Source organism: Mytilus galloprovincialis, chromosome 5, assembly GCF_965363235.1.
Source record: "Mytilus galloprovincialis chromosome 5, xbMytGall1.hap1.1, whole genome shotgun sequence".
Classification (NCBI taxonomy): domain Eukaryota; kingdom Metazoa; phylum Mollusca; class Bivalvia; order Mytilida; family Mytilidae; genus Mytilus; species Mytilus galloprovincialis.
Genome location: NC_134842.1, coordinates 65,054,610 through 65,126,698, shown reverse-complemented (window position 1 = coordinate 65,126,698; position 72,089 = coordinate 65,054,610). Strand labels below are relative to the sequence as shown.

At 31.5% G+C, this 72,089-nt stretch overlaps 4 protein-coding genes across 4 annotated transcripts in view; all 4 read left to right on the top strand.

Moving 5' to 3' along the window:
- The first annotated feature begins 21,389 nt into the window (after nucleotides 1–21,389).
- LOC143074111 (complement factor D-like) lies at nucleotides 21,390–26,175 on the top strand. Its single transcript, XM_076249659.1, has 6 exons — nucleotides 21,390–21,449; nucleotides 22,078–22,244; nucleotides 22,806–22,890; nucleotides 24,452–24,644; nucleotides 25,023–25,165; nucleotides 25,948–26,175. Exons 1-6 carry the CDS (start codon nucleotides 21,390–21,392, stop codon nucleotides 26,131–26,133), a joined length of 834 nt encoding a protein of 277 aa, XP_076105774.1. The 3' UTR covers nucleotides 26,134–26,175.
- A 6,910-nt stretch (nucleotides 26,176–33,085) lies between these two features.
- On the top strand, nucleotides 33,086–37,348 carry LOC143074651 (fibrinolytic enzyme, isozyme C-like). Its single transcript, XM_076250004.1, has 7 exons — nucleotides 33,086–33,148; nucleotides 33,633–33,649; nucleotides 34,396–34,562; nucleotides 35,056–35,140; nucleotides 35,433–35,625; nucleotides 36,497–36,633; nucleotides 37,124–37,348. Exons 1-7 carry the CDS (start codon nucleotides 33,115–33,117, stop codon nucleotides 37,292–37,294), a joined length of 804 nt encoding a protein of 267 aa, XP_076106119.1. The 5' UTR covers nucleotides 33,086–33,114; the 3' UTR covers nucleotides 37,295–37,348.
- Nucleotides 37,349–43,981: 6,633 nt separating this feature from the next.
- Nucleotides 43,982–53,856, top strand: LOC143074650 (trypsin-3-like). The gene is made up of 8 exons (XM_076250003.1): nucleotides 43,982–44,115; nucleotides 45,483–45,546; nucleotides 46,732–46,748; nucleotides 47,295–47,458; nucleotides 48,604–48,688; nucleotides 50,761–50,950; nucleotides 53,113–53,252; nucleotides 53,629–53,856. The coding sequence occupies exons 2-8, from the start codon at nucleotides 45,510–45,512 to the stop codon at nucleotides 53,797–53,799; spliced, it is 804 nt and encodes a 267-aa protein (XP_076106118.1). The 5' UTR covers nucleotides 43,982–44,115; nucleotides 45,483–45,509; the 3' UTR covers nucleotides 53,800–53,856.
- Nucleotides 53,857–70,604: 16,748 nt separating this feature from the next.
- LOC143074648 (serine protease 44-like) overlaps nucleotides 70,605–72,089 on the top strand; it is a 5,644-nt gene continuing 4,159 nt past the window's right edge. Inside the window, exons 1-2 of the mRNA XM_076250002.1 lie at nucleotides 70,605–70,733; nucleotides 72,085–72,089. The exon at nucleotides 72,085–72,089 is cut by the window's right edge and continues 80 nt beyond it. Of these exons, the coding sequence (XP_076106117.1) occupies nucleotides 70,699–70,733; nucleotides 72,085–72,089 (40 nt within the window). The 5' untranslated portion in view covers nucleotides 70,605–70,698. The remainder of the gene's footprint in view (nucleotides 70,734–72,084) is intronic.

Genomic DNA, 72,089 nt, shown 5'->3' with positions numbered 1-72,089 from the left:
TATATAGAGCCTTTTCACGATAATTCATTAATCACATTTGTATAAAATCGTTACGGTTTATGTTGCAATACAAGTCAAAGCACTGTATTCAGTCATGCATTATTCATTTTATCGCTATTTTGTGCATTTTTCCTTTTATCTCTCCTTGTGATAATTTTTCATATCATGCTCCTCGCTTGAGATGGAAAATTATCGCTAGAAACTGAAGAAGAACGTAGCGTTGCTAATGAAACTGACATGAAATTGACAACGTCGTCATAGGTAAAATAGCGATCAACAGATTATCATTGATCATCTCAACTCGACTGCTTTCCTCTCTCGTAGTACCCGGCTCACGCGAGAAAATCAATCTCGTTGAGATGATCAACGATAACCTATAATCATACAACTTTTTCCCTAGTTCTGTATTCTTACATAGTTTTTGTCGAGCCTTCGAATTTTATCGCAGAAACTTCAACATAAGGATTTTTATCAGGCGGAAGAGGCGGCATTAGCTAATTTCTTTAAAGCTTAGTAATTTAGAAGGTAGAATACCTGGACCTTTATGCGATGGATCAGAGACAACTTGAAAAAAAAGTTTTTTTTAGTATTCTTAATTTCTCTCTTTTATGAGTAACATGCATGATGAGAGTACTTTATTTGGTATCTGCGTACCTTGCAGTGTCCTCATACCCGTCAGACAGTTTTCGCTTGACCATGACCTCATTCAATGGATCAGTGAACAAGATTGAGCTTTGGTGGTCAAGTCCATATATCGGAGGTCACCTGCATTTGGTGTATGAACTGATTCGTCTGACCTTGCAGGGGTCCTCGATCAATGTTTAATAAAGACAACAGTAGTATGCCGCTGTTCGAAATTCATAAATCGATTAAGATATGTTTTTTCTCTATCAGATAGAGAAAAAACATATCTTGGTTACAAACTAAAACTGAGGGAAACGCATCAAATATAAGATAACTACGACACAACAGAAACACAACATTAAAATGTAACACACACAGAAACGAACTATAATATAACAATGGCCATTTCTCTGGCTTCGTACAGGGCATTTTGAAATAAAAATGGGGGTTGAACCTGGTTTCTTGGCATGCAAAACCTCCCGCTTTATTGGCAATGTTAATTATAACATTAAAATGACAACATTACACATGTTACATCAGTCGGAAACCCGGTTGAAATAGAACAAAAGAATCGAAGCTATTTGTTAGAGAAGGCGATAAATGCTTACTGTAATGTTTACTATAGTGGCAAAAATTTTAACAGTTAATAGAAACAAACAAAATTACAATTTTCTTCTCAATTACGAAGTGTTTTATTTTAAAAAAACACCATTTGCATAAATTTTCAATTTATTTAGTACATAGTTAAGCAGAACAATTAGATATCAAGTCGACGACATGGTTATTTTTCAAGTTGGATGTAGAAAATGCATAAGGGACCGTTCAATATTTATCAGATGGATGGGCCGGTGCATTCTTAATATTGTTTCATTAAAAAAGTTATTGCCCATCCTTTTAAATTCTGAAAAAAGTCCCTGCCCATCTAAAAAAATCTATAAAAAAAGTCCTTGCCCCTCTAAAACTCTAAGACAATCAAAAATGATTTAGGTTCTTTTTCTATTTTTAAGTTTTTAAATTTTTATGTCTTGAAATCAAAGAATAGACTTTAAACAAAATTTAAAATGTGATAGTTAATTCTATATGTATATATCTATGTGTGTATCAGAACCATACATTTTATTGATTTTCAAAACCAGTATGAATATACATGTATAGATTTGATTTTATATGTACAGCCTCAAATACAAATTGAATATTGAATTAAAATATAGGAAATAATTTAAATTAAGGGACACTAACTCTTGGACTAGTAGACATATTATCATATACTGAATTACTAATTATTGTCCTAATAACAGAACATGTTTATAGTTCAAATATCAATGTCCCTTTATCTATTCTACTTTTCAAAAAAGAAATTTAATATGGTCTTTTTAAGCAAATATAGACAGACATGTTTTTGACTTTAATGATGCAGCCTTTTTCGCCTATTAATTAATTACCTAAATTTGACAGCTCAACACAAAACTATAAAACAACCTGGCATTCTTTAAGATCAATATATAAATGAGATAGCTGTACAGTTATATGAAAGTCTAAGTTGATTTGAAAAAGTTATAAAAAAAAATGAAAGGTGACCATCTGAACTTAGTCTAAACTTAAAATTGTAGCTTTTTTTTCAACCTATTAACTAAATCCATAAAATGACAGCAAAAAACCAAATTACTAAACATCCTGGCATTCAGTAAGATCAATATAAAAATGATATAGCAGTAGAGTTTTATGAAAATGCAAATTGATTTGAAAAAGTTATGAAAAAAATTAAAGATGACTATCTTGAAATAACCAAAAACTGAAAATTTAGGCTTTTTCTTAAACCTTTTTATTAAATCCATAAGAATGACAGCAACACACCAAACTACCAAACAACTAGACATTCTATAAGATCAATATATAAATGAAATAGCTGTAAAGTTTAATGAAAATCCATGTTGATTTGAAAAAGTTATAAAAACATTTAAAGATGACTATCTGGATTTAGCCTAAACTGAAAATTTGAGCTTTTTTTAAAACCTTTTTATTAAATCCATAAGAATGACAGCAATACACCAAACTACCAATCAACCTGCCATTCTGTAAGATCAATAAAAAATGAAATAGCTGTAGAGTTTAATGAAAGTCCATGTTGATTTAAAAAAGTTATAAAAAAATAAAGATGACTATCTTGATTCAGCCTAAACTTAAAATTGTAGCTTTTTTTCAACCAATTAATTAAATCTATAAATTTAACAGAAATACACCTAACTACCAAGCAACCTGGCTTTCTATAAGATCAATATATAAATGAGATAGCTGTAGAGTTTTAGGAAAATCCAAGTTGATTTGAAAAAGTTAGAAAAAAATTTAAAGTTTACTATCTGAATTTAGCCTTATCTAAAAACTTGAGCTTTTTTTTTCTTAACTATTACTTAAATCCATAAAGTTTACCGCAATACACCAAACTATTAAACAATTTGGTATTCTATAAGGTCAAAATAATTTAAAAGATATTCTGAACAGACAATTCTAGCTTTTTATTCCTTAATTAAATCCTTAAAATTGACAGAAATGAGCCAAGCTACCAGTTTGATGATCCATGTTTTGAGTGCCCGCAAAAGAAATATCCTACAAACCAATAAAATTGATAGCAAAATTTTTCCTATAAAATATGTTCTGGCACATCCACTAAATATTTAAAAAAAAGTTCTTGCCCATCCAAATATTTCAACAACAAAAAATGCTTGCCCCGCCCCATTTTGCACCGGCCCATCTATCTGATAAATATTGAACGGTCCCTAACCTCGGATTTTTTATTTTTTTTACCACAGATGGAAAACATATCAATCTATTAGTTCAGTATTTTTCGTGTCTGCCCTTCCATTATGTGACTCAAGAAAAAATTCCAAAAAATGGGTAACAATTGTATCGAAAAGAGAAAATCGAGTGCACCTTTTTATGTTAGGGCGTGTTTGAGTTGAATATTTTGTCTTGATATCGTACAAAAGCAAGAAAATTTCATACATCGTCTCGCTTCAGATTCTATCCTTTTTATATATCAAAGCTACAGGTTGACTTTATAACATAGAAAATCACAGTACTAAAAGATGAAATATAAGGGTCAAGTGAAATACCTATCTAATGAATCACAAAAACAGAGTAGGTGTGTTCGAATAGCTATATTTTTACTGAAAGTACTTGACGACAGTCTTTCAAGTTGGATGATGAAAATGCATATCTTCGAAAAATTATATTTTTTTGTGTGTGAAAACTAGGGTTTATAGTCTTCAACCACTAAAAAAAACTAGTCTGCCCTTCCACGAAATATTTAATTAGAATTTTTTTAAATGTTTATGAATTTTCGAAAATTCCACCTGACAACCCACCAGACAATAGTTTTAAGTTGAATCAATGCAGACAAGATCATTAACTGATGCTCATTAGATAGTTGATACATTTGTCTTTTAAAATACAACTGACATATAAGGATCGTAATGGTGCAATGTGGATAAATTTATCGGTTTCCGAGAGCAAAATTGGCAGCGCGTCATCCCTACAATGGCTTCCATTTCTACATTGTGATAATGGACTGGGGTAATGGGGAGATAATTATGACGAAGTAGAATCCTGACTGACATGGTAGGACTACAATACAAATACATTGGAGAAAATATAGGACAGAGAAATAAATGAATAATAGCCAACAAAAGGTACCAGGTTACAGTTTCCTTTTCCTATATGCAATAGGTCAACTACATGTAAATTCAAAGCATATTTGGTGTATGGAATGATTGTAGGTGTATATATATATATATCCAGTTTGGTTTATCCGACCTTTGACTTTGTGGGTGCGAGTGCTGCCTAGTAGAGGCACTAGCCTGCTCTTTTTCGAAATCAACAAGGGTGTCTTTAACGTGCAAGAGATATGTCTCTCTCTTAACACGGGTCAGCCATTTATCGTCTCCTTCCGACGGACTATCATCGTTTCAGTAAGACCATACTCGAAAATGGTGCCAAAGGAGAGTCGAAAATTCAATCCCTGAAATTGTCATCCCGGAACAATCAAGTATAGCATGTCTTCATAAAGAATATATTATATCATCCTTAAATATAAACAAAAAGACAGAACCAAATACATCGTTTCCGGTGTCTTTTCACAACAAAATAGGTAGAGAAAAGACTGTTTTAATATTTTAGACTTCACCGTGCTATCTAGATTAAGTAGGACAATTAAAAGAGGGACGAAAGATACCAGTGGTACAGTCAAACTCATAAATCGAAAATAAACTGACAACGCCATGGCTAAAAATGAAAAAGACAAACAATAGTACACATGACACAACATAGAAAACTAAAGAATAAGCAACACGAACCCCACCAAAAACTAGGGTTGATCTCAGGTGCTCCGGAACGGTAAGCAGTAAGGGTAAATATGAATACAGGAAACTATGACAAATCTTAATACACTAGCATTAACGGTAGTATTAAACATTATATGCATGCATATTTGTGAAAGTTGAATCAGATGTAGCATAAACGATGGCTTTTATGTTGCGTACTTAAATTAATTCATTCTGGGCTTTCAAATGGAAGAATGGATATTGTTCCCATCTCCATTTGCATGCATTTTGTAGAATATCGTCAATGTTTCCTGCTATATATGTATGTGCCTTTTGCACTCTAATGTATATTGTCTTCTGTAGTACACATAATGTAGTACTTAAATAGCTGACATAAAAATCTATATAAGAATGAAAAACTGTATATTTTATTAAAACGAAAATCTACTCTAAGTTACGCTTACGTACGCAAATCTCTCTGCCAATTTCTATAGACTTTTCCATATAGAATTATCCTTAATTTTTTATAAGCTAAAACCTTTTTAAATCATTAAAGCTTGTTGCTGTAGATTTCTAAGTCGGTCATTTCATTACAATATAGATGATTTAGATATGATTTACACACTTACATGCCATTTGATTTTGTTTTCTATATGACTTTTAATGCATATCACTTTTTCATGATTTCCTATAAACACAGCATACATATGATTTAAAGAAATAACGTTAGCTTTTCTGATATTTACTTCAACAAACTATTCAAATACCGATTTTGTTTTGCTAAAGTTTTGCCGAGGAAAAAACACAAAAGGCCATATAATTATGAAAGTCACAGTCTTGCACTGAATTAAAAAAAAAATAAGAAATAGATACAATATTTGATAGATAAAACACCATTTAACCTAATTACCATAGCAACTTTCTATGAAATGTTTCTAGCGATTTGCAGAATAGCTGTATCAAATATCACTCTGTACATAATTGCTAAATATGTTTCACAAAGTTTAATGCAAATGCTAGCTATGTATAGTAATAAATGATTGAAACATATAGCCAGACAGTCTATGTTTTAGGAATACATTTATTTTATTACATTGATATTCAATTAACCTTGAGTCACGACTTTTCGTGTCTATACAGCGCTGTCTGATCTCAAACGGGGGCAATTGGCGACACTGTCCATAGAGTATAACAAGAGGGGTGAAAGATACAAGATGGACAGTCAAACTCATAAATTGAAAATAAACTGAGAACGCCATAGCTTAAAAAAAGACAAACAGACAAATAATAGTACACAAGACACAATTAGAAAATTTAGAAAACTAAAGACTAAACAACATGAACCCCGACAAAACCGGGGATGATATCAGGGTCGCCGGAAGGGTGAGCATATCCTGATCCACCTGCGTATGTTGCTTATGTTATTACAAATCTGGTAACAAGTATTATTCGGTTGGTCACGTTCGTGAAAAAGGAAGGGTATTGCAGTTACGACATAAGGAACATATTCAATATAATCTGTGAAACGGTTATTCTGTAACGTTCAACCAACCCGTGATGGCGTCTGTAAAATTGACGAGGGGATGATTTCAAATTCAACATTGGAACTCTTGGGTTAATAGCTTCCTTGATTACCTGCAGCAACCCACTATCAAGGAAATCATGATATGAAATGCAAGCCCGGGAATATCATATCAATTTCAAGATATATACTCCGTATGTAAACGCTGCTGGAATGTTGCTACAAAGAAATGGAAAGTGCACACTCACCTCTTTTGTCGTAAAGTTTTGTTTTTAACCGACTTTCGTGTCACTTTCTAGATGTAATTTAATATATGATGCAAACTTAATTGCATTTGTTGTATCCTTTATCTCCAGCTCAATGAAATAGACACCAAATATTTTGTATTATTAGCGAGAGAACAGTATCTATATAGCGTACCGTAAAGTAAAAGATATTGCTAACTTCGTCTTTTATTTCCTAAGCAGCCTCATAATAACAAAGAAACAAGTCAGCACGAAGAGGGATGCGATTGTTTCATATTGAAATTCCAACAGTCTGTTGAAAAAACACGTCTGACCTCCATACGTAGCAAATAGGTTATCAATCATATCAATCAAGCATCTTAATAATGTCAGTTTCAGAGAATGTTTTTTGAATTAGATTGATTCTTTACAATGTACGATTCATCCCGACAATATTGGATCAACATTGGCCTAACATTAGCCAAACATTGAGTAGTAAATAATTTCAGTAAATAGATTCAATTCGGTATAACACTCCCTTTTCATAAAGCATGCAACAATCGAAATTATCCGGCTTCCAAAGAGAAATTAAAAGTAAAATATTGCTTTGTCAATTTAAATCAACCGAATTTCACAACGGAACGCGCGCGCGCGCCCTATGTTGGCCTGATTTTGGTATCAAGTTGAGTTACACAGTTTTTCACTTAGGGCAAACATATGAGTATACAACGCATGAATTATTCCAAATTGTTGGTCAATTTTTTGGAGTCAAGAGTACAACAAGGTATTCTACTGAACTTTTGTATGGATAAAAAAACTTGAAAATGGATAAAGAGATCAAAATTTCTTGCAAAGGTCAGAATGGCCGATCTCTTGTGTCCAACATCGGTCATCATTAGACCACACTTAGTGGAAAATTGTAATGTAAACAACAACAGATCGTGTTTTCTACTTATATAATGCCAACATTGGCCCAAATACTTATAACCAACCTGAGATACTGATATGGATTTATAACAGCGGACAAACGTTTGGCCAATGCTGTTCAGCCAATGGACTGACAATATGCCAACGTTGGCCCCCTGTTAGTCTGTTGACTGCTCATGTAGTATGGGTAGCAGATCATTTATTGAAATCAACTTGTTGAAAAAAATATTGAATACTGAAAATTCATCATGTTTAGTTTTTCATCAGATTTTTTTTTTTATCAAGTTGTATTGAACATTATCATCATGCCATGTATATATGTTTGCATTTTTGGTTTGCGATTTTCTATGATAAGAGCCTGAGGGAAGACTAGTTATATTATTATAGCTAACTGCGTAACCCTCTTACAATAAAGTTTTGTTGTTGTTCTTTATTAATCCTACAATATTTGTTTGTAGCATTATGCCTTGTTAAAACTTATAAGTTAGAATGTAATCTAGATAATTAATGTTTAATAAAACAAAACCAACATCAATGACGCTTGTTTTCTTTTCTACCAATTTTGAACAGAATCATCGTTTCTTCACCAAATTGAATCAGATAAATTGTATCATTTTTTAAGCAGATATTCTTGTTAGAATATAATCCCGATGTTAATGTTAATGTTTTGATAAGATATTGATTCAGTCTTATTTGCTTCTTATCTTCTTAAGTTTTGTGATGAATAAATATTTTAAACAAACATCATATTACCACAGTGTATCATTTTGCAACCAAATGTGTTTTTTTACGAACGTGATATCGATAATGTTAAGATAACATCGAGAATTGAAATGGGGAATGTGCCAAAGAGACAGTAACCCGTCCACAGACAGATAATAAAGTATTTGTTTTGTATACGTAAGATGAAACGAAAAGATGCAAGAAAACTGTATGCATCTTTGAAATCTGTATTACATATGTATAAATATAGATGTCAGGAACACGTCATAGAAATCAAAGGCCAAACACAAACATACACTTAACTGCACACTGTCGTGTGTTTCTAGGACTGATTTTGACGTCTTTACACTAAATCCATTGGTTGTTGGATGTTAATTGATTGGTAATGTAGTCTTAGATGCATTATTTATTTTTTAGTTGTTATTAGAAATGAATTAGTTGTCAGTAACTGCGAGTAACCTTAGATCTGTACTTAGGCTATGTCCTCCTTGATTTTTTGTTAGATATATCAATCTGATGAGTTGAGCCTTTTCCAACTGATTTTTATAAAGTTTGTCTTATATTGTACCTGTTCTCAGGTAAGGGGAGAGTCGGCGCCTTCAAATTAGTTTCAACCCACCACATTCTGTATGTGCCTGTCCTAAGTGGGGAACCTGCTATTTGGTAGTTGTCGTTTGTTGCTGTGTAACCTTTTGTATTTTGTTCATTATTTTGTACAAAGGCCGTTAGTTTTTCTCGTATGAATTGTTTAACATTTGTATGTTCGGGACTTTTTATGGCTGACTATGCAGTGTTGACTCTTCTCATTGTTGAAGGCCGTTATTATACGATGATCTAGATCTAGAGTTGTTAATTTCTGTGTCATTTGGTCTGTTGTGGAAACTCATCTCATTGGCTATCATACCACATCTTCTTTTTATATATAGAGTTTAACCTATAATCGATCTTTGTCAAACGAAATATTTATGAGATTCTAGTTAATGGGCCTTTATGTCTTAAAATAGTTATCAAAGTTACCAGACTACCAGGATTATAATTTAGTACACCAGGCGCGCGTTTCGTCTACAAAAGACTCATCAGTGACGCTCACGTTTTACAATGAACAATAAACTACTTAGTAATTCTTTGTAATTATCTCAAAAGAAAGACGAAAGATACCAAACTTTCAAACTGCTTAGTCTGATAAAAACATATAACGCCATTGCTAAAAAGAAAACAAGACCAACAGATAATCAATAGAACACTAAACACAACTTAGAAAATTAAATACTGAGCAAGACGAACCCCCAAAAAACTCTCGGGTACTCCGGAAGGATAACCTGATCTCGCTCGAGATGTTGCACCAGTCGTGTTGCTCATGTTAGTCATAACCATAAACAAGTATTAATTCGGTAGGTTTCGTTCGTGAAAAGGGGAATGTAGTAACCACATTAGGAACATATAGAATGTATATCAATATATCTGAATCTTATCACTAATGGGTATGTGTTTCTATTATCCGTAATCTGTCATTTATTTTACCATATCGTATTCTACATTGAAATAAAATAATCCTTTCAATAAATACATAAAATTGAATTGGAAACATTTTCAATATTTTCAATTACAACAAATCGATTATTATATATATATTTTGTGCGGAGTGATCCTATATTGGAATTTGCAATTTTCTGGGTTATCGGAGACATCGCATGGTATTTAAAAAAACAGCTATCGAGATAATACTCAGTCAGATTTTTGTCTATTTTGATGAAAGGACATAAAACCAAGATAACTAGAGTGTGCATTGAATATCTATGAAGTATAATTGAAACGAGGGAAGTTACCTTGTGATGTTCAAATAGTGCAATAAGAAGTGGATTTACAGCATAGAACGATGATCAAAGTGCTGCTAACGTTTTCCTTGATTGAAATCTGTACATTAATTGGTATGTTCTCTATTCATTTCGGGGGGATACTGACAAAACTCCATTATGTTCTCCTAGTAAACGCTATTCGTCCGTATACAATATTTAATTTCTACTTAAACCAAACAAGATTTTTTTTTCAATTACTAGCAAGATTTTAATTAATATGATACAAGCAGCTATCTATTGTACACAAACATTTACACAAATAGACTTTTGCTTTAGTTGTACTGTAATGTCTTGTGTCATTCTGCTTCAATGTTGAACAAACGATAATGTGCACATTTCTTTCTGGATAACAGTCCTTTTTGAGGTTCATTTCGCGTTTAAACTATGTCGCTTTCTTTCAAAAATCAGAGACAACTAATTAGATTAAAACAAATAAACTTTAAAAGGGCATTAGCTACGAGATAGGACAACACTTACAATATATTTTTTTAACTGTTAATGAAAGTGAAATAGAAAGAAAAACAAATTTTTTAGAAGCCAGTTTAGTTATATTTTGTCATAAAAAAAATCATAAAAAAAACCAACATTGATGATGATTCATTCTCTTCAAGATCAATATTTCGACCTCATTGCATCCGTATTCATGTGACCTTCTGTTTCACCTTAATAAGAGATGGGTTACGCATAAATTATGCGTGTTCAATTATTAAGGAAAATAAAGATAACAATGAAAGTGAAACAAGGCTAAACAATTGATACAAAAAAATCAGAATTGAATCAGAATTGAATTGAATCGACAAACAGGAATTTGACAGCTTATTACAAGATACATCCAATATATATACGTAATAATAATAATGGCATAATCGTACAAAAGGTGAGAAAAAACCCAACAATATACGAAGATAAAGAGTATTTTTTCTTTAATGAAAGATAACAAATATCATGCATAGCATAAATAAAGGCAACAGTAGTATACTGCTGTTCAAAAGTCATCAGTCGATTCAGAGAAAACAAATCCGGATTGCAAACTAAAACTGATGGAAACACATCAACGATTAGAGGAAAACAACGACACAACAGAACAATCAAAAAACAAACGACAATGCAACATACATAGAAACGAACTGTAAGATAACAAATACTTTATTCCTGACGTGGCAAAATATTTCTTAAATAAACTGACCAATAAATTAGGAATGAAAACAATTGGAAAAAGCCTTTTGTAAAGGGATAAAATGACAATTTAAAAATAGAATAGAAATGTAAAATTATTCACTTGAAAAAGTTCTAAAATTATTGTTTTATATTTTCACGAATCAAGTGCTGCCTAAGGAATTTGTTATCACCGACCCCGAAGAAAAATCATTGAAGAGAGAAGGAATTTTTAACCCTAATATTAACTATCTACAGTTTAGTGCCAAAGCTTTACGTGATGCACATTTATCTTTTGACATAAATATATACTATGTAATAATTGGAGGATGGGGAAATTCAAAAACATCACTTCATTTGAGAGGTATAAGCGAACCAGTGGATGCATACTATGGACCAATATTAGAACCTGATACTTACAAATCGTTTTGGATGTCATGGAACAGAACTCATATGTATGTAGGCCAAGGAAATACTTCTGGGCACAATATTTTACTGCTTGGGATTTCGGAATGTTTGCCAGCCGCTGTTGATATCAAATTACACACTGCATTTGAAGAAACTGTACATTGGTTAATTAACGATGCTGATACAGGTATATTTACAATAAATACGATTGCCATGTTGTGATACAAATAAGGAACTAAATAGAATTTGATAACGCCTGTAGTGAACAAGTATAAGTTTGCGTCATACAATACTTTCGAAAAACCAACATATTTAACTTTAAATCAATGAAAAGTAAAATCACAAGTATACTGAACTTCGACATGTTCGAAGAAAATTGAAAACGGAAAGTCCCTTATCAAATGACAAAGGTCAAACACATTAAACGAGTGGAAAACAACTGTTTTATTGTTCTCAACCTTGCTTGAACAGTGATATCTTTGCTCGATTAATGACGCAGCAGTGGGAATTACACTACATATGCTAATTTTGTTCTTATCTGGATAATTCAGTGGTTCTAAAACATAAAATACTGAACTGCCTTTAAAAAAACAAGGAAAAGCACAAAAACAGGATGCAAATTATAAAAATGATTATATCTCACTAAAAACCTTTTTGAAAAACCTCTTTTAAATGTTTATAAGGGTGAAATAAAAAAAAAAACAGAGAAAATGAATGTAATGGTCAAAATGAGTTACATTTATTAATTTATTCAAGTGTGAAATTGAGAATGTACATTTGAATCTGGATCCAATTACTAATAACAAATTTATTAAAACATATCTATCGATAAAAGAAACTTTATTAACAAATGGGAATTTATTATTGATATATAAGATAAATTATCAAAAGCTTACCCTGTTCGTTTTGTATCTATCAAACAGTATCGCAGACCAATAAAACTATATTTTATCGAATCATATTAAAAGTACATCTGTGCTGGACATGATCTTTATTCATCAAACTATGTTTCAGATGACTGGTTACTAAATACTGACTTATATTGTGATAACACATCAACAACAACAAATGGATCAGTAGAAGAGGCTACTTATGAACCGACTATATCGCCTTCTACACAAAAGACTTCAAATATTTATACAGATACTGATTCGACAGAGCAAGATCTACATACATCTACGAAATTGTCATCATCAACACCAAACCTAGAATGTGAATGCCCATGTTCTAAATTAGGAAACAATAATGCAACGGAGTTTCTAATAGAAGAACAGGAAATGCATATCAGTAAAAAATTAGAGGAATTAGAAAATGCAATCAAGATCAATCCTAAGACCACGAGCAAGTATCTTGCAACCAAAATATCAGCACCTGATAATCGGTTTTCATCTAAAGTCATAGGATGGGTCGGTGTATTTATTATATGTTTTTTTATAGGTATTGTTGTTTCGTTTGATGCCATTCGTTTCTGCCAGGTCATGTTTTGACGTTCAGATAATTCATATTAATAAAACTATAAAACTAGACGACATCGTCGAAAAATTCTAGGAAATTTTAAATGCGTTATCGGTTAATTATCGATTGGTGTTTAGTGAGATATTCGTCTATGCTACCAATAATTGCAAACATATACTAGGTACTATACGTTATCTCTGTACACCTTCTAAATCTATAAACTGTGAATTGGATGGAGAGTTGTCTCCTGCTGTTGAATGTAAATGTAGCCATAACTAGTTAGACAAATGAATTTATGTAGTGTTTTACAAAATAATTCACACATTTCACTCCACAGACTCAACTTGGTTATCTTAAAATTGTTATATAAGATAGCATCATGATCAATCAAAGTGAATACAAGTTAGATAATATTTCAATTATGTTCATATTTCAAGAACATTTTCATACAAAATATTTTTAATTTATAAAGTATAATAAAGTAATCTGAAGTTATCTACATTTAATCATGATAACTAATGTTTTAACATTAATTTTGTAGTCGATAACATTACGATTACCTGTAATAAGTGTTTGTATGGTAACTGATTGTATGTAATTATTTAATAGCATATTAATCTATTGTAATAAAAATTTAATAATATCTAATAAAATTTGTAGATTTAGCTAACAAGGTCTTATATTTGTATAAAGTAACACTTGTCTATAGTGAAAAGTTGTTTTAACGTTAAATAAGCTACATTTAAAAATTGCTTGCTAGTCCCTCTCTGTGATTACCGTTAGATAACTCTGGTTCATTACCCAATCAATCTATCATGAAGGGAAGTTAGAATATTCGATTTCAATCATAGTCTTTTTCAAAAATGATGAACGGTTCTTTATATTGGTATGTAATCATTTTAAACGTTTCAAATTTATGAAATTATATTCGTACATCAATGTTTTTGATACACCAATAACAAATACTGAAATATATTGAATTGATACATTTTGTAACTATTCAAATTTATATCAGAAACCTAAACTTAATTATAAAATAATGAACCTGTTAAAGGGAGACAATATTCGTTTAACTTTTTCGAATTGGCACATAATACAACAGAATGTCACTCTTGCATACAAATGGCACATCAATATACTTGATTAACTGTGCAATCGCGCTCCACCTTCAATGATGATTCTAAATTATAAATATAACCAAAAGTTGTTAATCGATAGTAAAGACTAATGAAATCTAACCCACTGTTAAAATATTTCTTTGCATTTTTTTAAAACTTCCTCAGTAAAATGCTTGAGCCACTTGACTTTCATAGCTCATATTTAACGTTTTTACACAATATTTATATAAAGTAGCTAAAGATTATTCGCTTCTCAAAGTGTAAGACGCAATAAAAATCGTATGCTTGCACCATCTTACCCAAAAACAGATTTAATTAAGTTCTGAACATTTCGATATTTCTTCGTTAAAACCGGTTTTAAACAAATCACAAGTACGTGTTAAGATCCGACTAAATACCCATATCCAGATATCGTCAGGTAAATTTGCTATGTAATAGCATTCTAATATTTAATCGATCACAGTCGATTACAATTACTGATTACGATAATTTTATGCATGGAAGATGTAGGGATATTAAATTTAGACTTAGTTTGCAGTTTTTTTGTGAAAATCCTTAATTGTTTTGTACATAACACAATACACGATAATATGAATGTGATACATGTTTTAATAAACCTCGGTAAAATGGTTTGGCAATGGTTGTAAATTAGCATCATAAGTGCAGGTACGATGAAGTTTCATTCAATAAAAAAATATGAATATAACGGCCCGCCTCGTTAATTCTCGATATATATATAATGAAATAAACAACTTTAAAACTAGTATCTGTAATAAACCTGACTATTTCAACTTTCAAATCGACAATTCCCCATATTCAGCAGAACTTACCCTCTGTTCAAATGTTTAGCGTTAACTTTTAACACTTTAACATGACGCTCGTGTTCACACTAATCGGATAATATGTTAAAGCGTGTTGTCATTACACAAACACAGATTCAACAGAAATCGTCACTGTTTTAGTTTAAAAGCGATACTAAATGAATGTGTCTCGTCTAAATAGCAGCTACTTTTTCGCAGTCTTAGATCTCTATCAGCCGGAAAAGTAGTCAAATCAGTATTTGCATCGATTATGTCTAATTTCAGATTTTGGCATTTTGACTAATTTTGAATTCGCAAGGCAGTTGCTGCATGCATTCCACCTGAAGCTCCCTTGACAATGCAGCCGATCTCGCTACTTTTTTATAAGCTTAAATTCCGTGGTTGATTACATTTATCGATTTATGAGATAATAAAAAAAATTTAAAACAACACGTTTAATAATTTTTTGCGTCCGAAGCGTTTTTCTGGATTTACCTTCATCAGGAACGCTCAAAGCCAAACATTTGAAATTCGAAGATGTATAAGTACCGAAACCGTTGAAGAGCTACAATGTATATGTCAAAAATACCTAAAATAAATAGCCAAATTCATCTAATGCCAACTTTGCCTGAGGGAGTTGGAACCTAAGTGTGAATAATTTCAAAATTTATAAACGGACAATTTTAGTAAAGTTTGTTAAATCATGTCAGTACCGAAATATTGACTACTGAGCTGATGATACCATCGGGGACTGATAGTCCACTAGCAGAGGTATCGACCAAGTGATTTAAAAAATTGAAAACAACACGTTTAATAATTCCTAGCGTCCGAAGCGCTTTTTTGGATTTATCTTCATCAGGAACGCTCAAAGCCAAACATTTGAAATCCAAAGATGTTTAAGTACCGAAACCGTTGAAGAGCTAATATGTCAAAAACACCTAAAATAAATAGCCAAATTCATCTAAAGCCAACTTTGCCTGAGGGAGTTGAAACCTTTGTTTCTTCACAATTTCAAAATATAACAACGGACAATTTTAGTAAAGATTATTAAATCATGTGAGTACCGAAGTACTGACTACTGAGGTGATGATAACCTCGGGGACTGATAGTCCACCAGCAGAGGTATCGACCCAGTAATGTAAAAAATTGAAAACAACACGTTTAATAATTTCTTGCGTCCGAAGCGCTTTTCTGGATTTACCTCCATCTGGAAATTAGCATACTAGTGTTGCCTTAAGGTGATGCATAACACTACAGGGAGATAACTCCGTAAAAATCAAAATCAGCTGAAAGTTTTAATTACGTTATATTGTTCATACAATACTAATCTTCTAAATGATCAAAGATGGTGTTAGTAAAAATGTTATTTGCCCAACGAAAATTTCCGATATAGGGTATGATTCAGGTTTTAAGAAAACATTTGTTTTGTCATTATAGTCTAAGTAAACATTTTGTCAAAATTTTATGAAAATTGAATGAGCCAAATTAATTTTAGTGAAGGTGTTTGGTACAACTTTAATATACTAAAGGAAAAATCATTGAAAAGTTAAACTGTAGCTATTGGTTAACAGAAACAATATGAACAATTTTCGAGCAAGTGATAATTACTTGCATCTTAAATGGTTACTCTCATGAAGGGTCAGTTCCCTAGAATTTAATCGGATTTGGAAATACAGTAAATCACTTGAAAACGTGGGGCTTTCGTTTGGCTGTGCAGGATATTCGAAGTCGCAGTCACTATGGCTAGGCCTTGAAGTCATAAAACTTTTGAGTCAGTTTTTTGTACTCATATTTCAAAACCAACCAATCAAAATGCTGAATTTCATGTTTCGATCATGATTTTTGTGCTCCAAGCACTGAGCAAAGTTTAATGACTTCAACCCCTGAACTGGAACTTTAAATTTGGTGCCTCTTGTAGGAGAGTTTCACGTTCTTTTTATGTCAGAACACTTGTCTAATTGAAAATGATTCAATACTTAAAATCTAGATAAAGCATTTGTCAAGAGCAGTTAGTTTTGTAAATGCAGGTCATTATGATATGTTTTTTTACATTTTTTAAAGACCTGACATTTAAACGAATAGAGTAGAACACATGACAGCATATCGTAATTTACTGATGAGTTTCGATTAGCTCTCCGTTTCAGTATTAAAGAGTGTAGCCCTTGCACAGAAACTGCTCCAACAGATCTAGAGGTATAAGGAGGACAATGTAAATTAAAAAATGACACTTTGTAAACGATACGGACACCCCCAATAATTTATTGATCTATACGATGTGTCTTTGTCTCAACTTACCCTCTTTTTTTTTTAACTTTTCAGACATTTTTACTATGTCTTAGATTGTGGTTTAAAATCTATGTTATGTCTAAAACGAGACCTATTCCCAATATGATTGTTTTCTCTAGTGTGAATTTGCATTACTTTACTAAGTAGATGTCTCGGTATTTATACATCCATCATTCATGCATTTAGTTATGTTGTTTCTATTGTGGATTTGGTTGGATATTGTGTTATGTCTTATCATTTGTGGTTTGGAATCTGTATTTTCGCTACATTTCTAAATATGTCTTATTTGTCAGTATAGAGATGTTATTTCCATTTTTCACTGTGTCACTGATGAGTCTTTTGTAGACGAAACGCGCGTCTGGCGTAAATGTAAAATTGTAATCCTTGCATCTATCTATGATGAGTTTATTCGCATCAGACGAGAGTTGTTTGAAACTATGAAAGGATGAAGATCAATCGACTCCATTTATTCAAATTTGTACAGAAAACAATTATCTCATATGCCCTAATGTTAACTTTACTTGGCCTACTAAGCGTTTGATAAATTATTAATTTTAAATTTGTTAAAACAACCACCATTTAACACATGTTTGATACATATTTTAATTGATTTTACGTCTTCTTTTCTTTCACGTCTATCGATCAAAAGATTTGAACAGGATTTCTTTTTTGTAGCATGTAACATTTGTTCTTTCATTTTTTAAATTGACTAATATGTTGAAAGTATCTTTGTTTAAATATATGATTAAGGGGTACTTTCGTTCAATGCGTTTTTTAATTGAAAACCACGCTTTTGTCTTTATAGCGTTTTTCGATAATGAAAAGACGCGTGCCGTTTAAACGAAAACAGGATTTTTTACAATTATAAAAACACCTGGAAAACAAATGATATTCTTTCGTGCGTCTTTCCCTTCAACGATCCCTCTTAAACTTTAACTTCCTTGTGCGCTGCTGTTGCATTTGTTAAACAAAAGCCACTGGTTGACGTTGAATGAACAACTTTGTTGGAATCCAACACAACTGGTATAAAGTTACCAAGCCATCTGTCATTATTCTAAGAAGGTAGATGGGATATAGACAGACGGATAGTTATTTCTTAATCTGGTAAGTTAAACTTTATTTCCTTTAAAAGCCATTTGTTTCGACGTGTTCGTCCACCACGTACATGTATCACTTTAAAGTGTATGGTTGATCATTTTCTAATTCTGACTACATACATTTACGAAAGCTTTTTAATTATTATTTCGAACATTTTAAATAAACATTTATGTCGCATTACGGCTTTGATCTAGGTTTCGAAATATATTTGATAGTATTTTTCAAGCAGGGCACGTCGTTTAGCTGATTATTTTTCTTTCTTTCTTTTTTTAAATTAATTGTGAATAGAAATTTCGTATCTGAAATTAATCAAATAACACTCTAAAATAAAATCTACTGTATTCCACTAGTTTTTTGGGGTAAAATCCAATGCTATTCCGAATTATCAAGTTAAGTTAATTAGGTTCAATAATTCTATAAAGTAAAACAACTCTATCAATTTAGTTTTGATTATGCTATAAACTATTAGAGCCATAAACAGCAACAAGGAACAGCTTTTTTATCATTTTGTATTTTTCATGAATATTGATATTTTTATAACAATGGGTAACTTTTAAAAAACATGTCAAAGCTTTAATAGTGACTGTAATTCAATTTATTTTTTTACTATACTATATTGTAACTGCGAAAGAAGGGCATTTGTATATCACTGCTAAATTGTACACGTTTTCAATTTATAGAAAATGGCAATACTATAAATAATTAAACTCAAAGATTTTCTAATTTCAATAGTTTTAATACCATTTGTATTTGTCTTAACAACATATATTATTTTAGTCTTTGGTATGGCCGTCTTGATCAACATGAAACATTTTCCTCTGGACGTTAGGCAAGCAAGACTGAATTAATCGTTTATAAAGCTACCGGAGTGTCTTCTTTAAATGCTATAGTTAACGGAGACATGATTTTTTTATGTATGTCTGCACAATTGTTAACTGAGAATATACCTTTTTGTCTTTCATGCATTTATTAAGCCCGACGGTAAACATTTTGGTTCCGTTGCAGTGCGGGATGTAAAATAATGCAGACAGTATGAATAGGGAAGTTTAAATATAATGCATTGCATCAACTTAACTAAGGGTACGACGTGGCATGACGTATGAAAAAACCGGCCACCTATCACATGTATCATTATTTTAAAGGTTTGGAAGGAAAAATGTTTCGGACGCATATAGTTAATTAAGTGCTTATTCCTTTTACCAATATCATATAGTCCACACATTGCAACCCTTTGAACCTGATCGAAGTGACTACATAACATATCAATAGTGATCATTTGTTAAATAGTTCCTAATGAATCAGAAACTAGCAACATCCTTTATCAATGTGGAGGAGATACCATGGGAGCAATTACATTTAAACAATTATCACCTTCTTCAAGAAAAGATAGTTTTTGTTATTTCGGTAATCTAAATTTACCGAAAACATGTAATCCCAATACATGTCTTCTTCGTAATAAGTATGTTTTACAAAAGTAAGAAAAACGACCCAAAACCAAAAAGACACTAGTGGACGATATTGTCGTCCTCCTTCGTATCACCTCAGTTCGTGATTAATTTTTGTGACGGCATTGTAAGTTGTGCTTCAAATGTGTTTTGAGTCTCCGTTGTATCGTGCGCTTCAGTGTTACAAGTGTTCAGAAATTGAAAAAAAAATACGTAAATATTCATTATACCTTGAAATAAGTATTTTTTTATTTGCTTCAGGTATTCTGTATTGCACTCATAATGAAAGGTATTCTGATAGTAATCATCCTTACAGGTAATATTAATGTATTATATATAAATGACGACAGAAGTTCACCTTACTCTAGTTATATATATATTTTTAATGACAAAATCAAAAACAAAAAATGTATTCTGATATCTGGTACGTATATCTGTATGCGGTTATTTTCTCTCTCAAAAATCGCAATAACTGAAAATGAACTTATATTATTACAATCCTTCAAAAATTTCAATGTTAGTGTAGGCAAGTTTAAGACAACAGTCATACGGAAGTTAATATTAAATATCAAACAAGTTGCATTTTTAAATGATGAATTTTTAATATGAAGTATGAAATTTTCTACTCATAATAAAATTTTAAATGAACGCAAGGTTATTATCAATGAACGTGTTAATATTTTTCAGCTATACTTCCTGACAAGGTAAATACAACTGTGTTGTCCAAAATGAGATTTGATTAAAATTTGAGAATAATATTTTTTTTAATTTATTAAATATCAATCTGAAAATATCTTTTATTTTTTTGTAATTTTGTATATATTCTATCATTATTTCATAATTTAAATAATCTATAAATTAATGGTATGTAAGTTCTGATTGACAGAAAAAAGGACGTATTTTGTTTTGATATAGGTGGCTGATATCATGGTAAAACTTGTTGTTTTGCTTAGGTTATCTTAGAAGACTAACATTGAAAATTCGATAATACGTTCTTCCTCATTAAACTTGAAGGTCCAGTAAAATGGTTATGTCACAGATTTTGATAAAATTTTACATGCAACTTGTTCATGGTGAAGTTGAACTGAAATCACCGACTTCGTTTAATTTGTACACAGCAATCAATGTTGTCTTACAACATAGGTGAATAAGATACAATATAACGCCAAGAAAAGCGTTTACTCTACACATTGGAGGCCGATTAACGTCGATTTGATACGTCTGTCAATATCTATAAGAAAATATACTGGTGTACGAATCAAAAACCAAGTCGATGGCCCAATGGTATCATGATAGTCATAAAACGGAAATGTTTGTACAATGTATCAACAAAATATTATGTTCTATGTAATGTCCTTTCAATAAAAATTGTAGCGTTGATAATTGACATAATAATACAATGCGGCATGCAAGTTTTCATTAAGGTATTCACATGATTGCACCAAATGAATCATATTCAAAGTTAAGATTTAACCCATTGTTGGTAACAAAGGTAATGTATCTACTTTCCTGATATTGGGAAATTACTTGAGTGTAACAAAGAAATGCACTTCAGATTAAATAATTATCTACCGTTATATAACATTGTATTTGATGTATACTTCCTGTAAACATTGAGTTTATTGTTAGCTCTGATAAAACTGTACATTTTAAAAGATAAATCGATAAAAATTATTATTGTAAGCTTTACATCATAAAATAAGTCTTTGCATTTTATAGGAAGTTGTGAAACTAAATGATATTTCTTCGGTCAGAAAAGGCATTATGTCATGTATCAAAACCTTTTTGAGGGAATAGATCTTGGAAAATGGAATAAATAATGCTTGGAAAATTTAAAATTAAAAAAAAAAAATGGTTTACCTTAACATTGAAATGAAAAAGCTGCTTTAACTTAATATCTGTAATAGTAATGGCCACAACATTTTGCTATCACTTCAATTAGTTATTTTTTATAGTTACGAAAATGAACTGTTTCGACAGCTTACTTTTAAATGATGGAGTATAAGTACATTTTAAGTAGAATCAATATTTTTTAATCAAGTAAAGTAAATTTTTATAATTCGTATTTGATTCTAAACATAAGATACATGGTACATCCTCGTTCCGTTTTTTTTTTTTAGATTGTCGTCGGTATAGCTGGAGGAGAGGATGCTGACATAGAAGATTTCCCATACGTGGCAAGGATTGAAGCACGTGACAGAAAAGGTGAACCCTGGGAAGATTGGTGTACTGCAGTAATCCTCTCTGAAACGTGGCTTTTAACTATAGCACGTTGTCTGGAAGATCCGTAAGTTTAAAATTGCCACTTAATTTAATATTTCACAATTCAGATATAAAAGCCTTACAGCATATATTAAAAAAAAAAAAGAAGACGTATTTATAAAGTATATTATATAGATAGAAAATTACATATGGTGATAACTAGCGTCTAAGTAACAAACGATAAGATGAATAAAGCAGAACCTATGAGATGGATAGAAAATTGCATGAGAGAGGCGACACAAAAATACATTATTTATTTCATCTTTTACTTGCAGATAGGTTACAGCTCATAAACTCATAACAAGATACATAGCGTCTAAGTGATGAACTTGGATATATTTGAGTACTTTGGTAAATAAGTTATGCTGCATTTCGCTTACCTGGCCCAAATGGGCATATGCTATGTTTTTTTCACTTTATAATGGTGTAAACAGCTGTAGGTACAAGGACATCAGGACTGAGCAGAAATGTTCAGTATATATATTTTTGTTAAATGCAACGAGATTGTATAGCATGGGGTCTATTCATTCAATTGTATCTAACTAATTGAAGTCGAAGTAGTACTATAAAAGTGATTTACTTTCAGACTTATTAACAGGCGGGTTCTAGCTGGCTTTTCGGACATTTCAGATCCTAATATACAAATAAGAACAATTAAACACCAGAAAAAGGTAAGAATCCGAAACCGTTGTTCTATGTCCTTATAAATATGTGTTCTTCATGACAAAAGAAAACATAAGCTAAAAATCATAAGAAACGAAAATACAAAGCAATCTGGTATATGCACATTTGTGTAAAAATTTACTCGACCTTCAATGTTTATGTTTTTTTTGATTACAACCAAATAAAAAAAAAATCAATCTATATCCTTTCTATATTTCAAACCATTAAGTAAAATGAATCAATCTACAAAAGGCAGAAAACAAACGCACGAGAATAAAAGAATATACTAATATGTAAACTAACTATCATTAATAAAAAAAGCCTGTACCAAGTCAGGAATATGACAGCTGTTATCCATTCGTTTGATGACTTTCCGTTTTGAATTTTCCTCGGAGTTCAGTATTTTTGTGATTGTACTTTTTTCGTTACGCACTTTTAAACAAAAGATCACACTTTCATCGGAACAAGTTTGACGTTTTGACTTCTATTAAGTGTATATTTTTTGTCAGAACTTGAATCTATATCTATTTGATTTACATTTTACATTTTCTTAGCATTATTCATGTTATTAAAATGAACAGAGACGAATTCTAGGCAAAATATAATATTGACTGCAAACCTTGATATATATTTTTTAAGCCCCATTTATGGGCATTATGTTTTCTAGTCTGTGCGTCCGTCCGTACGTCCGTTCGTCCGTTCATCCGTCCGTTCGTTCGTCATTTCGTCCGTCCTTTCGTTCGTCTGTCTCTCTTCAGGTTAAAGTTTTTGGTCGACATCGTTTTTGATGAAGTTAATGTCCAGTCAACTTGAAACTTAGTACACATGTTCCCTATAATATATTATCTTTCTAATGTTAATGCCAAATTAGAGATTTCCACCCAATTTCACGGTCCACTGAACATAAAAAAATGATAGTGCGGATAGGGCATCCATGTACTTGGGACCTATTCTTGTTTGATTGTATAACCAAACTCTAGAAGTAGAGGGTATATTGAATTCAGCTTACATTCCGTCCAATAACAAGTCACGTCAGACTTTGCCTAGGTTTTTGGAAGAAAAAAAAATGGTCATTAGTTTTGCAGTGATTGTCGAATGGGGTTGGCTAAGCGCAATAATACGTATAATATTGGTTTAGATTTGCTTCTTTATCATCATATATATTATAATGTTGTTTGTCACTGATTTATGTATCAGTCTAATTTTAGTATTCTTATGAGATATTTGAACGTGATCCCCGTCCATTAATTTAAATAAATCACACTTGAGTGATTAAAGATAAACTTTAAGTTAAATTGAAATTAATCTAAAATTTTAAATTGATTCTATAAGTCACTTATTGTGACTTGGATTGAGAGTTGTCTCACTGGTATTCATATTTAGGTGATTTTAAATATAAATAAACCGTTTGATCATTTTTTTTTTATTTATTACTTTTTAACAATTTTAAAGGGCATTCAACGAGTGATATAATACTCTTTACTTTTAAAGTCATAAATGATGTTTAATTGTTTTTGGATTTTCCTCTAAGTTTAGTATTTTTTGTGATTTTACTTTTTATATTTCTAGCATCCACATTTTGATAGAAAATTCAAAGAAAAAAATGATGATGCATTATGGGAGAATGACATAGCTGTTATTGAACTTCATACTCCTCTCACGTTTGGACCGACAGTCACAAGTATACCTTATTCAACAAGCTCAGACTCTGTGGATCTAGACAACTGTCAAATAGCAGGATGGGGAGAAATTGACAGTAATGGTAAGTTAAAAAAGACAAACGAGAAACACTTATGAACTACATCAATAAACGACAGCCACTGAAACCAACTAAAACTAAAACCAAACTAACACTATTAAAACAACTCTATTTTTTTTAGAATATGATGAGCGCGGATCATTTTTATACATTATTCGTCATCAGGAACACTTAAACACATGCATACACAGTAACACAGAACGCCAGATAAGGCAAAAAGGAGGTCGATTAAAACTGATATAACAAAACACACTGATATATGAACCATCGGTACAAGAAACGGGGGGAGGGAGGGGAGGGTGTACCCTTAAGTGTTGTTTTTACATTTTTTAGTAAATGAATTGCATAACTTAAGTAATTGTATGCTAATATATTCCACAGGAACAGAACCAGAGAACCTCCAATTTGCAGAGGACATTACAGTTCTGACCACAGAGGAATGTAGGCAGCTTAATACGGACACTCCATTTGTAGAAACTCAGATATGCGTCATTGACGAAAATCGAAAAATACAACCCTGCTTTGTAAGTAATTGTATATCTAATGTTCTATAATATACTGATAATTCCGGAAATTTTTATAGCAGCAATTTATTAAGAGAAAATTGGACAAATTCAAGAAAATTTAATCGTCAGATGTTTAAATCTAATGTTCTATTATATATTGATGATTCTAGAAATTTTTATATCAGCAATTTTTTAACAGGACATTTGACATAAAATAAAATGTAATCGTCAAAAGATTAAATCGTCCCAAAACCCACAAAAGAGCTGCTAGCGGTTATTTTTTTAAAAGCTTTTAAATTGTGACATTTAAATATCTATCATGTCTATCATGCCTATATAATAGTTACTTTCCACAAGCGACTGTGGAAGAAGAGTGGAGATTGCAATATAGAAGGAAAGTATTCATTTGCTATTGAATTACTGTTTCTTAAGATTGTAAGTACGCTTACATTCTTTGTCTTACGTCACAATATACGGATTTTATTAGCAAAGGTATACCTCTGATACTAAAAGCGATCCACAAGAGTTGTGAAATATCTAAATATAGAATAAAACAGTTACTGTAAGTTGTAATATTCTATTTTATTGGTTTGTTAAACACTATACACTTATAATTATAAAAATTCAGGTAAATAATCCTGTTTCATTGTTTTAATATATTCGTACTATATTTGGTCTTTTAAACATTTTTTTTTTATTAAAGCGTCACTGATGAGTCTTTTGTAGACGAAACGCGCGTCTGGCTTTATATATATATATAATCCTAGTATCTATGATGAGTTAATATTATTTTTTTTCAGGGTGACAATGGGGGACCTTTGGCATGTAAAACAACAGATGGCACTAGTACAACTGTTCTGAGTGGTATTTTTGCATGGCAGTATACTACCTGTAATGCAAACAGGTCAACAGTATATACCAATATTCCTCTTTACGCTGATTGGATTGAAAGGCAAACTGGCATAGAAGGATACACTTTGAATTAGAGAGATACACAAAAGACAACGCATATAATATATAATCTTTAATTAAAGATATTTAAAGCATAACTCTTTTTTCTCTTTTATAAATAGCACTTTTATTTTCACACTTTTAACCAAAGGTGCACCACTCTAGTTTTAAAACTGTATTGATACATAAACGAGGTTTACAAATAGTTTATTTCCATAAAACTTTTGCTGAATTGTCTATTCCATGGTTTGTAAAAAGTAAAATCACAAAAATACTGAACTCAGAGGAAAATCTAATCGGAAAGTCCATAATCACATGACAAAATTAAAAGACAAAACACATCAAAACCGAATGGACAAGAACTTTCATACATAAACCACAATCGAGTAACGTTCTTTGAGAATTGAATTTTCTGTTCCATGTTCTCTCTTCTATGATTAATAGATAATGGAGCAGAATTATAAGCAGGAACTATGATTTTGAAATTATATTATGAACATTATGTCTGTAAGGAAGAAGTCATGGAAGTGTTAAGGTTTGATTTCGGTTATTTCCTGTGTATATGGCAAAAAGGTACAAGTTGACCAAAACATTTACGCGCATCTCTTACATAAACATTGCTTGAATAGAACCTTCTAAGTGTAAACAGTGCTTGGTCTGTCACTGGCACCCATTTTGTCAAATTACTAAACATTATAACAAATACACTAGAAAAGGTTGACGCACTGCAGAAGTTTCAATTCCATGGACAAATCAGTTCTCCTCTCATATGCATATAACATAATATTCACGTGTCTTGCACGATCATGACATCACCAAATATTTTGGTAAGATAAATTCAACTTGGTTATTAACAGCACGTGTTTCTGTTCGTCTTATACCACAAAACCCGGTCGAGGACAAAAGTTCCGGGGTTGACTGGGAAATTTGATGATGGTAGTTCCGAGAATAATACCATGCAAAATATAACTCTTGATAGAGCGTACACCCATTACGGCGGGCATTTGGTTGTAAGGGGCGTATTCATACACCACGTCCAGCCATGATGAGTATTTTTGTACGGCGTTCCATATATACAATTGAGTGTCAAGTAGTTTGTAGTTTGTTTTGTTGCAAGATACAATACCCACTATCCAACACACCTGAAATGCATGCTGAAGTGTTGTCCGTTAGGCTTGCGAAATCGTTAAATATGCAGTTAATATATGGTTCGATCAGACAGTTTTCGTCCTTTGATTTTCGTCGTCAAATATAGCCTAGTGTGGACAGTATGTTACTTGACGATTTTTTTTATATCCCTTCCATATTTATGTTTTCATGTGTTATGCCTCAAATAGTAAGTAGGGGGATGCAATTACACTATAACAAAATTTGGGTCATGAATTTGAAAGTCTAGAAGTCATTTGGTCCAGCTAAAAAAAGTGAAAATTTTGGATTTCTGAAGCTGCCAAAAGATTTCAAGACCCCCTTAACACAAATTTGTCCATATTTTGAGTTAGAGCCGATGAAGTTTTCTATAATTTGATATAATTTGTCCCAAAAGTAGTACAACACACTTTAAAAATATTATCGAGAAAGAGCAGGTGGTATTTCTTTTTAATTTTCATTTATTGCCTTAAAGAAATGCACTACGGAAATAACGGACCATATCCTACAAAGGGTTAAAAAGAATCGGATATCTAAATATAGTTATGATTTTTAATGTTCACAGCCTGTTACTATCTTATTTAGTATTTAGACACAAAAAATAACTCATTTTATATATTAGGATTGAAACTTTGTGGGCGCGTTAGTAAGAATAAAATCAATCAGTTGTATTAAAGTGAACAGAGAAACAAAAAGACTAAATAAAATACAAACACATGCTAAAACAAACACCTAAATGACTCCAGCAAGAAATTGTAAAACAAATTCATCTACTATATAAAACACAACATAGACAAATAAAGACTGAGCAATATTAAACAAACCTTGGGTGATCTCAGTTACTCCACAAGGTAAGCAAATACTGTTTCGTATGTGGCACCCGTCGTTTTGTTCATGTAAGTACAAGGTCGTTGATTGTCTAATTCAGTGGGAACACACGCTAACAAAATACCCTAAAAAACTCCAACAAGAAATTGTAAAACAATTTTATCCACAATACAAAACACAACATAGACAAATAAAGACTGAACAACATTAAAAAAACCCACCTTGGATGATCTCAGTTACTCTGCAATGGTAAGCAAATACTGTTTCGTATGTGGCACCCGTAGTTTTGTTCATGTAAGTAAAAGGTCGTTGATGGTCTGATTCAATGGGTCACATTCAATAAAAAGAAGATCTGTTGTCATGTGTTTTGCTTATTTCTGGTGTTTTGTAATGGTTCTCTACCACATGTGTACATTTTCACAAGTTTTGTAGTAAAACCATTAACACGTTTTACCGTATAAACATAAAACCTGTGAACACTAACACTATATTTAAATTTAAGTCATTAATGAACACTTCTCTTTATTCTTAAATACAGATTATTCATGCAGAGAGCCGATAGTCCTTTTTGGTAATTTTATCTGTAAGTAGATCGCTACCATGGTAAACTTACAGTGCTAATCATGTTTTCCGGTGTTTTTTTTTGGTTAAAGTGTTTGGACAATAATTTTTTTTTCTTTTTTTTTAATATAGTTTTACCAAAACGCAAAATAAAAAATAAAAATTAGGTGACAGTAGTTTACATTTGTTAAAAGACACAAATTGTTATTGGAAGTTAGTTACTGTGACTCCAAGCGGAATAAGAATTTGGACGACGAGTTTGGCCATTTTACTTGTTGGTAGACTTAATTCAAAGTGAAATAACAAAAATACCGAATGGATAGTCCTGCATCAAATGTCAAAATCAGAAGCTCAAAGACATCAAACGAATGGAAAACAACTGTTATAATCCTGACTTGGTACAGGCATTTCTTTATGTAGAAAATGTTTTAAACCCAAGTTATAAAGTTAACTAAACCTTTTACTTTTATGACAGTCGCATATAAGTAAATATTCACAACAATGTGTGAGCAGAACAATATACAATGTATCTTTAAAAACAAATAACTATTTCAACAAAGAAATACAATTAGACACAAAGACACCCTTTAGGCAAAGAACGTTAATTAACATAAGCAAAGAGAACGACTGAGATACAAAAAAAAAAACCTTTTGAATTTAAAGCTTCCAAAAAAGGTTAAATATCTGCTAACGTGTAAACCCTCATTCACGGTTCAATATCAAAAACAGTTCTTATTCAACTGCACCAGACACGCATTTTGACTATTGATATCTATTGATATCTATTGATATCTATTAAGGCCAATTTGTCTCAAAATCTCAAACCTTATACAAATTTTTTAGGGGTGATAAAATGAAAATAGAAGCGACGGTATATCAAGATTTCGACCAGTATGCGACTTTGTTGATATAATTGTATATTGTCTTAATACTCATTTTTGCTTTATTACTACAACGTTGAGTGTAAATAAACTCATTATAGATACCAGAACTAAATTTTGTACATACGCCAGACGCGCGTTTCGTCAAAACTCATCAGTGACGCTCGAATCCAAAAAAGTTTAAAAGGCCAAATAACGTACGAAGTTGAACATTCAGGACCAAAATTCCTAAAAGTTTGGCCAAATCCAGTTAAGGTAATCTATGCCTGAGGTAGAAAAGCCTTATTATTTCAAAAATTAAAAATTTTGTTAACAGCTAATTTATAAATATAACCATATCAATGATAGTTCATGTCAGCACACAAAGTGCTGACTACTGGGCTGGTGATACCCTCGGGGAAATAAATCTCCACCAGCAGTGGTATCGACCCAGTGGTTGTAAATAGACTCATCATAGATACCAGGACTAAATTTTGTATATACGCCAGACGCGCGTTTCGTCTATACAAGACTCATCAGTGACGCTCTAATCTAAAAAAGTTAAAAAGGCCAAATAAAGTACGAAGTTGAAGAGCATTGAGGACCAAAATTCCTAAAAGTTTTGCCAAATCCAGCTAAGGTAATCTATGCCCGAGGTAGAAAAGCCTTAGTATTTCAAAAATTCAAAATTTTGTAAACAGTTAATTTGTAAATATATCCATATCAATGATAATTCGTGTCAGCACATAAAGTGCTGACTACTGGGCTGGTGATACCCTCGGGGAAATAAATCTCCACCAGCAGTGGTATCGACCCAGTGATTGTAAATAAACTCATCATAGATACCAGGACTAAATTTTGTATATACGCCAGACGCGCGTTTCGTCTATACAATACTCATCAGTGACGCTCGAATCCAAAAAAGTTAAAAAGGTCAAATAAAGTACGAAGTTGAAGAGCATTGAGGACCAAAATTCCTAAAAGTTCTGCCAAATCCAGCTAAGGTAATCTATGCCTGAGGTAGAAAAGCCTTAGTATTTCAAAAATTCAAAATTTTGTAAAACATAATTCCTTTTTTTTCTGCCAAGAGAAGATGATTTACCCAAACACTTGGACGTCAAATGACAAAAAGCCCACACTTGCCTATAAGTTAGCAAAATTCATTTTGATAGGTCAAGTATATATACAAGCCACATTGTAAATATTATAAAGCACAGTCAATTTTATAATACACAGTAGAATAATAACAAATAAATATGAAAATATTGTAAAAAGACTGCATTTATTTTTTATTCCTGTTTTTATGACTTTGAAACTTTGCTCGCTTCAGTATAACTGTCGTGGATGATATATTTGGTCAAAACAGGGGATTTTGTATCGTTAAATGAAAGTGATATTTGCAATGAGGGTCGATTGAAAACAAAACTTTAGGACAAAGGAGATGATTTCAGCTTTCCAATTGTGAACTTTCCATTTCTAAGTAGCAACATTCCAGCAGCACCTGCAAACGGTGTATATATCTACCAATTGATACGATATTCCCGGGCTTGCATGTCCTATCATGATTTTCTTGATAGAGGGCTGCTACTCACAAGGAAGCTATTAAACCAAGAGTTCCAAATGGTGAAGTTGACATCATCACTTCGTAAATTTTACGGACGCCATCACGAGTTGGTTGACCGTTATGGAATAACCGTTTCGGATATGTTCCTTACGTCGTAACTACCATCCCTTTCCCTGTAATGAATGTGACCTACCGAATTAGACTATTTACCGGATTTGTAATCACATAAGCAACACAAAGGTTGTCAAATGTGGAGCAGGATCTGCTTAACCTTCCGGAGCACCTGAGATCACACTTAGTTTTTGGTGGGGTTCGTGTTGTTTATTCTTTAGTTTTCTATGTTGTGTCATGTGTACTATTGTTTGTCTGTTTGTCCTTTTCATTTTTAGCTATGGCGTTGTCAGTTTATTTTTGATTGATGAGTCCCTCTGGTATCTTTCGTCCCTCTGTTAGATATGCTCGATTCAGCTAAAATAAAATGCAGTATTGTTCAGTTAATACATATGCACTAAAGAATATTTTTCGGATTTGTTATAACATGAGCAACACGACGGGGGCAACATGTAGAGCAGGATCTGCTTACCCTTCCGGAGTACCTGAGATCACCCTAGTTTTTGGTGGAGTTAGTGTTGCTTATTCTTTAGTTTTTCTATGTATACTATTGTTTGTCTGTTTGTCTTTTTTATTTTTAGCCATGGCGTTGTCAGTTTATTTTCGATTTATGAGTTTGACTGTCCCTCTGGTATCTTTCGTCCCCATTTCAAACATATATAGTACGCAGAAATATTCTAGTCAATACTTATTCATGTTTAGTTCTTCTCCTATAACTGTCACCCTGTTAACAGGACATGTACGTTTTCTCACGAAACTTAGGTGTGTATTATATTTTCAAACACTTTTTGTGCACGATATTTTGATCTCTAGACGTATCATTTAGATTTTCTTTCTGGGTGTGAGTGATGGTAATTATTAGTAAATCACATACTCCCGTAGCCGTAAGTCTCTATTATCTTAATGTTTCTCTCTTCAAGTTGTACCGGAGAGCCGTGAGTGTATTCGACAAAGATGCAATAGGTGGTCAACAGTAATTAAAAATGTTTCGAATGATAAATAATATTTCTATTGTAGTCATTTGTACTTCTCTGAAAAGTTTCTTTATATTGATTTCCAAACTTTGATGACATTTTTTCGATGTTATGTCATTTTATGAAGTCACTGAAACGTGATTTCTACTTCATGACATGTGTAACATGTGTTCTTATATTTCTTGTTTAACGATAACTATTTTCTTAATCAAAGAGGTAGCTTAGGGTAACATTTGTTTCTAATTTACCTACAGTGTTGATGTGATTTATCCAGTTGCATAAGTGCACACAATTCAAGCAAGAACTCTTTTTAAAAACATAAAAATCGTTCTTAAATTTTAAAAACAGAATTTGTGTTCTTGTGCACCTTTCCTTCATCGATCTTTTTACAACATTAACTTCCTTGTCTTTCACAGTGTTGCCACGTGTTTTTATTAAAAAAAGGGTAGTATAAACAGTTTGTAAGACACATCAGGAATACATAAATCAAACTGAACGTGTAGTTGAAATACAGGCAAAATACGCATACAGGAAAATTTTCTTTGCTTTATCTGGTAAGAAAAATTTTATTCTATTTAAATAAAATGTGAAATTTGATATTCAATTTGCAATTTTACGAACCTTCTAAATATATATTTTGTTTAACTTTTTATTATAATACATGAATATTTAATTTTTAAAGAGTTTGTAAATGACTGAGTTTCTCAATTTTAACAAAAAATGCACTGTATAATAAAATTGAGAATGGAAATGGAAAATGTGTCAAAGAGACACCACCCGACCATATAACAGGTAACAGCAGAAGGTCACCTATAGGTCTTCAATGCAGCGAGAAATTCCCGCACCCAGAGGCGTCCTTCGGCTAGCCCTTAAAATAATATATATGTATTTGTTCAGTGATAAATATGAATTACATAAGAAAACTAATTCTGTATCGATAATTTTTTTTAGATATTCCAAATAGATTTCAAAATGAGAAGTCTCCAGATAGCAATCTTCCTTACAGGTAATGATTTTGATTTGTTATGGAGATTCGCTCTTCTTGTTTTTGATTTTATTGCCAGATATCTGAATCCTTTGGTTTTATCCATGTAGTTACATTAAAAACGTCTACTTCTTTTTCCCATAATTGGATAACATATACTAGTAGTTTGAAATGTAATCTTTAAAATATTTATAAAATCCTTTAAAAAAAAAACCTGTTCATTTTAAGTATGTAAATTCTAGAAAGAAGTTTTGAAAAAATAATAAATTAATTTGTTATTTGTTCTTCATTTCATGCTCTGCTAGCGTTAGATTATTGTATCACAACCTTGTGAGACTAATTAAGAAAATAAATGCTGTCAGTATGTTTCATTGTGCAGCCCCACTATAAAATGCGAATTTAACTGCTCGCTTTCCTTTTTTAAAAAAAGATATTGTGAATAGAGGCTATAACCCTGACCGTTTCAAATTGTAATTCTTTTATAGTAAAACGTTATTCTTTTCAGTTATATTGCCTGACATGGTAAATATAGTGTTGTCTTTCTATGATATATATGTAGTTACTTGTGCATGTGTAAAGATAACATACATCCGTAAAAAAGGGGAGTTTACAGTCATAGGCTTTGCTTCTAAATATTTGCCTATTTTGGCTAAAAAATCCTAAATTCTTACCTATATCGGCTCAGTCACACAGTGTTATGAGGTCGTGTTTAAATGACAATGTTATAAACAAAGTATCCCACAATAAGTTGTTTTTACGGTGAATGTTTGGGCTAAAATAACTTCGGGAATATAATTAATAGGCAACCGAATTTTTAGCACGCAACGTATTGTTTCATTTGAAGAGCAAAACAAGGACGGAATACAACAGAACGGAACACTAGTAAAAACAAAACCCGAACGAAAACAAAACAAAGTTCGGACAACTAATAATTTTTTTATTCGAGCGCACCAATGAGTCTTTTATAGACGAAATGCGTGTTTGGCGCAAATATAAAATTTCAATCCTGGTATCTATGATGAGTTTATTAGCAACATGAACATAACTTTTAATTGACAGTGACAGTGACAGGAGTGCGCCCATCGTGTTATGATAAGTGAAAAAGAAAAATAGTGACATACTTTGTTACATTTTATCGATGATGTTAATATTTTTCTACCATCAACTATAAAATAATTAAGTTCTAGGTGTCATTCAAAAAAATAAAGGAAGGTAATTTATTTTGAATACTATTTTTAACAATACAGCATTTTTCCTTATTTTAAAAGATAGTCGTCGGTATAGTTGGTGGAAAAGATGCAAAGATAGAAGATTTTCCCTACGTTGCACAAATTCAACAACGCGAGAAACAAAAGGATCCATGGACAAATTTTTGTACAGCAGTAATACTGTCTGAAGATTGGATAATAACTTCTGCACTTTGTCTACAAGCACCGTATGTAATGCCATATTGTTACCTTATTTTAAGAAAAATAATACGTTCAGATATAACATGTACTTTGATAACTTATATCAGCCTTATAACATACATTGTAAAAAGGCAAAATAATTTGCATCAACTCCAATTGTTTCATGTGCAAAAACTGTCAAATCTACATCAGTTTTTTTCTGATAAAAGACTTCGATGAGCAATGCCTTGGGAGAAAAAAGGCATTAAGATATAATTGAGAATATGTAACAGAAAGTAAATATGCATTACAAAAGGTATACATTTGCAACTCACAGTAATCAGCAGTGCATAGATATTAAGCAAGATATAGATTAAAAATGTTGTAATTTATACAATTTATCAAATGAAATATGTGTTCATCAAATCTGCCAATAAACGTGAACTAGTAAATCTTCTGATATAAAGCCCAATTGAGTAATATTGCATTTGACATGTCTATCTCAATTTTATAAACAAATCAATGTTATTGTGTTTTCAGAATGATTAACAGACGGGTTCTGGCTGGATTTGTGGATATATCAGACCCAAACAAACAAATAAGAACAATCAAACACGTCAAGAGGGTAAGAATTTAAAATTTAACTCCGAACATATATGCAGGATACTCTTTCCCTTCTGGAGCCTCAAGTTTTTGGTGATGTTTGTGTTGCTCATTCTTTAGTTTTCTATGTTGTATGTTGTGTACTGTTGTTTGTCTCTTAATCTGTTTCTTTTGTTTTTGCTATTGCGTTGTCAATTTGTTTCCGAGTTATAAGTTTAAAAGTTTCTTTTGGCCTCTTTCGCCTCTCTCTTATGCAAACGTTGGCTTTTTCGAATAGAAAAATATACGTCATATACACATTTTTATCCTTCTAGCATCCACATTTTGATAGAAAATTCAAGATCGACAAAGATGATGCCGTATTTGAGAATGATATTGCTGTTCTTGAACTAGATACTCCATTCACTTTTGGACCCACTTGTAATAAACTACCTTACTCAACAAGTAAAGATATTGTTGATAAAAACAGATGTAGAATATCCGGATGGGGCGGGATTGACATCAATGGTGAGTTACTTTGAATCGTTCGATAAAATATTGTTATATACATATATATATATATAGGAAACACTACATTACAATGTCGTCCAGTTTCTGATATTTTCACCATAGTTTAAATGTATGTAACAACTTACACAATTTTAGTATACACACCTCCATCATAAACAGATAAATCTAAAAGTGTGTGTATTCACAGAACATTGATTATACTATAAGGTAGAGTTAACTCGAAATCCTGTGTTAACAAGAATATGGTCAATAAGTCACCATTATTCGCTTGCACTATCAAACTTTCATTTTTAACAAATACGTGAACTATTACCTAAACCCTGTGTTGATATATATATAAATTTGATTCTTGTCTATTCGTTTTTGATGCGTTTTGTTATTTGATTTTGCCAGTTGATTATGGACTTTCGGAATTGATTTTCCTCTAAGTTCAGTATTTTTGTGATTTTACTTTTTTCTCAAACTATTTTAACTTTCAATTATCATATTCATGTTCTGTTTACCAATGAACCCGGTTTATAACTCTTATATTCATGTATATAACAGTTCAATCCAAGGTATGCATATTTGATAAAAAAAAAACAAAAAAAACAAAAAAAAAAAAACAAACATAAAACAAAACTATAGCTGACGAAAACTAAAAATTTAATCTGACATGTATGGCTGGATGGACACATAATGCCACCTCGCTGTCATGTACAAATATTAGGATTACAATGATGGGTTGATAATATTTTGTAACGTTTGTTTATATGCTGTTTTAAAGTTATCTATGTTGTGTGTTATGTGTTGTGAACTGTTATTTGTATTTTCGTTTTTTCTTGTCACTGTAATAACACTTGATTATACGACAAAATGTATTCCACAGAAACGGACGCAGAGATCCTGCAGTATACAGACATATCCGTTTTAACGCTTGATGAATGTGATCAACTAACAGAGGCCCCTTTGGTCAATTCTCAAATATGCGCTATTGACAAAAATCTGGAAAAACAAGCTTGTTATGTGAGTAGATAGACATACAGAGATATTATTTTAATCTATACCATGTAAAGTATTAAGCATAATTATGCGACAGCGAAGTGACTTCTATTGCATGCATACATATAACTCAAGACTTATAAAAAGTTTTTATGAAATAAACTGTACATGTGCTTTTTATTAGGTTTTTGATGGTAATGTTAATGTTTAAAACTACTTTAAAGGATAAGTTGTTAAAGGGAATCCATGATAAAAAGTACGATTAGTTTGCAAGTCTAGTGTTTCAGTTTATTATGTTTTGTTCATTGGAAGAATTACATATCTCTTACATTGATATTTGAAGATTTGAAGAGTGACCAATACGGTCCAAAGTGAGCAAGAAAAACATTTTAGAACGACTGCAATTGATATGGATTACTCTTATAGTTTATTCAGACACTCTTCTAATAATTAGATAAAGTATTCTTTATTTGTATTCAAATTGTATTTTGATACATTATACACTATTTTTCAGGGTGACGGTGGTGGACCTTTGACCTGTCTTGCAGGGAAAACTCGTGTTCTATGTGGTCTTTTCTCGTGGTTATATACATTTTGCGATGGAGACAATCCGTTCGCTTATACAAATGTTACTCATTACGCTTCCTGGATTAAGCGGGAAACTGGAATAGAAGGATTCCCGTGACGTTTACAGATGGACCAAAGCTGATAAGAAAATTCACTGAAATAAAACATAAAAATCGCAACGTTTTGTTTTGTGTTTCATATGAAGTTAATAATATGCACTGGTATATACTAAGTACAATATCTTTTGAATACTAGAGTAATTCTGCCCCTATCAAATTTGGACATCTACATACATCTTATGGCGATAAAATGATGTATGAACCATTTCTTTTTAATTTTTGATATATGCATCAAAAGTGCAAGACATTTTTTTCTAAACTCAACAATAAAAAATGAATTACACAAATGATGTAAAACTCATCGAAATAGCTCGCTGATCTTCTGTACAATTTGAGTTTTTCTGTTCAGAATTTGATGAACTTTTTTTTTCAGGAACATTTCAGATTGTTTATTTCCTCATTGTTTCAAGCAGTTTCATAGCAAATGCAAAAGTCTTTAAAGAGTTATATATGTCAAACCACATCATCTATCAATAGCCTTTCCAATTTTACACTGGAAATTTTACAAAATTACTCCCCATATAACATGTTTGAGTGAATTGTAAATTAAATTATAAAAGGAATCTGAACATGCTAATTGTCAAACAAAACAACACATCGCATACAATACACATATGCGACCATTTGATGATACAAGGCTTGAAATGTAATATACCATTTTTTGGTGCGGTTTGTGTTGCTTAGTCTTTAGTTTTCTAAGTTTTGTCTCCTGTACTATTATTTGTCTGGTTGTCTTTTTATTTTTAGCCATGGCGTTGTCAGTCTATTTTCAATCTATGAGTTTGACTGTCCCTCTGGTATATTTCGTCCCTCTTTTATAAACGAAATACTCATCAGTTAAGCTAGAATCAAAAGCATTTTTAAAAAGTCCAAATGAAGAACTTAGTTACAGAGCATTCAGGACAAAGGTATCATAAGCATAGTAGCCAGTACTTTTGCGTTGATCTGAAATAACAATTATATGGCAATTTCAAATTAAATGTTAACATAACCTTTTCACAATCTGATGAATTAGGTAGCGTTGTTTTTTTTTTTAAATATACATGTTTTCGATAAAGTCATTGAGGTGTATTTTCGATTTCTGTCAACAATCACAGCATGAGCAATATTGATTTTTGTAACACTTGTTTCTATATTGAATTTTAAATGTAAACGTTGAAATATCCGCTGTTTAAGAGGTAAACCAGGGTTATGCAATATTCAATACTGTCTACATGTAAACATATAATGTGCCTAAAAGCATATGGAATTACCTGAATAGTTTAATAACAGATTTAAAACAACATTAAACAATATGTTCTACAAATTTAAAAATCATAACACAAATACAGTATAATTGTGTTCATTAACATACATATGTGTTCGATGAAATCATTGAGGCGTATTTGCTTTTTTTGGCAACAATCGCATCATTAGCTATAGAGATTAATATAACATTTGTTTCTATTCTAACTCTAAAAGGTATACGTTAAAATAACCAGTGTTTAAGAGGTATACCATTGTTATGCAATTGTAAAAAGCAATTTTGATTTGATATGATGTAATGCTGAATGACCAAGAAAACTATGGACTGTAGAAGGTTTTGGAATGACTCTTAATCTTATCATCCATATTTCAATTAAATTAATAAGGTTAAGAAAAATTAAATCTTAAAAAAGTGATTAAATTTTGCAGTTGTAACGTCTCATGGCTAGTGTACAACACTTACATAACTGTATTGTAATTAGTTCTCGAATACAAAAGACAACATTCAAGCAGAAATCATCTGAACAATAATCCTAGTACAAATTCATGCTAACAATAGACATATAAGAACACATATAAGTTTAAGATACGACCATCCGCTAAACACTGGTGCTATTGAATATTCCCGATTTTCCTTATAAATCTGACTACATTGTACATAAATACACATCAACAGTTGTGAAAAACAACCGACTGTCATATTCCTGACTTGGTACAGGTATTTCCTATTTAAGGAAATGGTGTCTTAAACATAACACAAACATAATAACGTAGATCAAAATGAATAAAACATAAGGATACAAAAGTCAACATTGTGTTATATTCCTAATCTTTATATAAATAAACATATGTGTCAACAACGAAATTAAATGGCATATAGACAAGGCATATCGGCAAAAAAAAAAAGACAACAATAAAAAAAGACCACCGGACAACAAAAAACACATCAGCAGGGTGTTTACGCATTAGGCCACTTCAAAATGATATTACCAAAAATGAAGTAAACAGTTACGGTTAAAAATGTACAGAGACAAATAAAAGAATACGTCTATAACATGTTATGAAGATGATTAATAATGTCAGTACATAAAATCTATACTTCAAGACCATCATGCATTATTTATGAAGTTGATACGGAAAATTCATCAACAACTAATTCCGATGAAATATCTCCTAAGGTGACGATTTATAAAGTCTGAGTAGCAGATTGAAGGTTTTTAATACTGAATGAACTGGGAAATGTATATCCCACATGAAGCTGAGTCTGTATTATTGATACTAATTAGGTTGCTGGATATTTATAACTTCAAAATTTAAAATCATGTTGTTTGTCATAGACTATGGTACTGAAATGACTGCTCAGGTGAAATTCTAGATTCAAAAATAAGGCAATTGGCATCTTTCTTAACAGTTTATTTTGATTTTTCTTGAGAGGCGGTTACTTTTATAAGTCGATATATTGGGCTTAGTACAACATGTACAAATGTAAGAACAAACCAATCATAAAAAATATTTTTTCTATAATTTCATACTTTTAAGTTGAAATATATTATTTCATTGAACAATAAAAGTGTCTACAATATTTTTGAATAAGTACTTAGTAAGTTAATATATACTATAATTAACTAGAAATAAACCCTTTTCATCGTGTTAATTGACTGTAGTTTAAAGTACCCTTAAATGACCAGTGTCAAACCAGGACAGTGCTATGGATCAGAATATGGTTATCGTTCTGAAACACCTAATAACTCCCCAATAATTGGTGCGGTTCGTCATGCTCAGTTTTGAGTATTATTAGAAAATGTGGTTGATTTGCATGTACCAATAATTTGCATGTAGTATCAACTACCATAATTTTCGAACTCTCTAGCAGTAAATGAATGTAAGAATGAATGAATGAATGAACTAGTGTATGCATAAATGTAAAAATAAATGTATATTCCTAAAAATGTGTCAATGATAGTATATATTGTAAATATCCAATATAGAATAGTACTAGGGTATTAGCTATTCATTTTTTTTAATAAATTGTTATTGAGAAAAATTGTTTTTCCCGAAAGTCTTCCCTTTAAAATATATGATTGATATTGTCATCTTTGTTTTCCGTTGTAAAATTGATTATACAAAATAAAAAAAAAAATAAAAAAAAAAAAATACTCACTAGAAAGTACATGTACGTTTATAGTAAAGCAAGATATTTCATTGGATCGTCAATAGCCAATAGGAAACTTTATTAACTTCCTGTTTAGTTTTTCTACCAAGTTATCAACAACTTTTCCTTGAATTATTATTTTATATTTTTCAAAGTCAGTTGTTTGGAAAATAACCAAACAAATATTACGTGTCAACAAATATATTAAAACTTTCTGTTACTTTAATTGATTTTCAAAGGAATATGTTTTCTTTGAGTCAATATAACCAAGAACAAAACGCAATAGTTACAATTTTTATCTGCTCATAGTAAAATAAAACTGTCTGTAATCACAGCAGTGCATATTTAACCCTATACCAGCCTTTAACTAAATGAAGATGTGAAACTAATACAATATCCGGTGTGCCAGTGTCCTATAGCCATTCTTCCCCCATGCCAATTTTTTCAGGGGGAAAACTGGATCGATCCATTTTTCCCCCGGAAAAATTGGCATGATCCAACTTTTCCCCCTCAGTGTTATGGGGGGAAAACCAGGATCAAGCCAATGTTTCCCCCTAATATCACGAAAAGCTAATGTTTCCCCTCAGAATTATAACGTCACCGACGTCAATTCCAAAATTTTATCCAAAAATGAAAAGAGCAACATTTTTTTTGTAAATTATTTTACCGGTACGAAGTTATTGTATTAATATATATGTGTTATATATATACATGTTTATATTTTATTGTTGTCTGTTTGGTATTAAATTCATAATTAACCAATATTAACTGTACTACATGCTCCTGACTTCGGAATTGCACATAAGGAAGGTGGCGACTTTAAACAGTCCCCCCCCCCCCCCAAAAAAAAAAAAAAAACTAATCCAGCCTTGGGGAGAACACCTTAAGAACAAAATGTAAAATATCAGTTGCCATTGGCTTCACTAAAAATGTTGGTATGGTGCACAATAATCACTTACCACCGGGATAAGAGTACTCTCAGTTACTGAAAGCCAATACAAAACCAATTACAACTAAAAACAATCATGTTCTCAAAGACTGGTTGTTGTTTGATAACGAAATGACTACTAACGATTTGCTTTGTATGAGACATTGCTACATTTCATATACAAAAAGCATGCAGAGACAGCTAGATATTAACTGGAAAACCATGTTTATTTAGTATGGTGGTGAAATGACAGTTTTTCAACCCGAGATAGATAAGACTGTCTTATCTTTAAGCTTTACTGTCATACTAGCCTGGTGTCAGAAAAACTAAACCTGCAACGTCAATTGTTGTGGCAATACATATCCAAAATGTTTCTTGGCTTATGATAAATCCTAACGAAAACTTTTTGGCATTTGAAAGCATTAGGTTATAAGTAAGTATTATACACCTACAGTAAGTTTTCAGGTCAAAAGAATGCATGTAAATGTCAGCATAATGCAGATTTGGAATATCAGACAAAATAACACAACAATTACAGACGGACTGATGAACATGTAGACAGACGATGAACACATTGACACAGTATAATATGTTAGACATATAAACCGACTGGTAGACATGAATAGACAGATTGGTGGGCACATACACAGACTGATATATTAGACAGAATGATGGATACGTAAAATGACTGGTAAACATGTAGACTATTGAACACGGAGACAGACTGGTGGACATGTAGGCAGACTAGTAGACACAAAGACGGACTAGTGAATATGAAGACTATTGAACATACATACAGACAGTTGGACACATAGACAGACCGATGAAAATGTAGACGGATAAGATAAGATAATATAAGAAAATTTATTTTAAGTCGGGTTACATGAAATACTACAAAAATAAGCTCTGTCGAGCTTTTTGCCGACATTAATAACAATAACAACACATACAATATTAAGACATATAGGACATATACAGCACACACAATAGACAATATCGAGACAGCTATATTGCATAAGTATAAACAAAGTTCATATATATAAAAGCAAGCACAAGCAATTATAGCACTAAACTAGGTTATAAGCACATGCAAAGCAGACAAATAAATAAGCTAAACTAGTTCTAAAAGTAGCATAAAAAACATTAAAAAAATAATAAAATAAAAAGCTTTAAAATTTGCAAGAACCACATCTGCATGAGTTGCCTTTCCAGTTGTTGATCATACTTTTAAACTGGTACAATGTAGACGGTTTAGAAGACAAAGACAGACTTGTGGAAATATATCCAGACTGCTAGAATGTAGACAGACTATTATAAAAGACTGGTGGAAATAAAAGCAAACTAGTTGACACATAAACGACAGAATGATGAACATCTATAGACAGACTTGTGTTAATGTAAATTGACAAAAAATATTTGTCAGCGGAAAAAATATAATTTTGACCCCGTTGGATTTAATTTTCAGACTTGTATAAATATAACGAAATCCATTAGATTGGGGGAAAGATTGGCATGGGGGAAAAGTGACTATATGTATACGTTTTGTCAAATTTTCGCGGGGGAAGAATGGCAATGATCCAAAATTTCCCCGGTGGAAAAAATGGCATGGGGGAAGAATGGTTATATAACACCGGTGCCCAACCATCTAATAACCGCAAACAGTTCTGTAACTATGTAACATACCAACCAGCTATTAAAGTCGTTTGAAAAATAGTTGGTTCATTAAGTAAACTCAATACGAAAATAAAAAACATCGAACACAAAAAAAAACCACACAAATAACTTAGCTTATCGTACCTGCAGTAAATAAAACATAGTCGAAAGACAAGAACTACAAATAAAACCTTCATGTTTCCAAGACAAAATATCAATTAGTATTCCACAGGATGTACTGTAAACTTCATGTATGTCATTAACAATCTAGCAAAAAATGAGATTGGACATGGCCAAAATATAGTCTAATTCATTGTATAGCAATACATATTTAGTTCAACCTTAGTATGTTAGTGTCGATGAAAACAATATTCAAACATTTTATCGATAAATTCATTGAGACGAATCGGCTATTTCTGTCGCAGCATGAGAAACATCGATTAATGTAACACTTGTTTCTATTTTTATCTACAATGTACTCTTTCTATAGAGGAACCAAGGGTTCTTTAATCGAAATGCTAATTATATTTAAAGTAGTTTAAAAATGAATAATAATTTTCAATATCTCATCGTAATCAATTCACCAAAAGCACACATGTAGCTATTTCATGTATTTGTGAACCCTAAACAGCTGGTTAATCTCAAGTTGTATAAAAGGTTACGTCATGTCCCCCATCTTAACCCTATTAAGCGACCTTCCAAGTCTCTAGAACTTTTATCTTAAGACACGATCCGGTAAACGACCTTTACTTTTCAGAATATAAAACACAACCTCACGTATCTTGTGGAGAAAGACGGTTTTTAACAAAGACTCGCACAAGGAAACGTTTTTCAACAATTTGGTAAGTTATTTTATACAAATAAACTCATCATAGATACCAGGACTAAATTTAGTATATACGCCATTAAGCTATTTGTAAAAATATATGAGAAAATGTTGAATAAACAAGATTACAATAACATGATATAATAGTTTTAACAAAAAAGCCAATGTACATAATCGATTATAACTTTATTACTGTCATTATTTGATTAATTACTGTTGAGGTTTACAGCTAAAAGCAACACATTCTAAATTATTTTTATTTAATATTGGCTATTAAGTAAAAACTATATGATTATTGAGTAAATTAAGACTTGTTAATATAAAAATAAAACTCTTACAAAGGCTTTAATTTGTTTTTAAATTCACTTTTTTGTTTATTTGTTCGTAAACTATACACGGTTGTTCATTTAATGTGACAAAATCGGTTGGAATTAAAGTATAAAATTTGATGTCTATTTTTTACACGTGTACAGGAGTTCAATGTATAACTACAATCAAATTAAAGACGGTGCTATATACAGGACTATAAACACACAGACGTGTAAAATTCGTAAAACGTGTTTTAAAAATATAAAGAAAAATATATTAAACATTTATAAAAGTAGAAAATCGAATGAACAGAAACATGATGGAGAGATTGGGTGTGTTGTAAGTGAAAGATAAATCTTGCTATGCATGTGCATTTGTCGCTAAATGAACATACGCTTACTAAGTTATGAGATGGAATAATTAGTTATCAAAGATACCTGGCTTATAATTTGATACGCCAGACGTGCGTTCCGTCTACATAAGATAATAAAATAAATCAAAAATTTAGATCGGATGTTCAAAATCGGTACAAAATTCAGAGATACATTTAAACCACATTGTTTTTATGTTCTACACGAAGAAGAAAACAGTCAACATCATTACCGCAGTAAAAAATACAACTGTTCCAATATATATAATGGGAAAAGAATGTATTTAGATACAACTAATTTTTAGTTACATATACATGATATAGTTGTTAAATCTTATATCATTTTGTTTTTGAATTTTTATTATTTGATTTGATTTTGATGACATTTTTTTTTATGAATACAAATATAAAAATATTAGAACTACACTGTCATGACACAATATCCGGTTTACAAAAAAAAAAAAACCAAAAACAAAAACACTATTCGCAAGTAGTAAAGACATGTGTTTCTTTGTTGTTCTGCTTTTGCTCAAATTACATTGCTTCATTCAAATATAGTTCGTTGAACGTAAGACATGTAAGGTTAATATCAGTTAAATCGATTTTTTAATTGGTTATTTAATGTTGCTAATTTATTTGTATTTACTGAGATTTGAAGACCAAGTCTTGTCGGAATAATTAATGTCAGATCAAATTTGTTTTAGCTATCCCGATAGTAGACTGCACTGAAAATGTACACAATATTTAAACTGGCTGTCATCGTTACAGGTAAAGTTTAAGTTTCTTTCTTGGAAAGGGAATATCATACAATTTTTTCCAGTGCCTGGGGGAGATTTGAAGATTTGTTTACCCAAGAAAAATTATATTTCACGAAGGTATCGCCCAAGGAAAATATGACTGTTCGAGGATGAACAAATCTTCATATCTCTAATAGCCAAGGGAATTGAATGTTTTATTCCACTGCCTATATATGTACTTATATGTAACTCTTGAGTATAAGATATTAATTTACATAGCTGGGTTCTTATCCGTTTGTTTTTATAACTAAACAAAACATATACAATGATAATCGCCACCGATTTAAAGTTATGTATTTATTCATTTCTGTTTGTTGTTAGATCTGAAATAATTCATAAAAAACAATATTAAAATTGAGAATGGAAATGGGGAATGTGTCAAAGAGACAACAACCCGACCAAATAAAAAACAACAGCAGAGGGTCACCAACAGGTCCCCAATGTAGCGAGAAACCCCCGCACCCGGAGGCGTCCCTCAGCCGGCCCCCAAACAAATACACAGCAGTCCAGCGACAATGAACGCCACACCAACCCCCAAACTGCACACAAGAAACTAAAATTAAAACAATACAAGACCAACAAAGGCCAGAGGCTCCCGACCTGGGACAGGCGCAAAAATGCGGCGGGGCCAAACATGTCTGTGAGACCCCAACCCTCCCCCCACACCTCTAACCAATGTAGTAAAGCAAACGCATACTTAGTCTATCTATATCAAAACTTTTTAAAACATTAACCGCGGGTAACGTCGTACCAGGCAATCCCGACATTCAGAGGGGAATATGTAACTCAGAAGGGAATATGAAGTTTTGTTCGATGTCACTTGGTATAGTTTCACATGTTGATTTCGCTATCAAAATGAACATGCTGTTCAATAATATAATATGTAGGTTATGTTTTTATATTCAATTTGTTCAAAATACGAAAAAAGAAACATGTATTTCTGATCACTATTTATTATTTAAAATATTGAAAGACAATTAAACATTAATTTGTGAAGTGTTAACAGTGGTAAAGAACAAATGATTTTGATTATACATCTTCAAAGTGAGATGTACAACTAATTCAGAACTTGATAAGCTCTACGTGCTATATATTAATCATATATAAACCAATGTATCATCAATGTTTTAATTACATCGGCATTTCTTTTTTTCAGCTTTTTTGCCCGACAAGGTAAATTAATGAGGGATTGTTTTTCTGTGTGTTTATTCTGTGATAAGAAGGTCTTGCTTTTGTGTCATGAAATATGTATTTACAAATACTGAACAGAAAGTTGGTAAATGAAAGCTATTTCAAAAACGTACATAACACCAAAATTTATAGATTTGTGTTGTTTATTTGTTTTAGAATTTTTAATATGATTCTTCCAGTTATTTCATTTTCATTATAACACATTTCACCTCTTTGGCGATATTGATAAGGGTTGTTATTGAATAATCGTATATCTTCATTTTAGCAGAAAATAGAAGTTTATAAATTTTCCTTATTAACTAATAGTTGGAAGACTAGTTGTATATGTTGTGCACCCTTACATTGAGGCTTCATCAATGTAAATGTAGTATATGTACCATCGTATATTTGTTTAAAACCCTTTTAGTTTTACACATTCTACTTAAAAAGTAATCAATGTTACACATCGTTTTATAGAATTTTTAAGTCAAGCGGCAATTATCTTCTAATCATAATTAAAAAAAGAAAATAATATGTTTTATTATACAGACTACCCAGATAGTTGCCGGAAATGATGGAGCTATTGAGGATTTCCCCTTTATCGCAGAAATTGAACAGCGTCCAAAACGTCAGGAACCCTGGAGACATTGGTGTGGAGCTGTTATTATCTCAGAAACTATGCTTGTTACTTCAGCAGCCTGTCTTAGAGGACCGTATGTTATTTAAATGTTTTCCTTGGACATAGTTTATTATTTCCATGTTATCTTTTTAACATATGTTACCAGAATGTACTTGGGGCCGCCATCTCTATTTATTTAATAGTATGAACAGAATCATCTTGTATGTATATACCATTTGTATCTTATGTTTAGGATGCGTTCCCGTCATCATACTAAGCTCAAGTATGCACCAACTCAACTTATGTTGACAAAATTACTTCGCCTTTGTTACAAAAGTACGAAGATTTTTCCCTTGTTTTTGTATAAAACTAGAAGTTAAGCTTTCAAAATAGATTTATTCCAGTACCAAATTATGTTCTTTTTCGTGATTTTAATGTTGAAGTTCAAGTCTATAAATGTTTGTTATTGTTACATGTTCTGTTGGGTTCGTAGGAAGTGTGTTTGAATCCCCCTAAACTCTTTTATCCCCTCGCATTTAAAAAAAGAAAGAAAACCAATTAAAACTGTTTTACTTTTTATGATACTTCAAATAATATTTGCATTAAACCTAATTATACATTGAAGAAAATAAAATCAACATGATCTATTAGCTGAATGGCTTCGAAAAATAACTCTAAACGCATGGAACTATAAATGATATTGTTTGCAATTGAACGAATTGTCAGCATAGTTTAGTCAATCTAGCAAGAGATGGTATCTTTAAGAAGATACCATTTTGAACAGTTAGGCTTATATGTTGTTATGACGCCGAATCTGTCTGTTCTTGTTATGTTATCATATAGATATTTTCAATTTCAATTGAATAAAAATTTTACACTCTGGTTGGATTGCTTTGTCTTCAGTTTGAAGTTGTATGTTTTTCATCTAAATCATTAAAAAGGTGATTTTTGAAGAAAACAAATGAATTATTTGCATTGAAATTAAAATTCAGACGCCTCCAATTTACTAGCCACTATCTATTCAGAATTTAATTGGTGTCTTCTAAATGTTGCGTTATTGAAGAAACAATTAGTTATAAAGCTATTCTGCCAAAAAATGCAACCATAATTAACACAATGTAACAGTATCTCTTCAGAGAAAAAATATATTTACTAATATATTTTTTCGGGGTAAATAAAGGTCTTAATAGCTGCATATAATCAGGTCAAATTTATGAACTATTATAATTGAATTTTCAGAATGGTAAACAGGCGAGTAAGGTGTGGCTTCGAGAATTTTGCAGATCCAAATAAACAAATAAGAACTATTAAACACTTCAAAATAGTAAGTATCTGTTATAGGTATTGTAATTCTTGTTCAAAGTGAAGTGCATAATATGCATGTTCATTTATATAGAATTGGAATTTAATAAAAGAAAAAAAATATTAATGAGACCCAAAAAGTCCTTGACCCAGACAACAGGTTGTTATTGAACTGCAAGTGGTTTTCTGTTTATCTACGTTTCTGTTTATATTCACCATATAACCAATTGTAGTCTTCAGAGGTTAATTTGCTGGTGTTAGTCTGAAAACGCAAAAATTGCTTATACATTGTGATCCGTTAAATTTTACTCTATAAGCCGCTGTAAGCATGAGAATCAAAGTCATATCAGGAAAACAAATTGTCAGTTAATACCTCTTAAATTTAGTTGCTAACATTGTTAAAACTTGAAATAACTAAATTGTTCAACTGTTTCATATCTTAAAGAGTACTTCATGTACCAATAATTGTATAACACATTATGACATTATTTTGAAAATATATTTGTCTGTTTGTTTCTTTGTTTTTCATAAGAAGATCTGGTATAATTGCCAATGAGACAACTCTCAATCAGAGGTCAAATGAAATAGAGGTTTATAACAACTGGTGACTGTACAAAATTTAAAATGTAACTATACCCACAATGGCATGACTTCATAGTTAGTTATAAAAGACCCCGAAATGACATGCTAAGCAATCCAAACAAGAAAACTCATGTCATGATTTATTAGCACTAATACCACATCTTCCTATATCTATAAAAGAATTATCAAAATAGAAATACGATATACAACAAACGACAACCACTGCATTACATGATCCTGACTTGAGACAGGCAATACAGAATAAATACAATCCGTTAAGTTTTCAATTATCCTACTGTGTTCCTAGTGGTACAATGTTGTCAATATGCCGCAACGAATTGCATTCATATCTTCCCAATTGATAATGTCGTGAGCCCATAGTCAGTTTGAAGCTATCGCATCAGCCTGAAAAGACTGACATTTAACGGTAAGGGACGTATTTATAAAGCACCTTCAAAAGCTTTGTTCTAATGATTTAACTACTGTGTAATAGACTAAATGTTATTATTACTACACACTATCACTCAATATGTGTACTTTTTCTCAGCTCACTATTGACTCCTACATAACCTGTTAGAATGAATGTCCTAAATATTGGCATCTTGTGTATGTAATATAATAAATATCAATATAAATGTTATTTTAAACAAGTTATTAAAAATAAAACTGGAAATCAACATCAAATTTAGAAAACCTCTAATTTCCTTTCACCGCCTAATTTCATGATGTTAGTTGAATTATATTTTAATTTAATGTAACTATCTTTTTTTTTTAGTTAATTTTTTCATAATTCAACCTTTTTATTATGATTTAAAGACTTATTGTGCATTATATATTACCTTAAGAAATAAATTTCAAACACTTGATAATATGACTAAACCTGTTCATGTTATGTAAACATGGGAACTAAGCTTACTCCATGCAGGCATGGACGAAGGAAACTACCTTTAACTTCATACATGCTTGCATGGACTAACACATAAGGCAAATTCCATGCATGCATGGACGATGGCAACTCACGTTAACTTGGTACATGCTTGTATTGAATAACACAACATACTGAGTCAATGCTTGCATGAACAAAGGCAACTAATGTTAACTCCATCTATGCTTGCATGGACACTCCGCCCATGCTTGCATGGACTAACACAACAGACTTAGTTCTTGCATGCATGAGCTAAACTAATTTTACATAAACATCGGAAATTATTCAATTGTTCAAGCAGACTTAGTCCATGCAAGCATGGACTAAGTTAACGTTAGTTGCCTTCGTCCATGCATGCATGGAGTAAGCTTAGTTTCTATGTTTTCATGTTTACATAACATGAAAAGATTTATTCATACTATCAAGTGTTTGCAATCTATTTCTTAAGGTACGTTATAATGCACAATATGTTTTTAAATCCTAATTAATACCTTGTTTATATTATCCCTTTTTACATCTCAGCCTTACAATGTTCAATTGATGTGCTACGTGAATCTATTTCTTTAATATATTAATTTATATTGCAGTTTCCACATTTTGATAGGAACGTCAACGACGACATTGGCGTTCAATTTGACAATAACATAGGTGTTATTGAACTCCATACTCCTCTTAAATTTGGACCTAGATGTCAAAGTATCCCTTATACAACAATAAAAGGTAGTGATGGTTTTAAAAACTGCCAAATATCAGGATGGGGATATATTGATGCTAACAGTAAGTGACATAATGTGAATAGTACGGTTGTTGTTATTGGTTGAAGAATGTTCGTTAATCTGTTTGACAATAACAAGCTTTTTAAAAGATCATTGCAAATAGACAGTTTATAGATAAAGAGTTTGGCGGGAAATGATTCTCTGTAGATTTTTATAAACTTAACATTGGATCATTTTTTTTAAATTATGAAAAATAACAAATATTTTATATTTTTTTTATATATGGCTATTAAAAAATATGTAATAAAGTTATTAAAAGAAAAGTAGATCTTAGTTACACAAATATTTACTTGCAACACATGGATAATCCAGAGAATTCTGAATATCTGACAAAAATCAAAACAAAAAGGAGCGAGCATTCTAAATTCTCTACGAGATACATGTATAGAAAAATCAATTTATATTCAAAACATATCAAATGAAAAAGAAGTCAACAAGTTCTGTTATTCCGCTGTCATAAACACGTACGTTTAAAACAAATAAGGTTATAAAGTTGGAATACTTTTGAAATATTTCCTGTCTACAAAACTAAGGAATTTCTTATCCCAGGAATAGATTACCTTAGCCGTATTTGGCACAACTTTTTGGAAATTTGGATCCTCAATGCTTTTCAACTTCGTACTTGTTTGCCTTTATAAATATTTTGATTTGAGCGTCACTGATGAGTCTTGTGTAGACGAAACGCGCGTCTGGCGTACTAAATTATAATCCTGGTACCTTTTATAACTATTTACACCGCTGGGTCGATGCCACTGCTGGTGAACGTTTCGTCCACGCGGGTATCACCAGCCCAGTAGTCACCTCTTCGGTGATGACATGAATATCAATTATGTGGTCATTTTGACAAATTTCCTGCTTACAAGACTTTGAATTTTTCGAAAAACTAAGGATTTTCTTATCCCAGTAATAGTTTACCTTAGCCGTATTGGCACAACTTTTTTGAATTTTGGATCCTCAATGCTCTTCAACTTCGTACTTGTTTGGCTTTATAAATATTTTGATATGAGCGTCACTGATGAGTCTTGTGTAGACGAAACGTGCGTCTGGCGTACTAAATTATAATCCTGGTACCTTTGATAACTATTTACACCACTGGGTCGATGTAACTGCTGGTGGACGTTTCGTACCCGCAGGTATCACCAGCCCAGTAGTCACCACTTCGGTGTTGACATGAATATCAATTATGTGGTCATTTTTATTAATTTCCTGTTTACAAAACTTTTAATTTTTCAAAAAACTAAGGATTTTCTTATCCCAGGAGTAGATTACCTTAGCTGTATTTGGCACAACTTTTTGGAATTTTTGGATCCTCAATGCTCTTCAACTTCGTACTTGTTTGCCTTTATAAATATTTTGATATAAGCGTTACTGATGAGTCTTGTGTAGACCAAACGCTCGTCTGGCATACTTAATTATTATCTTGGTACTTTTGATAACTATTTGATCAATACTTTAGTTTGTCTATGATGATGTATATAAATAGCACATCTGACTATAGGTTAGGTTTTTCATACTTCATAACTTAAATGTGATGTTCATGATTTGTTGTCCGAAGATGTAGAAAACAATAAGTGTTTTGGTATAAAGAAATCATTCGCTATTGCCAAATATGGTTGCATCAGAATTTCAATGATCGATATGAACATAAAATGAAGCATGATCATCAATTTGTAATTTCTGCTTGAGTTGTTGCTCCTTAATTCAATAGGACTATGCACGATGTGATCACATTTCAACCACTGATGTACCTAATACTGTGAACCAACCAATTTTCGCGAGTTATTTATTTTCGAGACATTTGCGAGTAGAAAAAATAACGCAAATATAAATCGCCGCGAATATGTAAACTTTGGTGTTTTCTTATTTATCTTCAGAAAGACAATTTTAAAATCTCGAAATTAAATCGCTACGAAATGGGTTAGAAAAGGCTAAACGCGAACTACAGTACAGTATCCGTAAAAACAATATGTTGGTTTACATTATGTGGAAGATTTCAATAAATGTAAGCTAACAGCTGATATACTCATTGAAATAAGACTGCATCCTTACGTTAAAATTTTGTATCTGCAAATCTTCTTTGTAAGTTGTGCAAATACAATTCATGATAAGCTACTCAAAAATTGCAAATGTTAACAAATCATAATGATTATATTTATTGCACAGAAACAGAGTTACCAGACACTCTCCAGTTTGCAGATATTTCAGTTTTATCCAATACCAAATGTAATGACCTAGTAGATCCTATAATACCCAAGACTCAAATATGTACTTACGACTTCGATAATAAAAAGCAACCCTGCAATGTAAGTATAAATATTTTGATGTCATATGAAACAGCACAACTGGTCTGATTCATAAGCGTTTAAACAGTGATATATTGTTAGTATCTTGACAACGTCGACATCCACACACTTGACATAATAAGGAAAACGACTGTATTGATAACTGTAAAAATGTTAATGGAACTAAATCAGTACATCTCAATTGTGAAAAGTATATATAATAAGATAATATTCGTCTGTATTAATGTCATTCAAAACGTCTTTTCGTTGAATGAATAAATGCTACATTTTACATTATTTACTAGTATATGAAATTCTATATCTTATGAAAATAATATTTTATAAAAATAATTTTAGAAATGATTTAAATTTGATGAAATTGAAATTCTATTTTCAGGGTGATGCTGGTGGACCTTTGACATGTGAAATAAATGGACGTCGTGTTCTTGTCGGAGTGTTCGCATGGTTATTTAACGAGTGTGATGCTAAAAACCCGTCTTTCTATTCACATGTTGCCTATTATACTTCTTTTATTGAAAAATGGACTGGTATAACAGGAATTCCTTAAGTTTCAGAGCTAAACTTACGATGTGTAAAAAATATAAAAATAAAAGAATAAAAATTGCTTGTAGTTTTTTTCTGGTAGAAATAGCAAACTAGGCACTCTTAACTTGATACCAGTCTGTGCAATAGCACAACTCACAATATTGAATAATTGAAAAAGATGTTCGTAAACTATTTTAGAGTATTTCTTGTAAAGAAATCTTATCCATCATTCAGGACAAAACATTATTTACGTTTATCCGAAATTGAGATTTAAAATATGGCGGGAAAAGGCTGACTCGGACTTTTACCTTATATTTGCATTGGTATTATAAGGTCTCAAAACACAAAAACGAAAATTAAAAATCTTCTAAAATTTTGATAATTGACCTTTCATGAGCTACTAAGTATTATAGGAAAAAATAAATGGTTGTTATGGGGCAAAATATTTTACATTGTATTGTATGGAAAAACACCAACGAGTCCGAACATTTGACACAAATTCCAAAACCTCACCTAAGTACATCCTTAACTCACGATTTTCAACATATCTTTCATATACATTACGATTGAGTGAACTTTTGGAATTTTTTTATTATCGATACGAAATATATGAACCTTTTGTTGACAAATCGCTTCAGAACTGCATCATACATTTATACCATAGTTTGTGTTTGTGCAATTTAAATATGTTAGTTTTTTGACATTGTTTTTGAAAGATTTTGGCTGAAATTTTGGTTTAACCAAAAAATGTTTATCGTGTTTTCTTAAATTTAAGAATAAATTGTGTTTTACTGTAAAAGTCGAATTGGAGGGGATAAGTGTTATTTCCGGTATATTAGTTCACTAAAGCTGACATCGTAGGTAGTAAAATGATTCATGCTTTATACATCTCAAATTGGGTAATTTCATATCCTAGTCTATTCTGACCAGATCAATCGTAGAAAACCGACAAGTGTCTACGTTCTTCTTCTTCCGAATACGGGAGTAGACTCCTAACTTCCCGGAACTTGTGTGCTATGTACGTATGGTCTTAATTTAAAAATATTATGACAAAGAAAAATCGTTAACAATAACATATATATATTATGAACAGTGGCTTTGTAGTTTAATTAGTTGTTGTGGATCCGTCACGTGTTAGAGTGGATATGCCACTTTTGAAGGATTCCAGGGTGTCAGACATACCTATTGCTTCAGGTAGTGAGTTCCAGTCCGAAATAGTGCGAGGATAAAATGAAAATTTATAGAAATCTTTATTTGTTGATATTTGCCTAAATTTATGTTTCCCCCTAGTACGTCTATCAGATATTGTTAAATTGTCCTTAGGAACTTCAACTAATCCCCAATTTATTTTATACAGCATAGTTAATCTAGCTTTTTTCCTTCTTATTTCTAAATTTTCCCATTCCAATGATTTAGTTAAATTTGAAACTGCTCCAGGTGATCTGTCTTTATAATCACTGAAGACAAACCTGGCCGCTTTACGCTGTACCTGCTCAACCTGAGAGATGTGTTGTTTTTTTTTTGTACGGATCCCAGACAGGGGAAGAGTTTTCGACGACTGGACGGACAAGTGGTGTGTACGTAAGGTTAAAAAAAGTTTTTCAAGTTCCTACGAAGAAAACCTAAGGTTTTATTTGCCTTACAGGTAGTATTGTTTATATGTGTTCCCCCATCAAGATCATGGCTTATAGTTACGCCTAAATATTTAGTGTCTTTTACTGCTTCTAAAACATGATTGTGTAATATATAATCAAAATCGGAAGGTTTACTTTTTTAGAAATATAAATTACATAACACTTCTCAGGATTAAATTTCATTTGCCAGTCCTCTTCCCATTTTACTAAACTAGATAAATCTTTTTGAAGTAATTGTGCATCAGAACTATTATTTACATTTATATACAATAAACAGTCATCTGCAAAAAGTTACATGTTCGGGTAGGTCATTAATAAAAAGTAAAAATAATGTTGGGCTTAAAACTGTTCCCTGAGGCACACCAGAGTCAACAGCTAATTTTGAAGATTTAACACCATTTAGTAGTACTTGCTGTTGCCTGTCAGCTAAAAAGACATTTATCCAATTTAAATTTTGATTTCTAATACCATAAAATTCTATTTTCTAGGCTAATCTTTGATGGGGGACTTTATCGAAAGCTTTGGAAAAATCTAAAAGTATGACATCTATTTGGTTACCATATCCCAATGGTTTTGCAAGATTTTGTATGCTGATGATAAGCTGGGTCTCACAAGACCTTTTACGTCTACACCCATGTTGAATATAATTTAATATGTTATTAATTGTAAGATGTTTCCTTGTGTTGCTTGTTAAAATGTGTTCTAAAATTTTGCAACATATTGCAGTTAATGAAACTGGTCTATAATTATTAGCGTTATGCTTGTCACCTTTTTAAAATTTGGTACAACATTAGCCTGCTTCCAATCATTTGGGATTTTACCAGTATCAATAGATTTTTGGAAAAAGAATGTCAATTCTTCTGCAAAATTATGTAAAAAATATGCTGGTAGATTATCAGGGCTAGTGGCTTTGTGTGGATTTAAGTTTTTAAGTAACTTTAATAAGCCTTTATTACTAATAAATATGTCTGACATAGTGGGGTGGGGACTTGTACCTTTATTTGGCATAGAGGATGTATCTTCGGTAGTAAAAGCCTTTTTAAATTGTTCATTTAGGATGTTAGCTTGTGTATTCGGCTCACTATATAATAAACCATCCTTTCCTCTTAATGTTGACACTCCAGATGTTTCTGTTTTTTTTTGCTTTTTATAATGCCAGAAAAATTTAGGTTTTTCTTCTAACTGGGGGCTAATTGTTTCTTGCATGCACGTGCTCTGGGCTTTTCTTATTTCTCTTTGAGCAGTAGCTTTTAACTTTTTATATTTATCTTTATGTTCTTGTTTACCAGTTTTTTTAGCTTTGTTGTTAGCTTTACGTTGTTTTTTTACATAAATGGTCTATATCCCTATTTACCCAAGGGTTGGTGTACTTATATTTAGTTTTTTTGCTTGGTACATTATCATCTATTATTTTATTACTACCTTTTTTGAATTTATTCAATAATTGGTCAATATTTAGATTTTCATTAGCCTGAGATATAAGTTCAGATATAAAATGAGATGTTATGTCTTTTATCTTTTTAATATCAACCTTTTTCCATAAATACATTTTATGTTGTTATGTTAAGATCTTTAAGGCTTACAGATTGCATCCACTAATACAATATCATGGTCAGATATACCTGGTATAGATTTTATTTTTGTTATCAATGCAGGTTGGTTTGTGCAGAAAAGGTCAAGGACATTATCTTTCCTAGTTGGAAAATCAACCATTTGTTCAATGCCTAAGTTGTTCAGCATATCTATAAATGCTTCATTCAACTCCTTAGTATACATTGAGCCAGATATATTTTGTTCCGGCTATTTTATGTCTTGAAGGTTAAAGTCACCACCAAGCCAGAAGGTGGAATTTTTTAAATTTTAACTTAAGTTCATTAATTTCAATGATCATTTGTTTGAGATAGTCTATATCATTTTTATTTGGTGATCTATATGCAGAAATAATAACTAAGGATTTGGTATCAGTTATATTAATTTGAGCAGCAATAAGTTCTACATTTTTGCTTTTATATACTTCTTGGCAAATAACACCTTTTTTAATTGCGATTAATACACCTCCACCTTCTTTTCCGACCCGTTCGTTTCGGAATGCATCTTCAAATAGTGTGTTTATAAAAATTTCAGAAGATAATACATCTTTGTTTAGCCAAGTTTCATTACCAATAATAATATCTGGTTTAGATGACGTTAATAAATTTTCAATTTGAGGAACTTTATTTTTACAACTTCTAAAATTATTCTGAAGAACTCTTAATGAGTTTTGTCTATTAATATTCTTATTTTTAATTGCTTAGTCACTGGTGGTTTTGGTGATGATGTAACAACTGGGTCTCCAAAATTTTCATGACTATCAGTTATATTGTAGCTTAAGGAAAAAGCTGAACTATCTGAAAGTACTGAATATGAGTTAGGGTTCAAAATAGAATTACCTGATGAGAGGTATGATTGAAAAATGGTTCTGGAGTGATTAGGATTATCACATATCGGGCATATCCAAAGTGCTGATGAATTTCCAAACTTTTCATACATAGATGGACTTATATTTACACATCCAATATGACACCATTTCTCGAAATTATCACAAACAATAGCATCACTGTCCCAGGTACACATATGCGAGCAAATAGAGAATGGATAACTGGAGTCATTCAAGTTTGATGGGCCATGGTTGGTTTCAACCTGGTTGCTTAAAAGCATTCTAATCAAAAGATGAATGTGGCGATCTGATTTGCCAAAAACACATTTATTCTTAAAATTGGACACGTGTAAGTGCCAGTAATAAATCTGGGGTACCTCAATTGTTGTTTCACATTGAAGGCTGATAGTGATACCCTCATATTTGTTGGAATCTAGTATATTATTTTGTATATTAAACTCATTGACTGTGCTCAGAAAAATAAAAAATGTTGAGCAAATCACGACTAAGCTATGTCTAAATATCTTGACAGAGTCTAAGTGTCACAAAAATATAATCAGTGAAGAGAAGGATCGTGACTCTCATACACATTCATAACATGTTTAATTAGACAGTTAGTAGTTGATGACAAATTAGATCTTTGTTCCTTGGGCGACTCAAGGTCACAGTATAAACACACTAAGAAGCCATATTATATAAGGTGTAAGGATTGATAGATAGGATATTATTACCTATTTAATCATAGAGACTCTGTTTGCCGATCAAAACAAAAGCAAACAAAAAAAGTAAACCGGAAGTGGTTTACACTGTTTACATTTATGGAAAATAATTTTCCCGCCACTGTACAAATGTGAATAAAAAATTTACGTATACAAATATTTTAATTTACAAATATTTTGATAATTTTCATACACACAATGACAAATGTAAGCCAAATGTTGATGTAATAGCAAGTTCCGTTTGAGAGCTGCAATTTAGACATCCATTTCCTAGCACATGCGCACACACTTCCTTTGGAACGTTACACTTACACTGACGAAAGACTCCAAAATTCAATAGAATTGTCTAAATAACATTTAGAATGAACACCGATTTCATCGTACAAGAATATAGAACCAAGCCTCTTTACTAATTTAAAACTGATTGCACGATTTTATGACTTGGACATCCGATTAACGAAAGATTAAACGAAGAGTTAAAAGTTTTACGATAATACTTTCATTGCATGATTGGTGACATCCTTGAAGACTTGCGTGATCACAAAAAGCATTTGACATGTATTTTGTTACATATAATGCTTCTTTCTACTTCATGAATGGAAAACACGGTCGCTTTGGAAACAACTACAATGTACTGTGAGTTAGAAAAAACCTTGATGAAAATCTATCGTTATTCAGTAACAGAAAATGCAGAGGGAATCAAACGTAGGGTTCAGTATTTTAATTTCTTAATTTAAAATCTGGATAAATACTATCAGAAATTGAGACATTAACAACTAATAAACACCAAACGTTACGTGCAGCCGTTTGTATACTTCCTAGTTAAAAGCAGTCATTAGATATATCAAATGGGACTTGCCCAATAATTTGTTGTTTTTTAGTACACAAATTCCACTTTAAAAGCTATTATAGGCTCCTTAAAGTGAAACTTGCGGTAGAAAGATGTATTATGATTCTGATACCAAACTTACTATGCCATGATTACCAATCGACAAGCTGTAACATGATATTGACCTTGTTAACCTATGTTTAAGGAGAGATTCATTTTTGTTTGTAGAAAAAGACAGACACGTCCACGTCCACGTCCAATTGTATTTTTGTCTATCTTATGAGTTAAGCCTTTTTCAACTGATTTTTATAGTTCGTTGTTATGTTGTACTGTTATACCACTGTCCCAGATTAGGGGGAGGGTTGGGATCCCGCTAACATGTTTAACCTCGCCACATTATTGATGTATGTGCCTGTCCCAAGTCAGGAGCCTGTAATTCAGTGGTTGTCGTTTGTTTATGTGTTACATATTTGTCTTTCGTTCATTTTTTTTATATAAATAAGGCCGTTAGTTTTCTCGTTTGAATTGTTTTACATTGTCATATCGGGCCTTTTATAGCTGACTATGCGGTATGGGCTTTGCTCATTGTTGAAGGCCGTACGATAACCTATAGTTAATTAATGTCTGTGTCATTTTGGTCTCTTGTGGACAGTTGTCACATTGCCAATCATACCACATCATAGATGCAAGATACAACGTAGACACTGATATTGCTAATATTTTCTATATTCGGACCAGATTTTACAAAAGTTATTATATTACAATCTTGTTTATTCTTTTCTAGTCTAAGCTCCGGTCATATACACCTAAATATACAGCTATGGAACAATGTTTGGATATATTTAGCAAAATGATGTGAACACTTAAAAATATGGTCTATGGCAGACGTTTTATATTTTTATATTACTAGTATAAGAATATGAGGATGCCGTTGGTTTCAATGTTTTGTAAAAGCAACATTTAATCAGAAATCAAATGAAGATGGGCTTACATACATTTGTGTAAACTCTGCAGTCGGTTCTAAAAAAATAGTACACATATTCTTGTGTACGTTTAACCGTGGTAGTCCAGAATTACAAAACTGTTACAATAAAAGGCTTTCAAGGCTTTTTTATCTAATATTTTTTTTAATGACGTAAAAACAGTATAAAAAGTATGAAAGACGTTCCTTGACTGTCATAGTACATCTATTATCTCATCCAGTAGTACTGTATATATATATTGAGGATTTCTTTGTTGTTCTTAAGGCAATATATGTATATGAAGTTGAAAACGATTACCAGTTCTTTTTTCGAGGGGCCAATGTCATCATATTTCATTCAAAATCTTTTTATATTACATGAGCTTGAAATAAAAAAAAAGCGTCTGCCACACATATGCAGAGTTCGACAGATAAAAGTTGTTCTTGTAGAGGGTCTGAGATACATATGAATCGTCTTACTCACCAAGCAATTTCTTACGAAGAAATCATTGTAGCAACTCGTTTGAAGGGGTTAAAGTAGGCTACTGCTGCTGATGTCAAAATAGCCACTTACACAATCTCAGTTTTTACAACAGCAAAAAAGATACCCGATTTTCTTTTTAATCGTTTTATTTAGTTTCACAGTGATACATGGGTTGCTGGCAATACATTAATACAGAAAAACAGATTACTTCGATTCTTTTTTAAGAATCTGCGTACAAATCAGAAATATATCTTCAAATGTACTTGTAATGTAAATATCAATGGAAAGCCATTTCCTGTTTCTTTTTTTTTGTCGATTTATTTGTTGCTTTCTTCTTTTCCCCTTAAAAGGGAATTTGGTAGTAACATCTTCTTCAGCTATTGTTAATTCTTTCGTTAAAGTAGTATCCCCTTGTCTATTACATATTTTACAATTGAAATATTATGTTCTGTGATCTTATAACCCATCAAATCTACGACCAGCAATATTTTGAAATAAACACTCTAACTGAAAAATCATAATTAATCCTGCAGGTAGGGTCGTCCATTAAAGTTAAATATTTGTAGACTTGGTCACTCCACTACTTTTACCGGTGTCTCTAACTAGACACCGCTTCACTCCGTCCCTGTTTCCATCCCTACGAAAAACATTTAGGAGAAACGTTTATCCAACTCTGTTCCATGTAAGTGATTCGCAAATTAGTCATGTAGTCACCTCCTGTTTCCCCGAAAGATTTAATTTTGCAATAACTCTTGTATAAGGAACTTTTTTCCCCAGCTATACTGGCTTGTACTGTTAGTAATTATTAAATAATTTTTTCACAGCTTGATGATGTTGACCTGTGCCGTGTAAATAAATTCTTTATCAGCCATGCAATCTATTAATCTTTGCCAATAGTTTAAAATTGTATAGCACGTAGAGAATAAGACACGTTTTTATTAAGTTTTTTTTGGTCTAGGACATTAGACGTGTAATCACTTCCTGGTGTTCTATTGTTTAACAATTAAAATCGTTGATTGCAAAGAAATCGTTCAAGAAAAAAAGCTTCGTCAATTTGTATTTGTCTTCTCTGGAAGGAAATGATTTTATATTCGGTCTTGACCATGATTGAACGGATATGCATTGTCAACACAAGCAGTGGAACCCCTTCCTGTTTACAACACACAGTGTACATATAAAATGTTCGTAATACTTTTCTTGTATTCTATAGCAAGTATAGTAGGGCAATATCGTATACTTGATATGGATAGATATAGGAAGATGTGGTATGTGTGCCAATGAGACAACTGTCCATCTAAGTCACAATTGATAAAAGAAAACCATTATTGGTCAAAGTAAGGTCTTCAACACTTAGCCTAGGCTCACACCGAACAACAAGCTATAAAGGGCCTCAAAAATTACTAGCGTTTAACCATTCAAACGACAAAAAAGCAACGGTCAAATATATATAAAAAACGAGAAACGAATTCGTTAATTGTATGCCTCGATTTCTTGTAATATAAGCTTAACATCTTTTGAATAAAATGATGCTGCACATAAATTCTGACTTCAAAACTACATACAATTAATAGCGATAAATGATTTTTTCGTGCTTTGTATGAACACTTACCCTTTTTTGTTTCTTTTTAATATTTGCATCATACTTATCAAAAGTGTTTGTTCAACCAAGTGCAAGATATTCTATTTTCGAAAAGAAACGATAAAAAAAAACTAATTACATAAATGACGTTAAATTAGTCGATACAGCTCGCTGATTTTTGTTCATTCTGTGTTTCTTTGATCAGAATTGAAGCACATTTGTTTTCAGTGTTGATTCCATCATTGTTGAAAGTAGCATGTGCTACATTCCTTAACTGATCAATATATCATGTTCAACCACATCATACATCAATGTTCCTTCCGATTTTACACTTTTAAAACCATTCAAAATTACCCACCATGTAACATGTTTGAGTGAATTGCAAATTAAATTATAAAGGAACCTGAACATGCTTATTATCATACAAAACAACATTTCACATACAACAAACACATGCGAACATTCCAGATCCAAACCTTAAAATTTTATATGCAGACATGCGTTTGTCCTCAAAATACTCATCAGTTACACTCGAATCAAAAGCATTAAAAGACCAAATGAAGAACTTAATTAAAAAGCATTCAGGGCAAGGGTATCATAAGCATAGTAGCTAGTAGTTTTGCGTTGATCTGAAATAACAATTATATGGGAATTTTAAATTAAATGTTTACATAACTTCTAACTTTTCCACAATCTAATCAATTATGTAGTGTTGTTTTCATTATTATTAACATATTTTCGATAAAGTCATTGAGGCGTATTTGCTATTTCTGTAAACAGTCACAGCAGGAGCAATATGGATTTGAGTAAGACTTGTTTCTATATTGAATTTTAAATGTAAATGTTGAAATATTCATTGTTTAAAAGGTATATCAGGCTGATGCAAGCTTCAAAACTGTCTACATGCCTAAAAGAATATGGAAATACAGTAAAAAGTTAAATAAACAGCGTTATGGGTCGATGCCACTGCGGGTGGACATTTCGTCCTAGAGGGTATCACCAGCTCAGTAGTCAGCACTTCGGTGTTGACATGAATATCAATTATGTGGTCATTTTATAAATTTCCTGTATCTAAAACAATGAATTTTTGTACTTGTTTGGCGTTATACCTATTTTGATCTGAGCGTCACTGATGAGTTTTGTGTAGACGAAACGGGCGTCTGGCGTATTAGATTTTAATCCTGGTACCTGCAAACGGAATATATAGCTTCCAAGTGAAACGGTATTCCCGGGCTTGTATTTCCTATGATGATTTCTGTGATAGATGCATGGTACTCACAAGAAAGCTATTAAACTAAGAGTTTCAAATGGTGAACAACACGACGGATGCACCATGTTGAGCAGGATCTGTGTACCCTTCTGGAGCACCTGCGGTCAACTCAGTTTTGGGTGGGGGTTCGTGTTTCTTAGTCTCCAGTTTTCTATGTTGTGTGTTGTGTACTATTTTTTGTCCCTTTGTCTTTTCTCTTTTTATCCATAGTGTTGTCAATTTATTTTCGACCTATATGAGTTTGAATGTCCCGCTGGTATCTTTCGCCCCTGTTTTGTAGTATTTGCGGTCAAAACCAACATTAACTATTACAATGGAAGCTTTTGATTACGGCATGAGCTGGGAAATGAATAGCCTACATGAAGTTGGGTTTGCATTTGTGATACGCTGCTGGAAATTTATAACATAAAATTCAAAATCATCTTGTTTGTCAAAGATTATGGTACTGATATGTCTGCTTATATGAAATTCTCGGTACAAAAATGAGGCAATTGAATTCTTTCTAAACAGTTCATGTAGATTTTTTTTGAGCGGCGGTTATTTTCATTAGTCGACATTTGGGTTTAGTACAACATGTACAAATGTAAGCACAAACCAATACAATTTTCCAAATTCAATTCAAAGAAGAATTGATCACCTTATAATCTGCTATTTCTTTTAAACTGATAAAAGATACATCAGATAACAGACTTACATGTAGAGGAGCCTATAATTAGATAAATGGATCAAATTGATTTTGAAGTTAACTTACTGCATGGATATGAAAATTCAAAAGTGAGAACCGGTATCTCTTAAAGTACATTTTTTACATGTAGAAAGATCATATTATAAGGAACATGTGTACTAAGTTTCAAGTTGATTGGACTGCAGCTTCATCAAAAACTACCTTGACCAAAAACTTTAACCTGAAGCGGGACGAACGGACGAACAGACGCACAGACGCACAGACGAACAATCAAACAGACAGACGGACGGACAAACGAACACACAGATCAGAAAACATAATGCCCCTCTACTATCGTAGGTGGGGAATAAAGAATCTGTTAAAAGGAAAAAAAAAGTCAAAAGTTGTATTTTTCAAAATAATTGTCAGTGTTTAATATTTCTGTGTTATTCAGAAATATATACACCAAAAAAGAATTAATTTCTTATAAGTATCAATATGGTATGCCAACTGTTAATTTTTGTTTTGTGCAGTACATGTATTTGTTCAAAATTTATCGATTGAATACAGATGATAAAGTAATTGTTATGTTCACACTGTAGCTAAGTGTATGTCACATTTAATCAGGCCACGTTATCCGTCTTAATACAAAGGAGATCTGATATGATTGCCAATTTCACGGCTACATGTACCTATCACAGTTCTCCTTACGCCATAAGCATTGTGACTTATGGGACAAATTATCTGTTGTCATATTCTGACTTAAATACAAAGCAAGTGATGGAGATAAACAGTGCTGCTATTTCCCAAGGTTTTGAAGAAACTGCTATGGAATACAATAAATTTCAGACGATGAAGTATGATTGATATTAGACAACTCTTCAATTAGAGACCAAACAATGTAAAAGTTTAAAGCAATAGGTACAGCCTTCAATAAAGAACTAAACCAATCTGCAATATATTTGATTTTGATTTTTACTAATGTATTTGCGTGGTGTCCGTCCTCTAACTAAAATTGGCCTTGGAAAAAAGATACGACCGCAACAATTTTTTTTTGGGATCGTATAATGGTATGATGTCGTCGTCCGAAGACACATTGATTTCTGGACAATAACTTTAGTTTAAATAAATGGATTTCTATGAAATTTAGGAAGAAGGTTCAATACCCCAAAAGGAAATAAGGGATAAATTGGGGATAAGGGTCCATGGAACACAACACATTATTTTGAGTACTAGTACTAGACTTCCATATCAGTAGTTTAGTCATAAGAGTTGTTTTCCTCTGGTGATGGATAATTAAAAACGGTTAGAAACTGGCTTTTTCTTAATTTTTACAATGTTCTCTATTTTTGCATTTTTTACCTTATTTAAAAAAAAAAAAAATAAAAAAGATACCACAAATATAATTTTCATTTTTTTTACACTAACATAGTACTAGACTTCCATATAAGTAGTTTAGTCATAAGAGTTGTTTTCCTCTGGTGATGGATAATTAAAAACGGTTAGAAACTGGCTTTTTCTTAATTTTTACAATGTTCTCTATTTTTGCATTTTTTACCTTATTTAAAAAAAAAAAAATAAAAAAGATACCACAAATATAATTTTCATTTTTTTTACACTAACATAGTACTAGACTTCCATATAAGTAGTTTAGTCATAAGAGTTGTTTTCCTCTGGTGATGGATAATTAAAAACGGTTAGAAAGTGGATTTTTCTCAATGATTACAATTTTCTCTATTTTTGCATTTTTTTACCTTATTTTTTTGACAAAATGAAAAAGATACCAAAAATTTTATTTCCATAATGTTTTACACTAACATAGTACTAGACTTCCATACATTAAGTAGTTAAGTCATAAGTGTTGTTTTCCTCCGGTGATGGATAATTGCAAACGGTTAGAAACTATCTTTTTCCCCCATACATTTCAATGAAAATTTGCAGTTTGGGCGCTTATATTGAATTTCATTGAAAAAAATGTCAAATTCACAAAAAATTGAAAACAAAATTATATATTCCCAAGAAATATGTTGTACTGAAAGGGTAAAATATATGTTTGCCCAAATTATTATTTTTCTTGTTGAACAGTCCTTCCTGGTGTTCTCTGACATTGCCTCTTAAACATTAAACCATCATGTTTCGAAGACAAATTATCAAGTAATAAACATGCACTGGATTTGTTTATCAATTATGTCATAAACAATCTAGCAAAAACTGGGAAATATAGTCTAATTTATTGTATGGCAACACATATTTATTTAACCTTAATCTGTTGATATACAATTTATGTAAGCGTCGATGAAAACAATATCTAAATATATTTTTGTCCAATTCATAAAATTCCTTTACCAGGAATCTGATTGATTTTATCATGATGTATCTTTAACATAAACATTTAATCGATATAATCATTGAGACGAATCGGCTATTTCTGTTGACACATGAGCAACATTGATTTCTTGTTTCTATTTTTAATTTACAATGTACTCTTTCCTAACAGGTAGACAAGGGTCCGCAATGCAAATTTTATATAAATTAAAGTTTGAAAATAAAGAATGGTGATTTTCAATTTTTTCAACTTTATCTATTCTCAAAAAGCACATATTTACTTATTTATTAACATTAAACAGCTGATTAATCTCACATTATATAAAATGTTACTCCGTGTCCCCATCTTAGCCTTTACACGCAATCGGCGAAGTATCTAGTACTTTTATCTTTAGACATGATTCGGTATAAGACGTTTAATAATTAACATTTGAAAAACAACTTCACGATCGAAGAGGAGGAAAACGCATTTACGCAAAGACTTGCAAAAGAAAACGGTTCTCAACTATTTTGGTAAGGTATTTTATATAAGATTGTTTACATTTTCTTGGTTTAAAATATCATTTAAGTTATTTGCAAAAATATAGGGGGAAAATGTTGAAAAAACAAGATTGAAATAAAATAAAACAATAGCTTTTAACAAACTTACAAATGTATATAATCAAGGATAATTTTCTGGTTTTCATAATTTTATTAATCATTATGAGGTTTACAGCAATATGCAACACATTCTAATTTGTTTTTATCTTATATTGGGCATTCAGTTAAAACTATTTGTAAATAAAGACTTCTTAATATTCCAAAACTTCAAAACATAAATCTCTTACAAAAACTTTAATTTGTTTTTAAATCCACAACATCAGTTTTTTGTTTGTTTATTTGTTCGTAAGCTTAACACGTCTTTCTCATTTATTTGAGACATAAAACCTGGTTGGAATTCAAAAATCTAGAATTTAACTTCAATTATATTCTCATGTACAGTACTTCAATGTATAACTACCATCAAAGACGGTGATATTTGTAGGATTATCTTTGAATCAGTGAAAAGCACAACTGTTCTAACATTTCTAATGGAAAAAGAATATATTTAGATAAAACGAATTTTTAATTACATGCACATGATATAGTTCTTAAATTGTATGCCATTTTGTTTCTGGGGAAGGGTTGTTATTTAAATTGATTTTGATAAAATAAAATATTATGAATACAATTAAAAATCTATAAGAATTACAGTTATGACACAATATCTGGTTTAAAAAAGAACTCATCCGAAAGTAGTACTGTTTTTGTTGTGTTTTTGATCAAATTACATTGCTTCAATCAAATATAATCTACTGATAGTAAGACATTGACGATTATCATCAGTTTAATCGTTCTTGGATAGTTTATCATATTTATTTGTATTTACTGAGATTTGAAGACCAAGTTCTATCAAAACACTTTATTTCAAATCATATTTATTTTAGCTATCCCGATAGTAACCTGCGCTGAAAATGAACGTAGTTTTTAAACTGGCCGTCATCGTTATAGGTAATGTTTATTTGTGTTTTTCTTCAAGAACTAATTGAGTCTCTCATATCCTCTCAAATTCATGTATTTAGTTTTGATGTTATATTTGTTATTCCCATCGGATTGTGTCTAATGCTAAGTTCGTTTCTGTGTGTGTTACATTTTATTGTTGTGTCGTTGTTCTTCTCTTATGTTTAATGCGTTCCCTCAGTTTTAGTTTGTAACCCGGATTTGCTTTTGTTTCTATCGATTTACGAGTTTCAAACAGCGGTATAATACTGTTGTCTTAATCTATTAGAAAAGGAAATGTTAGAAAGTGTAGGATGAATTTAAATACTGTTTAAAATATGAAAAAGGAAAAAAATGCATTTGTTAAGTATTAACAGTTGTAAAGAATGAATGGATTGTGATTATGCATCTGTAATGTAAACTGCTTTGTTCATTAAGATATCCTTATATATCAAATATATAGAACCCAAGGTCGACACAATATAATTACATCAGCATTTTTTTTTCAGCTTTTATGCCCGACAAGGTAAACTAATTTAGGATTTTTTTCTTTCTTTAGTTTAATCGTTGAAAAAAGGGTTTTTATTTGTATCATTGAGTGTGTATTTACAAATACTAACCAAATAGTTTACACTTTCAACTTTGTACTTGTTTGGCTTTATAAATATTTTGATATGAGCGTCACTGATGAGTCTTATAAAGACGAAACGCGCGTCTGGCGTACTAAATTATAATCCTGGTACTTTTGATAACTGTTAAATGAAAGTTTTTTTCAAAATCGTACATCATTTTTACTCAAGTATAATATCATAATTTTTGTTGTTTAGTAGTTTCAGAATTTTGAATACCGATATAATTATTTTATTTTCATTATAAAATATTTCACTTCTTTGACGATATTGAAATTAGTTTATTACTGAATAATCCTATATATGCATAATAACAATATATCAAAAGCGTGACCAGGGACGAATAGAAGAGTATGAATTTCCCTTATAAACAAATAATTAGTAGGATAATCATATAACTTGTGCTGAAAAATTGTGTACACCCTTTAAATTGTAGATTTACCACACTGTAACGCCTGTAAAGCATGAACATATCGTTAACAATTTTCCCTACTCTGATTCCAATTAACAAGCTTTCTTTAAAGACTGTTGTAAATTAATAGTTTATAAACATGATAAATAAAGGAACTAAAAACGCAGAAAAAATGAAGTTGTGGTTGTTTTTGAGAAAGAAGCAATTGAAAATTTGGTGGGAAATGATTCTCTCTACACTTTTCATACATTTAAGATTGGCACCTTTTTAGCTCACCTGGCCCTAAGGGCCAAGTGAGCTTTTCTCATCAATTTGCGTACGGCGTCCGTCGTCGTCCGTCGTTATCTTTTACAAAAATATTCTCCTCTGAAACTACTGGGCCAAATTAAACCAAACTTGGCCACAATCGTCATTGGGGTATCTTGTTTAAAAACAAATGTGTGGCGTTACCCAGCCAACCAACCAAGATGGCCGCCATGGCTAAAAATAGAACATAGGGGTATAATGTAGAGTTTGGCTTATAACTCTGAAACCAAAGCATTAAGAGCAATTCAGACAGGGGTTAAATTGTTTTGCAAGTCAAAATATATTTGCCCTGAAATTTTCAGATGAATCTGACAACTGGTTGTTGGGTTGCTGCCCCTGAATTGGAAATTTTTAAGGAAATTTTGCTGTTTTTAGTTATTATCTTGAATATTATTATAGATGGAGATAAACTGTAAACAGCAATAATGTTCAGCAAAGTAAGATCCACAAATAAGTCAACATGATCAAAAAGGTCAGTTGACCCCTTAAGGAGTTATTGCCCTTTATAGTCAATTTTTAATAATTTTGTAAATTTTGTAAATTTTTGTAAATTTTAACAAAATATTTTCCTCTGTAATTAATGGGCCAAGTTCATTATAAATTGAAATAATGTGATAATTGTAAGAAGCAAGAATGTTCAGTAAAGTAAGATCTACAAACACATCACCATCATCAAAACACAATTTTGTCATGAATCCATCTGTGTCCTTTGTTTAATATGCACATAGACCAAGGTGAGCGACACAGGCTCTTAAGAGCCTCTAGTTTTTCAAAATCATTGAAAAAAAAACAACGATTTAATAAGGTTTTCGAATATGGCTTTTGAAACAATATGTAATAAGATTCTGAAAAGAAAAGTAGGGGTTAGCGGGGATTTTTGTCATGGCACTACATGGATATAACCAGATGATTCCATTTATCTGGCAAAAATTCAAAAGCAAGAGGAGCGAACATCGTTAAATAGAAGATTTTCTGTCATGAGTCAATCATCTTCTCATAATCATGATAATAATTTATCAAAAAAAAATGTTTTTTCTATTATATAGACTACCCAGATAGTTGCAGGAAATGATGCAGCTATTGAAGACTTTCCCTTTATCGCAGTAGTTCAAGGACGTGCAAAGCGCCAGGATCCATGGAAACATTATTGTAGTGCGGTTATTATCTCAGAAACTATGCTTGTTACTTCAGCAGCTTGTATTAGAGGACTGTATGTTATTTGAATGTTTTCCTTAATCTTATATGATTTTTACCATGTTATCTTTTTAACATATATTACCAGAATTGACTTTTTTTGCCGATTCTATTTATCCAATAGCATAAACAACTCATCTTTTCAATATATTTTGTATCTTAAGGTGGTACCTAACACCACAGGGAGATAATTCTGTAATATCAGCTAAACGTTTTAATTACGTTGCGTTGTGCAGGCAATATAAAGCTTCTCAGTGATCAAAATTAGTGTTTGTCAAACTGCTTTATAACCAGTGTAATTTTTCTGATAAAACGCTTGGTTCAAATTATTTTATTTCTTTATATTTTTGTAAAAGGGTAAAAGTAAATACTTTGTCAAAATTTTATGAAAATTAAACGAGCCAAATTAATTTTAGTGAAAGTGTTGGGTACCACCTTAAGCTTTGTTTCCTTCATCATTTTAGGCTCATATCAAGTATGCACCAAATCAACTTATTTTGATAAAATTACTCCGCCTTTGTAACAAAAGTACGAGGACTTTTAACAAGAAGTAACGCTTTTGAAATAGATCTATCGAAGAACGAATTATGTCATTTTTCGTGATTTTAATGTTGAAGTTCAAGTCTATATTTTTTTTGTAATTGCTACATACACTGTTGTCTTTGTTAAAATGGTGTTTGAATCCCCCTAAACTTTTTTATCCCCTCGAATTTTTTTTTCAAAATGGAAAACCAATTAAAACTGTTTTACTTTTTGATGAGAATTCAAATAACATTTGCATTAAACATAATTATACATTGAACAAAATAAAATCAATAAGCTAAATGACTGCGAAAAAAAACTTTAAACGCATGGAACTATAAATGATAATGTTTGCAATTTAACGAATTGTCAGTTGATTTGTCCCAAATACAGCGAACTTTAAAATGACTTTTATAATATTTTTAATTTAATATTCAAGCATAATTAAGAAAATCTAGCATTTGATAACATATCCTAATCTGTCTATTCTTGTTATGTTGTCATATAAACATTTTCAATTTTAATTGAATGAAAATTTTAGACTCCAGTTGTAGGGCTTTTTCTCTAGTTTGAAGTTGTATGAACTTCATCTAAATCATAAGGAAGGTGATTTTTGAAGAAAAAACAACGAGTTTTTTTGCATTGAAATTAGAATTCCGACTCTTCTAAATGTTGTGCAAACAATTAATAATAAAGCTGTTCTGCCAAAAATGCAGCAACAATTAATGGTATTACTTCAAAGAATACATATTTTGTAAATATATTTATTTGGGGTAGATATCGATGGTCTTAACAGCTGCATATGATGTGGGCAAATTACTGAATTACTATAATTGAATTTTCAGAAAAG

Bases quoted from the DNA above. Each gene is read 5' to 3' on its own strand.
- LOC143074650 (XM_076250003.1), top strand. From the start codon at position 45,510: ATGTACACAATATTTAAACTGGCTGTCATCGTTACAG. The intron at 50,951-53,112 runs GTAAGTGACATA...TTTATTGCACAG, and splicing joins GGGATATATTGATGCTAACA to AAACAGAGTTACCAGACACT. The intron at 53,253-53,628 runs GTAAGTATAAAT...TTCTATTTTCAG, and splicing joins ATAAAAAGCAACCCTGCAAT to GGTGATGCTGGTGGACCTTT.
- LOC143074111 (XM_076249659.1), top strand. From the start codon at position 21,390: ATGATTGCACCAAATGAATCATATTCAAAGTTAAGATTTAACCCATTG. The intron at 24,645-25,022 runs GTAAGTTAAAAA...TATATTCCACAG, and splicing joins GGGAGAAATTGACAGTAATG to GAACAGAACCAGAGAACCTC. The intron at 25,166-25,947 runs GTAAGTAATTGT...ATTTTTTTTCAG, and splicing joins GAAAAATACAACCCTGCTTT to GGTGACAATGGGGGACCTTT.
- LOC143074651 (XM_076250004.1), top strand. From the start codon at position 33,115: ATGAGAAGTCTCCAGATAGCAATCTTCCTTACAG. The intron at 34,563-35,055 runs GTATGTAATGCC...TTGTGTTTTCAG, and splicing joins GCACTTTGTCTACAAGCACC to AATGATTAACAGACGGGTTC. The intron at 36,634-37,123 runs GTGAGTAGATAG...ACTATTTTTCAG, and splicing joins TGGAAAAACAAGCTTGTTAT to GGTGACGGTGGTGGACCTTT.